Below are 72,089 nucleotides of genomic sequence, written 5' to 3' on the forward strand. Positions count from 1 at the left end.
GAGTTAAAAATAATCCAGAAGCTACTAAGGTTTCATGGGAAATGCTCCCTCTTGGGAGCATCCAGGGGTACCACACCCTAGGAAAACCTTCCCAGCTCCTCTAGGCATATATTTATGTTTCATCTATTCCATTTTTACAAATGCGGAGGAGGGGATTAGTGCTATAACACTTCACTTCAGCTACTAAATGGACCCTTACCTCTTGTTACAAACAACTCAAAGGTACTTTTATAATGGTACCTTCTCTAGTCCAGTCATATGGGGAGGTACAAATAAAGACAATATAACAGCACATATAACTAATTATCAAAACACAATAACTAAAGTAACATAGTGTGAGAGAACTTAACAAACAAAATAAAATCTTAAAATAAGCAATCAGAAAATACAATATATGTGACAGGATACAGGCACTGAATTCAGGAGTCCTTTTTTTGCAATTCAGAGATTTTTCATAAAACAATGGAGTATGAAAAGGCTTAAAATCCACCTCCAGACTCTTTAAGGTTCCTTCCCCTGCCCAGTATCATCATCCACTTCGATTCCTTTTGGTCACACCTCTGGGATCTCCCATAATGAGGGAGAATTTCAAAGTGAACATAGTGTAGAGGAATTGCATATTGGATGTATTGTACACACTGGGCAAGCCAGAATGGCAAGGGCATATAGGGAGATGAATTTCTCCCCTGAATCTCAGGATTATTCAAGCTTATTGCAAGGACCAATGCACTAGGAACAGAAGGAAGAAAAGATACCCTACAACTGGAAGCTGTTTGAGATAAGTAATGTACTGCTCTTTCATAGAGTGAGCCATGTTTGAAATTATACTTCCTGTTTGGAAGAGTAACTTTCCTTCCCCTTCCCCCTATGGGTAAAATGCCAAGGAGCAGCTTGGTTCCCCTGCCATATGGACAAGGACTTAAGAGGGTAGAAGCTCTCTTGCCTAAGGCTAACACACCCAAGCTTCCAAGGCAGTAAGCAAGCAATCAGCTCTTGGCAATGTAAGGGAAAGAAGGATTTATACTTTCCAAGCCTTGAGAGAGCAGTTCCAATCAGCAACAGCAACAGCAAAAGCAGCAACAAGAAGCAGCAGCAACAACACCAGGAATGAAGAGAGTTCCTTGGTGGGGTGGAGGAGTGGGGGTGGCAAAAAAGGAGAAACACAGTTTCTTTTCAAACTAATCTACTCAGAGAGAATTGAGGATTCTGACCCCCACTTCTGGTTGCCATAAATGTAGGATTTAAATGAATGTGCAATACTTCAAGTATTATTTTTATAAAGTTTATTATCTAGCAAAATAGAACCATGTGACTAAGTTTTCTACTTGCTTAAAAGCCCCCTCTCCACCAAAGCCACCACAGGAAGAAATAAAGAGACCAAGAGAGATGGAACCCCACCGAATTTATTTTCTATCTACATCAGCACATAATGACAGGAAGAGAATTGGGTGCTGGGAATCGTAGTTTTGCTGGGGATAGTAGTTTGTAGGGTAACAGATTCAAATTACACAGTATCTGAAGCAGAATTTGAAACCAAGCCTTGCTGACTTCAAGTCCAACACTAGCCACTTCACCATGCTGCCTTAATACTCAAAATGTGCGATACTTTGTTTTAATATGAAGAACTCTCATCTTTCAAAGGATTCAAAGTCAATGAGCCTAATTAAGCCTTAAAGTACAAAGTCTGATGGATACACACACATAGTAGAATTGTGGTGAGTTGTAATTAAAACATGATCACTTGTCAGAATCAAATGTATCAACTACCATTCACTTAATTTAGTGATATTAAGACCAAAATGGAAAAAGATTACTCAGATATTAAGGGAGATCAAGTTGCTGAGAGACTGCATGTGATTACAATGATTTTCCTATATGGTAACTGCTTCCTCTGAACTTGCTAATTTTTAACCAATGGATGTTGGGGTGGTTAAGAGAGACAGAAAGGAAAAGTAGATAATTTATGAACCATAATGTTTCTCTAATAAGAGGAAGATTATACAGCCCATAAAGAGACTACATAAAATTTGAAGTTCCTATAGTTAATTATTAATTTTCATTAATCTACAAGGACCCATTCACTCCTTCATTCATTTGGTTCCTTACTATGTTTTTAGTTCAAGAATCCTAGAGTATTCCTGGAGATGAAAAAAAAAATACATCTCAAATCTAAAAAATTGACATAAGCACAAAACTCTAAGCTCAAGATATTTTTAAGTCTTTTGTGAGCTCATTTTATTTACTACAATGTTCTTTGAATTCCTAAAAAAAAGAAATAATAATAAAAAGAGCTTTATGTGATCCCTTCCTCTCTATGGAGTCCAGAAAAATTGGTAGCATTTAACCCCTCTACACAATCATATACTCTGCTGTCTGAGATCCAAAGTCCTCCATTATGGAAAAAACATATTATGGTATAGGTTATTCCAGGACAAAAATAAAGTTTGGAAAGCTAAAACATCCAGTAGCCAGGAATGTTAAATTATCCTTGATGGCAAATCATTTAGTTCTTCATTAACCTAATTGTTTTCCAGAAAAAATAAAATGTGCAATATGCAAATTAAATAATACTACATGTCAGTATTTGAAAGGAATATTCATTTAACATTAGAGGAGGTTTTTTCCCCCTCTCAGGAAATCTTGTTCATTTATTTTTTGCTAGAAATTTTGTTTGTCTCTATTTGTTCAAAACATAATACAATTGTGAGACCAGTGCCTGCTGGCAAAGTTGGAATAGCTGTCAGCAGGAAATGGCAAACTAATAATAAGTGGTGGTAAAATATTTATATTATAGTTTACTGGGGAGCTGAATGCAGTTTTCTATTTCATTACTGCTTGAGGCAGTGCATAGTAACATATTTGTGCTCCAAAATGACTGGATAGAATTCTAAACACTATAGTAACTTATATTTCAACTATGAGTTGAGAACAAAAAAAATCATAATAACAAAGTCTTTTACTAGTTCCAATAGAAGAAATTTTAACTGAGGTACATAGTGCAGTAATTAGCAGCATCTCACATTCAGTGTTATTAGACACGAGTCTGATGATCAACCACTTTTGTATGTGGCCTAGTAATTTAGCTCTTACTCATAATTTTCAATAACAGTGCTATTCATAGAGAGGGAGGGGTGGTCTTAAGCCACCAGAGTATTCTGAGGTATGGTGATGTTCAAGTACAACACTGTGTTTATGTACTCCCCAAAGTGTATCAAAGCTCAGATCCCCAGAAATAAAAGAAAAGTCAAACAAAACAAGCATTAGACTGCGTAAAATAAGGTATGGACAAGGCAAACAGGTGAGGCATTGTCTAGGTGGCTAAGGTAGATCAATATCTATTCTTGCAAGCCAGAAATCCTGCCTGCTTTCCTCTGGCACTATGCAGATCATCTTACGGTGTGCAGACAGACTGTCGCCTAAATCCAACTGACAGACAACCTATTTCACCCCTGCAAAAATCATACCCATCTTCATTCTTTGTGGCTCACTGGGGGGGTGGGGGGGGGAGGATATATAAATGCCAACATAAAAAAAAACAACAACTGATTATGCAAAGAAAATGGCATCAGACTTCAAACTTCTTGGTTTGGTATATTAATTATGGTAGAACAGCCACCAAATCTGGTTTTCAGATATATTTAAGAGACTTGAGGGATGGTTTGTATGTGCACAAGGGCACATTTGTCTGTGTTTTGCACATATATTAAATACATATATACACAGATGTGTAAAATTACATCTACTACATTTATAACTCTCAAAGGATGGAGAAGAAAATGAATTGAGAATAAACAAATATATGTAAATGTATACATATACACATATTATATTTAACACATGCATATCCATCATGTATCAGAAGACAGAAAAGGAATATTTAAGAGACTCCAGACATATAGCTGACCATTTAATGCTAGGTTATCCCTTAAGTTGGTTGTATATTTAATAAATGACAGAAAGTCTGGTAGTTGAAGTTAGTGTCCTCAAGCTGCCATGTTCTCATAACTTGCAATCGTGTACCTCATTTTAAAACACCTTTCTTTCCTCAGTGGAGGGGGCGGGGGGGGGGAATGTGTTTTAAATTCCAGAGAGAGAAATAAAAATATTTTAGCCCAGAAGAAAAAATCAACAACAACAACAATACCAATCGAGTGTGTATTTTTCTTTTAAACCAGTAAAATCTTAAACTGCATTAACCTGTCTGGTAGTCAAAAATGAGCAGTAGGAGATTGCAGAAACTTTCTTATAAACAATGTCACATATAAAGAGCTCCATTAAAAATGTTGATTTTGTCAAATCATTTATTCCACCTTGTAGATTTAAGTGAAAGGTTAGGGTGCCCAACTCTTACTGCAGTAGCAGTATTATTTTACCAAATAAGTTGATTTAAAGGCAGAATTACAACAAATGCTAATTCAACTGAGAATATCCAAGAAAAGCTATAGGCTACAGTGCTAATTTTGGTTTGTAAGGTTTAGTAGGAGTTTCTTCTAGCTTTGTTTTACTGAAACTAATATACTCTTCATTGTAAGTCCTCATTTCATGTACATAAGCATGTACATTTCATTCTATTCATACTTTCTTAGCAAAAATCCTTCTATTGTTCCAATTCTAAACTGATTAGTAGAAAAACAGTGGCAATTATAGTTAAGCATTAACAATTGAAATTTTCTCTTGCAAATCCTTATTTTAAAGGTGGTAAAACATTCTGTCTTAATCTCCAAAGTGGAAAAGGTCACCTTTTGTAGACTGATGCATATCATATCTCTGAGTAATGAGAACAAGAGTGTTTTCCTCACTGCTCCTTCTGAAGTTAAACTTATATTGTAACCATTTCCCCCCCCCTCCGCTTACCTCTTTATGGTAGAGGAAATGTAATTTACTTGTCAGATTGAAATGTTTGATATAAATCTTTATCCTTTGTTTCAAACAAGTATTTCTGAAACACTATATTATAAACAACTGGCATGTTTAATTAAACAACTACTTTATTCCCAACTGAACAAGAGGGTATGATTATATTAATTTAATAGCAAGACATGTGACCAGGTTTTAAAGAAAACATTTTCAACTCAACAAGAAGGTATGATTATATTAATTTAAAAGCAAGACATGTGATCAGAATTTAAACAAAATATTTTGCCGCTATCTTCACAAATATAAAAATAAATTTTCTTATAAGATTTAAAATTAATATGATTTAGAGAATATTACTACACATTAAAATATCTTCAAATTACTAATTGACAAGCAAAGCAAAATTAAAAAGTCACTTAGCAGTTTACTATGATGTTGAAATTTTATTTCAAATAAACAATTGTAATCTTGTCAAAGCATCCATTTTGCATATTTTATGACCGCTTTTCTTAGCTACAGGTTAGCAGACCTAACGTGCTGTATTAGTCCTATTCACTAAAATATGAAAGAATGCTGAAGGAAATTCAGTAGATAAAATATTGAGCGTAGTAGAATTACTATGTTATTCTTGCATTGTAGAATTACTATGTTAAAATTAAATAAAATGTAGTTCTATGTCCCTTCAGAGTCAACTAAGAGATAAAATTCAAATTTTAGTTTTCAATGTTTTACATGTGAAGCCACCATTTTGCTATTTTACCACAAAAAACTACATTCCATAACTTTAATTCACTTTTAATAATTTATGAGAGCAATGCATACCTGAAAATGAGTATCTGACCAAACCAGAACTAGAAGCTATTTAAAGATACCTGAATTGTTATGATCCCAATTATCTGTGTTTATATTTGTTTATTTGGGTAAACAGATGAAACACTTCTGATCCAGATGTGACAATTTCAGTGCTGTCATTTACCTTGCAAAGATCATAGGATTTTTGCTTTTATCACATTCCCCTGAGTACCTTCATGTTTTCATTATAAACCAGTAGTTGAGAAAACATGTCAGATGCTAAGCACAAAATCTACCATGCAGCAAACATGGGAAAATACAACAACTGTTTTGGAATCAAATGTCTTAATGTCAACTTGCACAAAATCTTCAATGACTTGCCAATGAATCTTAATTAGTATGTAAGATACACTGTCATTTGACTTCAAATACTTAAGGAAAAGTTTTCAATTTTAACTACCAAGTGATTAATTGATTTAAAAAAAGGTTTTTTGGTGTTAACACTTAAAATCTTTTCCCAAAATGTTGGCATATAGTCCATAATTTTATAGTTTAATAAGTTTAAAGAAAGAAATGTGAGATTTATGCACCCATTAAAATGATTGAACAGTGGAAACTAAAATGATCATTTAAGAATGTCTCAAGTTCGTAGAATTTTTAATACGTACTTATAAGTAAGTACTTATAAATCTACTATATGAAATACTTGTATAGAGGAAAGCAATATTGTATCTAATAATCCCTAAATAATGATCAATAACTTACATGACCAAGTAGATTGAAACTTAGAAATTCTTAGAGATTTAGTTTCTCAGGAATAAGCACAAAATCAATGTTTTAGAACTGTCATCTAATAGTGAACTTCACTGAAATTTCATTTGAAAAGACAATAGGTTTTTAAAAATCAGTGATTAGTGAAAATATTTGCAATCAATGACACACTTTAATAAAGTAACAAGATTATGAAGACCAACTGGGACTCAAGTGAAGACATATGAGAAGACACTCCCAACCTGCCCTTCATGAGGGTGGGAAATCCAGAAATATTACCCAGTGCACATTGTCAGACTTTTTCCATACATCTTTTTTTTTACCCTCTCCCAAAGTATACTATTTATCACATGGTATGGCTCTTAGGGAGAAGGAGGTGGAGGATGCTATGTTTAGAATACTATAATGTTGTAAGAAACAAAAAAAACAATCAAAATTTATTTTTAAAAGGAAATATTTGTAAGCATTTTTCAGCCTTTTATGTGGCTTATTTGTTTCTTATTAAGGAGAAAACTTCATTTTTCTAATCACAGAAAACAAAATTATTTTGCACTATTTTGAGCTTTTAATGTCATATGCAGTGAGGTCATTATATAAATAAAAGCTACAACAATTTTATAAACAAAGAAGAAGATTGAAAATATGAAATGTTTTAATTAACATTATTAATTAGAAGTTAAAATGAGAAAGTGTTTGAATATATTATCCCCAGAATGTCAGCATTTAATTTCCTCTGTGCCCTAAAATGGTCATTTAAAATGCTTGTTAATAAATGTCACATACCAATTATAATTCTCCAACATAAATTTATTTTAAATACAATATTTTTTCAATTTTAATAGAAGATATAAAACCCAATGATACTAATTTCACACCAGTGAATTAACTATGAGATATCATTAAAATGTTAGCACTCACCTAAATAGTGTAGAAACAGTTTAGACTCATCTTAAAAGATAGTAGGTCATGATGGCGTTCATTTTTTTCCCACTAAATTATTGATCTGACTTTTTTCCCAAGCAGTTGAATCCAAAAACAATTACTATTTAGAGGATTAACAGTTAGAGGTTCTAAATTAAAAGGAATATTGGATCTAGTTCCTCCCTAATTATGAAGAACTATCATAAAGCTAGGTTAAAGAATTACTTTGTGGTTTATTCTATCAGAAGCCAAAAAATGGATTTTTTTCTGGTATAAGGAAGTATCTTAAGTAGAAGTGCTATTACAAAAAGTCATATTTGAGACTCACACTGGTGTTTAGAGATATGAGGTAGTCTATCTTTGCAGTTTTTCATAGGAATATCTTTTATGTTCTATATTTCACCTGTTTTCAGAGCTACTTGAAATATATGTGTATATAATTCTAAGTAAAACATTATGCATTTATGTCTGTCACATATTTGTCTATTTATATGGTATTAAAATGTCAAAATTCAATGCTGACATAAAATGATAAAAATAAGCAAAATACACATATAAGAATAAATCTCAGGTACAAAATTTGGGAAAAAATAGAATAGGATTTCTAAGAAAAACAATACAACTCTATCTCATGACTTACAGAAGGAAATAATCAAGTGAAGTATCATGAAAGAGGGTAGCAGGGAAATATATACTCTTCCTTATACAGGATTCCCTATAGGGGAATTCATATCCTATGCAAAAGAACTGCATGTCTCCAACCTCTTGCGAATATTCTCCCTCTCATACGTATGTATTTTGAAGGTTCCTGTGATTTTCTGATGACAATTTCATATTGATATGGCTTAGAAAATAGTGTTCTTCAAAACAACTCTGTGAGATAGCTACTGGAGTAGCACCCATTTAACATGTATGAAAACTGAGGTTCAAGTAGTTTTAGTGAGTTCTCCGTATGTTATTATAAGACTAATTGATAAAAACATAGAGAAGGATCATGGCTTTAAAACTGTTGTTTGGCCCATTTCACAACTCTACAAGTATTAGGTGAATTCCTGTTTCATTTAACCCAGTTTAGCATTTCTCTCAATTTTATTTTTTGAAAAATTCCTTTAGAAAAACAAAATGTTACTCAAGAAAAGAACATTTCTAGAGAAGCTGAAACGTGTTGGGTAATGTACTTTGATATAATTGAATATAAAATAATGATTGAACACAGAATTCCTGCTTTTACAGCAGGCAAGGAGTGATCTCTATCACTCCATCAGTTACTAAAATGCTAGATTGGATTCTAGAAAGTGTGTTCTATAACAGGCTCCATTTTTTGCTATTGTAAACTTTAGCTGACCATTCTCCTTACTTCTTGTTGCCCCAATATTACCAGTCATTCCTCATATGAGGAGGGAGAAGCAAAAGACATGGGGGAGATTAAGTTCTTCTCTGCTGCCTCACATAAAATATAGGTGGCCCTGAGTTTTGGAAGATCATGCTGGCAGAGTGCATACTTTGAAAGGAAATGGCAAGCTAGAAAGGGACCCAGGCAGGAATAGACTGTGCATCTGTTATCCAATCTAGTTCAATTCAGCGAGGGCTTATTTGTAGAAAAGACCATTAAATGATGCTCTTTTCTGACTTTATCTGACCTGTATAAGTGAAGAAGAATTGGATACTAATGTGTGGGAGAGCTATGATTTATATCATTGAAGGGATTCCGCCCCCTGCCCCAAGTGAAATAATGGTCCCTTTGAAGTAAATATAAAGTAGCAGTCAGATATTCACATTATTGAGTAAAACATCTTAGCCTATTTTTAAGTGAGAGGGTGGTGCCCTCAAATACTCAGAGAGACCTAATGTCTCTGTATAAAATTTTCAAATATGATAGGTAGTGTAGCTCAGTGAAGATAAGTGCCCCAAAGCACAGCTAGGGGGAGAGGTTAAGATTGTGGAGGAAGATGCTACCAGTTCTAGATATCTCCAGCAAATGAAACATTGAATTCATTTCAAGATGTATATTAGGCTCTCTAATGATCTTTCATTATTCATACAATATTAGGAACTTAGGATAAGGTCCAGCACAAAATCCCAAATGTAATTTCTTTCCTCTAGACAAAGTTAAGAAGACTAGTTGCCTGCAGCACTGGGTACTAAATGCATTAATAAGTGTGAAACTGTAGTAAGCAAAGAAATATTGCAAAATAATTCTGCAAAATGAACCAAATTTGATTGACAGGGACATGTGATAGAGAATCACATGGGAGCCTGGGTCAGGATTCTAAGGTCCCAACTGAAAAAAAAAAAAAAAACAGACTTCTGGGGAAATTGTGGGGGTAGCTGTTATTTCCATCTTTCTATAAGTTTTCTGGCCCTTTTTGCAGATAACAGTTGGAGAGGAGAAAACCTGCTTGAACTGGCTGCCGGCAGCTAGAAAGAAGACCAAAGAAGAACTTATCTGCTGGACCTACTTTGGACTTTACCTCTTGTATCTTGGCTCATTTACTGGACTCAGTTGTGAGGTTCTGTTTGGGGAAAACTTAACTTATTTAGTCTAGATAAATTATCCATTAGGATATTAATAAGGGAATTTAGGTTTCGGGATGAGAATAAGAACTTTTCCTTCTCCCTTGTTGCCCTCCTTCCTCTCCCATTTCCCACCAATAAACTTAAAATATTTAGATGCTTCCCCCTTGTCTTTTCCCCTTAAACAATATAATAATAACAAAGTAAAACTAAGGAGATAATATTCAATAACCACAGTAACATGGAATGGTGTTCCAAAATCCAGAAAGATTCAGAGACAGAAGCAAAATCTTTTTCCTTTTTTTAATTATTCCCTTATCTTTAAAAGCAGTGAGAAAAATAAAACAAATTTGTGATATACAATAGATTCACATGATGATAATATCTGACTATACAATTTAATGAAGCGAATCATGACTCTGAAAGATGAGTAAGAGAAAAAACAAACTCAGATATACTAGAAAAAATAATTTGAAGCAATTTTCTCAGATAACTGATGCACCAGGAATGGAGATGTCTTTTTTTTTTTTCCCGTCTGGACTTTCTGGGCAGTTCCAACTAATTTCCATTGTATTGGAGTTTCTTTTGGTTTTAAACTCTGGTTGATATGAAGAAAACCAATGTAAAGAGTAGGTATCCTTTGATGGGAAGTGAATAATCATATGATCAATTTTCATAGTTCTAACCAATGAAGAATTCCTGAAAATAATAAGTAAAAAAAGAGAAAGCAGAAATCAATCCATAGAAGAATTTTTAAGACTACCTCTAAAATTAGAATAATTTATTAACATCAAATAAAAAAGAGAAAACAGAAAAAATGAATGCATAGTATATATATAGTCATATTAGCAATAACTAGTGTTAATTGGAATAGTAATTGCTCTTTTGTTTTGTTGCTTTAACTATAATCACATGAAATAAGAATAATTTGATATAAAAAATTATTGCAACAAGAATCAAACTGGTAACTACTGGAAAATAATAATATTTGGAAAGTTATAATATTTCAATAAAGTAAAAGTAAACATAAATGAAATTGGCCATATCCAAATTGTTCCACAAAAATATTGAAAATCATAAAGGCCTTTGATAGAAATAGGACAAATTAGAGGAAAGGAGGTAAACAAATGACATGGAGATTTCTTTAAGTTCAAAAAGAATTATCTTCCATTGGGTTTCTTACTGAACTATCTGGGTAAATTAAAATGGACAAGCCACAACAAATCATATTGCTCTGTTCAGTCATGCTCTGGTAGCTTCTACTCTACTGTGACAACAGAAGAGCAGATTAGCTCAAGAAGGAGTGAATAAGAACAATAAAATGAAGCAAAAGTCACACTGAACATAATGAAAAGGTGAATTTTGTTTGATAAAAACCTGGCTAATGTTTATTTCAAAGAGGGAAATACAGTGATGATTTTGCAGTTCCTTTCTGTTGATACTTCTGGCTAGTAATAAGAGGACAAATACGAAAAGAACTAACAATGACAAAGATGGTGGTGATGATAATGACAATTAAACAATGATAATAGTAAATAATAATAATCCCTCAAAGACAGAAAGAAGTACCCAGGGGAATCAAACAAGGGAGAAAAAAAAGAACAAAAAGCACTTTTCCCTTTTCCCTTTCACTATAGAATAAGAACAAAACTTTGGCTTGGAAAATATATTTGTCCTTTTCTTGAAAATTACTTTCTATAGATATTTTAAAACATTGATGGAAATTCAGTAAATTTTCTGGTTCATTAATAGACTAAACATTTTTCCTAAACTAAAAAATTTCATTAAAAAATCTCAAACATAAGAACTACCTTCAGTAAGGACCCACAACATTGATTATTATGCCAGTGTTAGGGGATAGTCACTATTGTCTTCTACCATATGACTTTTTCACTGAATATTATGAGTTTTAGAAGTTAGGACTACCCACAGTACATATGTAAGCTTCAACATGAGATGTTTGAATCATTATGCAGATAACCTTTAGAGTAAGAGTTCTTAACTTTTTTTGGTGTCATGGCAGTCTGGTGATACCAATGGACTTGACCTCTTAATAATATTTTAAATACATAGAATTACAAAGGAAACCAATTAGAGTGAACTGCAGTCCTCAAAGTATTTTTTAAAGAAATTGATAGACCCTAGTTTAATAATGCAGCCTCTGCTTTAGATGGGAAAATATGGTCTCCACTGTTTTTATAGTTTTTTATTTTAACTGTAGGGAGAAAATTTTAAATTTGAACATACTTAAAATCTGGAAGACGTCTCATTCTTAATAGTTAGAATCTCAGTAGAATAGGGTATTGCTCATTTTCCACTGACCTTAAGGAAGATGTAAAAATATGATACCTACTGTTCAGAGCTTCAATGTAGCACTTGTCTTGTCAGGAGCAATAATATGAATTAAAGCACAAAATTAAAGGTTCATCCAAGTCTTCTCTTTGGTGCTTCCAATCAAGGAGCTCCTGAGGACTCCCCATCCAGTTTGCCAGGTAGCACCTGTATTGCCTGCAAAACATCTGTGAAGCACAGTATCAGCCAACTGTTAGTCAAGGATCATTTCCCTTCAAAGTGATTGATGATCCACTGCTAAAACAGCTTATAAAAATAACTTCTCTTTAGAAAAGGTGCTACACAGTTTTCAAATATATCTTACCATTCCTGCTGGCTTAATGCACATACGAAAGTTAATTTCTCATTAATATTTAAAGAAGAAATACTTTCAGAACAAATTCAAATGATCCATTACATTTCAGAGATAAAATATTATTGGCATTATTTTCATTTTCATTGCAAGGAATGATAAAGTCCAGAACTGGCTTTTAAAACTGTTAATGAGCCCTGGCAATGTGAAAAAGAGATGGATTAGGTAGATGTAATGAGATATGATTAAAGGGTGCAGGCACCGAAGGGTGTTGGAGAAATTCTTTTCAGAAAGAGTATAATTAGTGTCTGATAAAAGTACTTAGTAGATAAGAATTTTGAAGAAGAGAGGTTAAGATAAACACATACCATATGACAAACCTGCTTAATTTTTCCCCTTTCGTTCTCTTACATACTCAATAATATGTTGAAGTTTCATACATAAATAACGTTTGTCGAATACTTGATGAAATTCCACCAGACAATTAGAGTGTTTTAATTGCCAAACACAGAGAGCAGAAAATGTGTTGAAACATCTTATTCCATCTTCAGTGTACATTTCTTTGTTGATTTATGTAATACAGCTAATAATATGCAACCTATCCTGATTTTAAACAAACAAATGAACTTCTAAAAAGCAAGCCTTCCATAAGTTGCTTAGCAACTCAAGGCACATTTTATTACATTAAGAAATTGTGCTTAGATGATAAGGATTTCTCTAGACATAATGGAAACACAGATATATCAAATGAAAAGAATTATTATGATTGGTATTCCTTTCATATGAAATTCCACTTTTATGAGGTCTTAGTACCACTTTCAAAGTATGACTCAGTCCCACTGAGCCAATGAGTAATTATTTCAGACCACTTGGGGGATGAATGAATTCATTTTTGCTATAGTAGACCTCAGTTATCTTAGCTGCACCATATCCTAGTCACAGATCCAGACCATATAATATGGAGGTTGGACTATCTTAAATCCTCAATCACATAACTGTAGGACACGTAGATTCAGTAGATGAGAAAAGAAAAAATATACAGGTGAACAGGACACATATTCACATTTAAAAAAAAGATATTTAGATTTTCATATGTATATAAAATTTTATTGGTGCCTTTTGTTTTTAAACCACAGTTCTTTTCTAAAATATTCTCCCTCTTAGTACCCCTAGTGAATCTTACCATGTAATGAAGAAAAATTTGGCAAAATTAGCCAATGCAATAACTTCATTGGATATCAGAGGCAATACTTCTTGTATCTAGTCCTCCAGCTCATTAATGAGAGGAGAAATATATGCTTCACTTAAATTCCCCACTACCAAAATTCATCACTTCAGTTAATCAAAGTTTGACTTCCCTTTGGTGTTGTTTTAGTTTAGCATTATGGGAACAGTTCTTTTGTCTATGCTTACATTGTTCTGGATCATTTCATACCAGTGTTCCCATGTTTTCACAGGTTCTTATGACATAATAGTATTCTATTACTATAATACACAACTACTTACTTGTTCAGTCATTCCTCAATCATAATGACCTATGGAGGTTATCTAAGATGCCCTTAGGCATTGATAATATAATGAAAATAATTTGTGGTCATAGGACTATGGTTAGGTCTTTTTTTTAAACCCTTACCTACCATCTTAGAATCAGTACTGTATATGGTTTCTAAGGCAAAAGAGTGGTACAGGTTAGGCAATGGGGTTAAGTGACTGCCCCAGGGTTACACAGCTAGGAAATGACTGAGGCCAGATTCAAATCCAGGATCCCCCATCTCTGGGCCTGGCTCTCAATCTACCCAGCTGCCCCCTATTATTAGGTCTTAAAACAACTTGAAAAGCTATTATCACATTGTCTAGTTACATTTCTTCTCTAATGAATTACCCATTTGTCCAAAACCCCATGCGTTTGATTAGCAATAAAAATAGTTATGTTCATTTTGTTTCAATATCCCATTTTCTGAACACCTAACATCCTAAACCAATGTTTCTTCACCTGTTCCATGAAACCTATAGGGTATCTGTAAAAATTCATGGGGCAGTGGGTGGGCAGTAGTGGTGGAACAATAAAGGTTTCAAGTTGTATTTGATCATGGGTTTCATGGTTCGCTTCAACTATCAGGTAGAGAATAGGATCCCAGGCAGGAAATGAAATAGGATGTGATATTACAATTTCAAAGGGTTCAGAAAACACTACAATAAGAAATAAAAGAACTGGAATATAGAGTTTTTTATTATTTTTTTCATTATTCAATATGGAGATTTCATTTCATTTCACTTGGCATACTAGGGATAAAGATAAAAGCCCTTTTTTTTTTAATTAAAAGCCCAAGGTACTGAAAAAGAAGCCTCAAAAAGCTTACTGAACTCTTTTTATGGGACTAAAAAGATTTCTTAGAGAATTAACTGTTCTACCATATAAAGCCCAGAATTGGCTGAGGCAATCTCTGTTCCAGTATAAGCTAGCATGGAACATTGGAACAGTGTTGGATTTATAGTCAGAGAACTCATGATTTAACCATGCACCTGTTTCTTATTACTTGTGTAACCTTAGACAAGTTACTTAAAATTTCTAGACCTCAGTTTCTTTATCTGTGAAAAGTGCTAAATTAGAGGGTGCATAAATAAAATAATTTCAAAAGCACTTTTTAGCTTTAAGCCATATAGTCTTAATACTAACAGAACAGTGTCATCATTTTAAAAAGATAATACTATGGTGTTGGTCTGGTCAGCTACAATCAGACATACTATTCATTGATCCTGACATAGTGATATCATTGTGGTTCTCTGTGAATACAAAGGCCAAACAACAACCAATCACTACTGTACTGTTGTACTGTTCACAATAGCACATAGTAACTCATACTACCTTCTACCTTTCTGTTTCTATCTCATAAATACCCACACTACTAATGGAAAATAGGTATCCATTAATATGTCACACTAAAGTTCTTCTGAACAGTCCCACCTTCTATGGGAAATTCCTATAAAACTTTACACAGAAAGCTTTTCCTTAAAGATGTCTACAATAAGAAAATGGTCCCATGAAATACAAAACATGTTCGTATAACATGACATAAATATTTGCTCAATCATGGCATGCTTCCCTCCCCACCCCAATTTCTTAGAGTTTCCAGTCAGATAATTCCAGTAAATCAAAGAAATCCTTATTGACCACAAAATTTTTGAGGACTCTACGTTTCCTGAGTTATAGATGCTCAAGGAAGTAGCAAAGGGAGAATGAGGTGTCAATGTCAAATGGTGCTAAAAATTGTACTTGGTTTCATAACCATACAATCAATTCACAGCTCTTCTCTTCATTCCCATAACCATATTCACCATCATTTTGTGGGAACTTCTCCTTCTTTCTAAGCACAGACCACATTCAGTCTTTTTTTTAAAATAATTTCTTTTTCTCTTAAAGGTTGCCATTTATTTTAATTTCAACTTAATTCATTCACACAAAACATTCTGAGGAGGAGAAACAAAGTATGATTTAACTCAGAATTCCATACTTCCTAGAGAGAGCTCAGATTGCAGCTAATTCTCTAATCCAGAGTTTCACTGTCTCATACTTAAACTATACAAACTTCTATTTTTCAGTCAGAGATTCCAAGCAGGCTCCAGTAACTTCTCCAGTTCATCACAAATGCCATTATAAGTACCACCATAAACTACCATTAAAGTCATTACAGGCATTATCATGTAATAGAAAGATGAAGGATTTGGATTTAAAAATTAGGGCTCACATCTTAGTTTTGCTTATTGGTAAGGCATATATGACCCTAGGCAAATCCTTTAACCTTTCTGGACCTCAGTTTCCTCATCTGAGAAATGAAGGGTTTTGACTAGATAATCTCTGAGGTCCCTTCCAGTTCTAAATCGAAGTCAGTGGTCTACTCAGTAACTGGCAATGATTTCCTATGATTTCTGTCAAATCCAAATACCTCTGACTGACATTCAAGAGTTTTATGGCTCCATGTATCCAACAACTTTTTTCATATCTCTGAATGCTCTCTCTGCCTCCTTCTGCCAATCCCTCTCCTCCTTCAAAGCCACATCCTCTCATAAGCCTATCCTGATGAATTTTATACATTCTCTTTGACCAATAAATATACTTCATATCACTTCAGGACTCTGTTCACATTATATTTTGATTTCTAGTCACTTTCACATTCATTTCCAAAATATGTCTGTCTTTTACATATTCTTTCTGGAAATATCTAGCTAGATCACTAATAGGTCCAGGGAGGTAAGAGGCTGTGTAATTTTGGTTTATCCCTCAAATACTACCTACTATTCCTACAACCCATAGTAATAATAATAACAAAAATAATACTTTTCATTTCAACAGCCTTTTATAAAATTCAAACTATTACACCTATTAAGCAATTAATTAATCTAGTACCTCATATTTCATATAACAGTCCTAGTAGGTATATATACTGCTATTCTTGTCATTTTTGTTGGTTTGTTTGCTTGTTTGTAAAAGCACCATAGTTAAAACATTGTCTCTCTAGTGAGCCCGTCAACAGTACTCACAGCAAAGGTTGAATAAGCTATCCAAAGGCAGAAATAACAAGTCAATACTGTTATAGCATTTTAAAATTTACAGAGCTCTTCTTATATACCTTATCTCATTTGACACTCACAACTATCCTGTGAGATGGATACCAAAGTTATTACAATTCCCATTATTAATATGAGAAAACTAAGGTTCAGAAAAGTTAGAGGTGCTCATAATCATATATATATGTATATATATATATACATATATATATATAAAGCACTCCCATATACCCTATTAGTGTCTTTCTTTAACAAAGACATCCATTAAACAGAGAAATCCAATTCTTTGGGAAAAGAAGCACTAAGGATGCTGGGAAACTGGGAAATTCAGTCTGAACTCTCATAGTTTTAAAGGAACATTGCTTAGACAAACTAATTTCTACAATATTTACAAGATTTTTTCCAAGAAGGTCCATGACCAAATATCTGAGCAGTTTCCTGTCCAAAGACAAGGAAATTTGGCCCTAGGGTTTGTGGTGAACCTAATGAATTGGCCAGCTGCTGAGTGGCTTCCTAGCTTTAACCTGAGTTCTCTTTCCAGCCACTTCATTCTTCCCTATAGGCTTTTACCTTGAGAGAAAATTAGGGCCTAGAGATCCCTTATGAAATTTAGAAGGTAATTCTTATTTGATTAATTTTATTTTGCCCACTTCTCCCTACTACCCCAATTTCTACTCAACACAAACATAAATACACATATAGAAATGGACAATGTCAAGAAGGCAAGAGGGTTGTGAGAAAAATTAGGGTAATCAGGACATCAATAAGTGTGAGAACTAATGAACTCAATTGTATCCTTGTTATTACTTTGTTTTCGGCGGAGTGAGATGTGGGAGGTGGGGAGTCACTTAAAAAAAAAACAGCCTTAGACATGTGTTTCTGTGGGCACTGCTCTTTGGGCTGGGGCTGCCCCATTGCCTTTCTCCTTGTTCCCTGGGAATGCATTAAAGACTTTCTTTCCGACAGTCCGGAGCCCCAAGCTTTTGGTCCTGAATTAAAAATCGTTGTCTGGATCGAGTTCTTTCAGACACCCAGGGCTCAGCATGCACACCATCCGGCACAGGAAAGCAAGGGTACTTCTGAAAAAAACAGGGGCGAGGGGGAGCTGTGGCAGGGAAAGATGAATAAGAAATTCGACATTCAGGTCAAGGTTGTTGGGGGGGGGTCTTAAGAGTAAAAAGTAGATACAGATCTTAGGGGGAACGAGGTGGTGGGAGTGAAGAGAGTAAAACTCTGTCTTTTCGTATCTGTCTCTTGTCTCTCTCTGTCTCTTTGTCTCTGGCTCTCTTTCTCCATCCCTCCCTCTTTCTCTTTCCTTAATCTCCTTATCTCTTTTGCTTGTCTCCTTTTCTCTCCCTTCTTCCTTTTTTCTCATCCCCCTCCTCTTTCCAAAAACCGGATCAAGATAAGCATTCCCCGACATCATTTCTCCTCTCTCTCTCCCCCCCCCTTTCTCTATTACAAACACACACACACACACACAACCACACATACACATCAGGCCAACCCATCCCTAACCTCTTCTCTTCTTCCTTACTCCCCCCACCCCCAATACACACACACAAATACCTTCAGTAGCTAGTAGTGAATCCCAATGTCAACCAGAGAGGCCATGAATCGACCTCAGCCATCCTCACCTCTAGGTCTTTTATTTATATCTGGAAGATGAGAGGAACTGCGTTTTCCTATATCTTAGTGTTAGGGGGAAAAAAAAAAAGAATTTCTTGCTGATATTTAAATAATTTTTAAAACATCCCTCCTGCTCAGATTCTCTCCCGAAGGCGTGGGAGGGAAAGTGTTTGGGCTCTGCGCTGACAGTAAATAGATCTTGACAACATGTTTTGTGTGATCATTTTAAGCTCCCCTCTCCCCACCCAGATCGTTGATCATCGCTGGGGTTGGGGAGGGGTGGAGATTGGGCTGTGGCACTAAGCAGGCTCTGAGATGAGCCCCTCTGTATTAAGAAAAGGAATATAGGAGTTCGTTCTTGCCCGCCTCCGCCCCCCACATACACACACATAGCCAGCACACATGAGGGGCTAATGATGGAATGAAGACTCCAGTGCAATTTTCCAGAGTTAATCTAGGATAGCTTCACCCATACGAGTCCCAGTCCTCCCTCCGAACACCCACATTCACAACAACAATAATAAACATAAAAGCAACCTGCAAATATCAAGGATCAAATCTTAATCTAGACTAGATTTAAGGAACAAGGTGGGGGGTGGGGGTAGGAAAAGAGACAAAAAAAATCAGTTGTGTTCATTTACACGTTTCCTGTGTGGAACAAAAAAAAAAAAACCCATCATCAGCAAAAGAAGTCTCTTCCTCCAAAATAGCAGTCGAAGAGGGGAGATTAGAATATGCAAAAATTCCTTCATTTTCATTCGTAGGAAGCTCGATTTCCGGCAGATTTGTTTTGAGACTGCTCCTTTAGACCCAACCCTTGAGCAGAATTTTATCTAACCCTCTCTCCCCATGACCATGCATAGCACATAAGCATTCAATAGATGTTTGTTAAATTTGAATCGAATTTCCCAAGACTCAACAAAGATTAAGGCTTTCTTTCTCCTTTCCGTTTTCAGGGCTCAGTTCTGCACATACCTCCAGGCGGAAGTCCCCAGAAGAAATATCACTGAACCTCACCAGGACACCCCCTCCTGCCTTTTTCTCTCCTCAGGTTCACATTTTGTTTCGGAAACCTGGATTAATTCTTGAAGCTATAGCTTTTTGTATGTTTAGTTAGATGAGAAGGTGTTCCTTATGCATTTAATAACTAAACTTATACATCAATATTCTAGGGAAAAAGTTAATCATGCTTTTACAGATACACATGGAATGTCTCCCTCCCCTCCATTCCATCATCTTCCCTTCCTACACTTTTGGTTATACTTTGTCTATACCTTTCTAGTCTTAAACAAATTGGGCGGAGGAGCACTAATCCTCTTTAAAGAAGACATATCCCTGGTGATAAATAGTAAATGCTGTTCGAACTTTACTTTGCTTCATTCCAGTCTCTCCCTACTTTGAAATATCTGTTTTCTAAAACTCTTCCCATTACTACTACCGTCCTAAAATAGGATTACCGCATTTTTTCAACTTTGCAATACACTATATTGAGAAACAGTCAGTTACTTTAAAAAGTTCTTTCTGAATTTTTATCAGGAGACACAGGGGCTTAAAATTCATTGTGCTGTTTTCTAGCATAATTATATTTCATTTCCTATTGTAACTTGGAAATGAATTTAGATGGATGAATTTATCAATTCTCAGTTGATTGGGGGCCTGAAAAAGCCCTAAATGAATGTACATTAAAAAAAAATAAACAATGGTTCCTTCCCATCACCGTTATTCATGGAATAGAGACAAAATAAGTATTTATGTGGATTTGGTCTTTTTCCTTGCTTTCTATTTAGATTACAATAATATGCACATTTTCATGAAAGTTTAAGGAGATTTATATTAACTTTAGGTGTTTTACTTTTTTCTTTCTACTTATATTACAATCATGTATAAGTATTCATATGTTCTGATGCTACATGTAGATATAAAACTTTATAGTTACCAAGTAATGAATCTTTTGGCCAAATTAACATATGTATGCATATGTATATATGTATATACTGACAAAATATTTCATTACCTCTGCTTCCATATCCATCTCTCTTTGGAAATCTGCTGATTTGAAAAGGAGAAAGGAATGAAAATCTTCCAAATGTTCAGGTATTTATATACCTATATGTGACTAGTCTTATTTATGCTGTTAGCCCAATTACATGTTTTCTCATTAGCTTTTTAAGAAATATTGCTTCCCTGTTTAATTCTGGTTGGAATTTTCTCATTAAGCTTTATTAAAATGCTGTTTGAAACTAGTATTTAAAGTAACAAATTGAGTTTATGTGAGAAAAGACCAGAAGATAGAAATGTTTGTTTTCTGTTTTTCTACCACAATTAACCATTTCTTTATCTATACGGAATTTAGTCAAATGGGATAAAGGTCAGGGAATTATGGAAAAATGAATTCAATTTTTAAAAAAAAGAAATTCAGAAGGCAGGGATCACTATAGAATCACAAGAAGCTAAAGCTTTTTCCATAGAAGTTAATTGGGAAAAAATAATCTACTAGCAGATATCAGTGCACAGAGAAACCAAACACAACCTTGAATAAGTGGGTTACACACAGTTGGAGCTGTGCATGATTTTCTGGATCTGCTGAATGGTAGCAATAGAGTGAGATAAGATTTTTAGTGTATGACCTTGTTGAATTTACAAAATAGTTTGTAAAGTCTTCTCCTTGCTTGCCTTTGATGAAAAGACAAGACTAGAAATTGCATTAAAATAATAACTGTTACTCAGCCCTTATTCGGTGGAATGCCAAGATGCTAAGAGAAAGTGGTGATTAGAAAGGAGAGATTTTTTGTTTTTGTTTTTTCTTTCTTTTTTTTTACTGGGGATGGGGAGAATATACTTTTTACTAATAGCATTGTTATTGTTAACAATACCACTAATAAAAATAATAGGGGCTAGAAGCCATTATTTAAAGCCAATGTTTTTAAGAAGTAGAAACTACAATCCAGTTTTACATCAAATAAACCAACCACCTATCTAAATTTACCTGGGTGGAACTTGCACAAAGCAAGACATGTATATTATATTTGCCCACTGATTTCGAGTTTCCCAGAATATGTAAGGGGAACAGACAGTTGTTTTCACTAGGGACCATCACCTACTTTCTTTTCCACTATCCCACCTCGGTTTTTTCCACACTGACATTTAATTCAAATTCACTGTCTCATAGCAGCTAAGCAGCAAAGGACTCCTCCTCCTCCTCCTCCTCCTCTTCCTCTTCATCCTCTTCCTTCTCCTCGCTCGCCTCCTCATCCTCTCTTCCTTCCTCTTCTGTTTTGTTCTTCTTTCCTCCACCCCCACCCCACCCCAACCCGACAGGTTTTCTCCCACAAAAGGAAGGCAATTATTAAACAACCTGTTTTAACCCCGGACATCTGCCTGGAAGACGTTAGGTCTAATTCTCCCCCACCTTTTTTTTTTTTTTTGGTAGAGGAGAAGCCTTTTGAATCCCTTCAGGTCCAGATTCACAATTCACAAGCAGATTCATTGCGGGCTAGTCTAGCGAACTGGTTGCTTTTCTCTTGCTAAGAACAATAAGCCCTGGTAGGTTTGACAGTTGACAAAAAGCTTCTCTCCCTTCTCCCGGAGAGATAGACTCCTATTTACTATGTTGACTGCCACCAACTACTTCTCTCAGAACATACGCCCGCCACCCACCCCCAGAAAACTCCCACCTCCTGTTTTAACACCTCCTTTCTAGCCCATTTACCCCTAGAGTCCAAAACTCCTGGGTCCTCTTGTCCCAGCCCTCTCTGCCTGGACCAATCGCGATAAGGAGGGATTCAAGTTCATTCATCCAACCGGTCCTCGCCTGCACATACACACGCGCACAATCTTTTTTTTTTTTTTTTTTTACTGCAGGGCTCCTTTGGTCATATCAATTCTTTCTAAGGGCCTAATTCTACGCAAATTCTAGATGTAAGGACTATCCATGCATTCGATACCGCCACTATCTTCATCTCCCTTTGCACCAGCACTTCCCACCTGGAGATCTCCCCTACCTCCTCAGCTTCTCTTCAGTCAGTATTTCGAGTCTGTTAACATCCCATTTAGTTAATTTGGCCAAAGGGACAGCAGGGGATTTTATTGTTTGTTTGTGTTTCATGAAGAGGAGAAAGAACTAAGGTCTGATTTTTAAAAGAGATGAGGATTCTGAGATCTGCTATAACCAGACAAAAGAAGTCCCCCATAATGATGATGGGTTTCATTCTTGTACTATACATTACAGTTATGTACTGTGTCTTATATTTCCGGGAAAGTCTAAATTATCTTGAACTGGAGACACACTGCAGATCCTCAGCCTAACTTCCTTGAAACTGGGAGAGGGAATCAGATGAAAAATGGGAGACTGCTTCAAAAGACAGATTTAAAAAGAAAAAGAAAATCTAAGGGAATCCTACATTCCCAAGAAACTTTTAGGAGAATTTTTATATTATTATTTGAGGTGGTGTTGTTATTGCTGCTGCTATTTTATTATTGTTGATATTGAAGCTATTATCGCCATCAGCAAAAGTTTGGGAAGATTAGTAAGTGGGTTTAATTAGTTTATTGGTAATTTAAAGGCAAAAAACAGTAATTAAGCTAAAAACTAAAAATGATCAGTGGTGATTCATACAGGCAGTACAGTCAGAGCAGAATTGGGGGGCATCTTAATTCTGGATTCAAAATGTGGCAGCTGTGAATTAAACAGGATTTGAGGGGCAAAGAGGAAAAAATCATAATTGAAATATTCTCAGTGAGTCAATCACAAGGCTGAACCTTCAGCTAAGATCATTCATTCTATGAATTATTTGCTTTGTAGGGGGAAAAAAAGCCTGTTTGTTTCTGTTGTCAGAGAACAAAGGTGCCATGTATGTTCTTCATGTGATTTACATTTTCAGGTGTATTCTATCTGATCATGATCATCCAAACATCTGAAATCACTTCCAGAGAAATTTACCTCCCCTATCTCTCTTGCTCTAAAATGTTACACATCTCATTGCATAGGGTATATCAGTGGAGACAGTTCTACAATTTCATCCCTTTCTGCCGACATATTTCTGTGGAATATAAATTCAATAATGCAGTTCTCTCAGCAACAAGCGTCCTGCTCACTTTCAAATATAATTAATGTTTTGATAGTGAATTTCTTTAAGTACATATACACATAAAAACAGACGCACCCTCTTAGCATTGATGTTTTGTGCATCTGAAAGGAAAGGAGAAGAGGATGTTGCAATGATTTTTAGAATTTTACAACTAAATCAGGGCAAAGAGTTCAAATCTGTTTAAGTTCTTAATTATGTAGCTTGTAGTAAGCAGAAGGATATGTTAAGTCATTAAGAAGTTAATGTTTTTTTTTTCCCTTATATTTCACCTCCACATCTCAAATATACTGTCAGTTTGGAGAAGTTACACTTAATGGAAACTAATGGTACCTCCTATCTAATTTTTGCTACAGTTTGTTAGTTTATAGCCTAAATCAACAAGAGCAGTTCCCAAACTCTTGGTCATACATCCCAACTCCCTTCTGAAGATGCAGGTTTGAATATTAATATTTGAAGGGTATTCTTCTGAAACAGAGATTATGTCTACAGGTACTTCCTCTGCATGTAAAGGAAGGAAGGAAGGAAGGAAGGAAGGAAGGAAGGAAGGAAGGAAGGAAGGAAGGAAGGAAGGAAATTATGGCCTAGTTTAGTGAAGTGTACTGCTGATTGGTTCCATAACCTGGATTATCAATACCTGATATTTCATTACTCCAACCCAATAAGATTTAGAACAGTAAGTGGAGCTCCAATATCTATTAAGAGTAAAATCGTTTGGAAGAGCATTTTTTTTCTTCAGGAAAGTGAATTCTGTGTTATTTATTTGATGGAGATAAAATATACTTTACACTCAGAGTTTCTGGACAGATTTTTGTTTGTGATATTAAGAAGGGAATAACTTGGTTATTTGGATCCTTACCACACTATAGTTGATGTATACATAAATGATTGAATCAGTTTGTGCATAGATTCTGTATTCCTGCATACCATTTCAAACTTTTCTGTTTCAAAAAGTGCTAAATGAGGATTTGTAAAGGGATTAAAAAAACTTAGAATTTTTGCTCATTTCCTCTTTCTGTTTTAAGAGTTTGGGGTGGGTGACTGGGATAGAGGTCTTGAGTACCAATTTCTTTTTTAAAGTAGATTATATAACTGGATGAAAACAACAAATATATAACAAAGCAGAACAATTTCTCTAAGATATTAATAAATAAATGGGATGATGATTTTTTTAAGGACTGTAGAATTAAACCATTTTCCCCATAAAAATCAAAATTTGTGCTCATCAGATTTATTTCCCCATCAGTTTCTTAATATTATCTTCCTTGAGAGTATAAAGGTTAAAATGATCTCTCATAGCCTACCTGCGCTAAAAATTGCTCAAAGTTGTACTAATCTTTCTTCTGAATCTTTTCTCCTGGCTGCTAAATATTTTAACAACAAGGTCTTAGCTCAGAAAGTATGAACTGCAAAATGTAAAGGTAGATATATTCAATCTAGTGAAGTACAAAAGTACAACTGTTGTTTACATGTAGTTAACTTGTGATTAATTTCCTGTGATCTATGAACAAATATATAATGGAAAACTATTTATAATACTGGTTAAAAAATATAAAGTATGGTATAAAAAAATCTTGTTTCTCACGGGTTTCTTGCTTTTTCTTTTTCCTCAAGAGAGTGGAGAGGGGGGCAGGGGAGGAACCTAACACTAGTACCTTCATATATAGAAAATAATGGTTTCAGTTGAGCCGTGACTAGTACATTAAAGAAGATCACACTCACGCTCGGAAAATATTGTTGTTTTTCTTTAATGGGGAAAATTGGACTCCAGGGTGTCAGATCTGTGGTTTCCCAAATGGTGATAAAAATTGTATTGACACCACTTTGCACTTTAACAATCGGATTTTGTCAGGGTACAAGTTGTTTGTTTAACCCGACAGCTCGGTACACCCCGTCGCACACTTTGCACACTCATTAAAACAATTATTTACGATCTGTCGAGTGTTTTCGGGTTCATTCACAGGAAAGACTTGGAGGGAAAATGATTCAACCTTAGATGGTCCACTATCACAGAACATAAGACAGAAGGCAGAGGGTGAAGATGTGTGTGTGTGTGTGTGTGTGTGTGTGTGTGTGTGTGTCTATGTGTGTCTGTGTCTGTGTTTGTGTAAGGAAGAGGAAGAGGTTAAAGAATACTTTGATAGCTGTTCATTCGATGCTCTGGAATCTCAACATCTACAGGTTGCAAAGGAACTCTTGGCCCAGGCAAGATCTTCTGATCTTGAACTTTCTGAGGGCCTTAAAAGTACTCTGGACTTATAAACAAGCCCTTTCCTTTAGCTCACACTCCCAACCTTATTAACAACTTTGACTTCGTGCTCCTCTGCTCTCCCCACTTTTCTTCAACAACCACTGAGAGGTTTCAGCGAAACCTTTTAGCTCTTAGATATTGAGAAGAGGTGGACCCTGGAAAACAGTAATTCACTTTCCTTCCCCCTTGTCATTCCTAAGGATTTAGTGCAGAGAAGACTACAGAAATTACTTGGAGAGAAGAGGGGAGACTATGAATAAGTATGATATGAGTAGGAATGATAACCAAATGAAGCAGATTTCTTCCAAAATATTAGAAAGGGAAGAATCTATTCTGCTGAATGAAAGAGGAGTCCAATATTCTTCTGGTGAAAAAATCTACAGTAAATCAAAAGGCTCCTATTTAATTTTCAAGTCATTTTACAAAAGAAAACAACATAAACACATTCCTTCCTTTGCCTACTTCACAGGCTTGTTGTGAAGACCAAATGAGATTATGTGTGTGAAAGTGCTCTGTAAACTGTAAAGGGCTATACAAAGATATGGTATTATCATTATTCTCTAGTATTTATAGATAGAAGCATTTGATAGTACAAGAATCATTTTTAAAGACATTCCCACAGCAATAGAAAATTCATATTTATGCTTCAAAAGATATAACTATATAGACTTCTATTATTAATATCATATACCCATCCATTCGATACATCTAATGACATTGAAATGTATTGCTTGAAATAACTAGAGCAGGCACATCTTTATGAAATGTATAAAGGTATCTTCTTGACTACTTTTTATATTTGTATCATTTTGGATGCTGATAAACGATCTCCAGACTTTAGAGACCCTTATATCATTAGGAAAGGAAGCAGGAAGGGAAAAATGCATTACCCATCCTACAGACCCACTCCACCCCTCTCCAACAATATGTCTGTTTTACAAAACTATATAGCTTCCTAATTCCTAGAGAAGATCACAAGTACTCTGGTTGAGCATATACAAGATGTCTGTGAACATAAGATTCTAATCATAAATAGGCTATTAATCAAAATAAAAAGCTAGCCAGTATAAGTACAGTGAAAAATGCATTAGACTGCCATAATGTGTGATTTAGATCTGTCAAAGATGCTTCCCAGTATATATTTTCCATAAAATGGAGTCTGGTATAATCATCAGGAGAGATAACCAAAATAGGTAAGTAAATACTCAAAGCTCTGCATAAATAGAGACACAAATCAATGAAGAGATAGAAAACACTATTGATGAAGAAGTGGTCGATAATAGCACTTCAGCCTATAATCAAAGATGTCTATATGTAATTTTAAAAAACATTTGCAACTCCACCAATTATTCCTAAAAAAAAAAAGTCCTTGATGTCACTTCTAGTTGATTCTAAAGTACTTTTTCTGCAGCCTTTCTAAAGAGTAAAAATGGGTGCTCTACTTTTTTCCCCAAGAAAGCCTTGCCAAGTTACATCATTAATGATAAAAATAATAAAATTATCAAATAATAAAATTAGCACCTTATTCTTTGCCTAGAAATTTTTCAGCCTTCACCGAAGCCCCTAATTATTCATTCAGTGTGCTTTATATAGGAAAAAATAAAACACATAATTGACCTTCTAAAAATAGTGCTCAGTATTTTATACGATTTGCAACTACTGTAGTATCATCAGATTTAAAGCTTCTTTGGGGCTTTTGTTCAAACAAATGAGGGAAATATAATTTCCTCCATACCAGGGAACGTTTTGCTTCTATATTTGCAGTGAACAGGCAATCTACATCCAGAAAGATTTTTTTTTTTGAAGCATCTTAAATGTTCCGCAAATCATTCCTTTCCTGGATGCAAAACAAGGGTCAGACCCCAAGAAAGGAAGATGCAGGTTGGTTGGATTTCCAAGTCTCTCCCCCACCCCTTTTTTCTTAATGTCAGATTGCTTCTCTCTGGGTACAATTCTTTCCAATTCCAACATGACTAATGTATGTGGATGTGCACAAGGGTAAAAGGTGTAGAACTTCCTATTTAATTTGTATTATTGCAAAAAAAAAAAATCTAACATTTTGTGCTAACTTGAGTTACCTTCATTAAAATAAAAAATGTTGGTTCATATTAATGCTATTTCACACAATGGTTCCATAGAAATTCAGGTTTAAACAAAAGTATAGTAGGCAAGCAAAACTTTTCTGAAAGTGATTTTCTCTATTTGCCCCACCTCCACATTCATTGGAATAATCCTAATAATATTGGGGGATCGAACAGTCAACCTCTCCTGGCCCTCTATTTTCCAAACACAGCCAAGGATACGAGGGGAGGGAGGGAGGAGCGGGGCCCAAAGGAGAATATGATTAGTCATTGTCTGCGGTTAATGTAACAGCTAATTTAAGTTTCAATGCAGACTATCACATCATTAGTTCACCTCAGAATGAGGGAAATAAAACAACCCCAAGAAATCTCTCCCCAAAGTCGCTAAGCTTCCCTATATCCCGATCCGTCAAAAGAATGGAAAATACTCTCCGCCCTAGCCTCGAGATCTGGGAAAGGTAAAAACTCTCTATTTCAAAGCTGAAAGAAATAGAATTTAGGGCACTCCATGTGTCGACTGCACAGAACCAAGGAAGCTTGCCTTTTGTAGACTTGTTTCTGCCAGGTGAAACTGAAAATCAAACCTAAGCCAAAAATCAAGATTTCATTTGACCCTGAAACTGAGCCTCCAGGAGCACTCAGAATATCGCAAAATAATTCCCATCGCCCGCTGTCTACAGGGCGTGACTTTTCCTCCAACCTGGAAGAACCACAGGGCAAAGCAACAAGCAGGAAAGAAAGGATAACCCGACCCGCATTCAACAAAAGACAGCCGAGAACCCACCGATTTTAAACTTTTTTAAAAGGGGGGGTGTGGGGGGGAAGCGCACACCTAGAAACGTTATCGCTTTCAATGTTTTGTTGGTTTTGCTTTTAATAATAATAATCGATGTGTTTATTAACTCAATACCCTTCTACTGCAACCATCCCTAGTTTTTAGTTTAGGAATTTGGGGGGGAAGGCCAGCCTAAAAGACGAACTCTGTAGGTTTACCAAGTGAGCGCTAGGCCTACTTTCCAACTTCTGTGAGGTACTGGTTGATGCTGAAACCTTGAAATCAAATTGAGGAAGTTTGGGGGTGGCTGGAGTGGGGGGAGCGGAGGTGGGGGAGGCGGTGAGAGAGGACAGGTGTGGGGGGGCGACCGCCTCAATGGGTAAAGTGCTTTCACCTGACTGTACTCTCGGATACCGAGCTTCTTAAATCAACCTCCAATCCGCTTTGGCGCCCCTTTTTCCATCTATCCACAAGCTCCTCTCCACCCTCCCAGCCCCGTCCCCCCCAACATGAAATCTACCTCAGGGCAACCCTGGGGAAACTTCTCTTTTCCATAAGATCCCAGGCTGGAACAGCTAGAGATTTGCTTCGAAAAGGGAAATAGGGTAGAAATCGAAAAAGCAGAGGGGGTGGGGGAGTGGGGAAGAGAAAAGAAGATGTCTATCACAGAGAACACAGTTTTATCAACTGGCAGATAAGTGCAGAGATCTGAAATAGGCACCGTGTAAACAATGAGGATCGACTTAAAAAAAAAAAAAACACCAACCTACACGGCTCTATAGAGTCAATTTTCCTGCCACCTGAAAATCGAGCCTGTGTGAATGACCAAACCAGAAAGCTTGGCTTATCCTGGGCAAGAGCGCCCTCACCTTGTTGCTCCCAGTGCAGCGGCCCTGTGCAATCCAGTCCTCTAATTTTTAGACTAAAGGAAGAGCGCAGCCTAGCACCAGACACTAACGCTAAAGAAACAACGGTTTCAGTCTACTCCGCATCTCTTCCACTCTCTTACGCAAGAGAGACAAATAAAACTGAGGGGTAGGGGGGAAGGTGTCCCCAAGTATTGTGGCCTCTGCCTCTGCCCTTCCCCCCCCCCCCCTTTCTCTTAACTCCACCTGTGATTTCATTAAATACACTGGATGCCAAGCAAAAATAAAAACTCGATCTAAGCTTCTTATTGCCTCGTCTTCTTCGACTCTATTTCTTTGTATCACAGGCTCTGGTTAACTCCACGGTCTCGAGTGTGTGCCGCTGCCTCCAAAGAATGCATTAAGAATCAATTATTTGCTTGAGATTCCCAAAGCCGACACTAAGGATATTCCCAACAGGGACAAACGCAAACTAAAGGCTCCTGGTGCTCATTTTCCTAGTACTTAGAAGGCAAAGAGAACAAATGTTTCTATGTAGATATCATCCCCGATCCATATCCCTTCTCATACACACTCATAAAGCAACCAATGCCCCAAATCCCAGTAAAACCCACTTTGGCTTCAAACGGAATGGCCTCCTTTCTAACGCACCAGACCAAGTAGAGGCCGAATTGGGAAGAGAAGAAAGGAAGAAAGGTTATGAATAGCTCTGGGTTATCTGTTGCTAATTAGGGTTTATGGGTAGGGTAAGGGGGGGGGAGGGATAGGAAAATCCTATTTTTTGTTGTTGTTGTTGTTTTTTTTAATTGAAATGTATCTAGGTGTGAGGGGACGCTTTTGCTACTGACATCGAGTTTTTCAAGGTGGTAGAAGAAAATTGGAGACCTGAGAACCTAGATAGTCAAATTCTTCCCATTAAATACATTTCTTTACGAATAAAGTCCTAATTCAAACACAACTTGATCGAAAGTCACCTGCTTCTCTGTTGAACTCCACTTCTTAAGAGGTAAGGGATACACTCATTTCTGAAAAATGAGCAGGGATTTTTCACAAAGGAGAAGAAAAAAAAGGGGGGGGGTGGACATTCCAGGTATCTTTCTGATCATTCCTGCTATAGGAGTTTCTTCAAGGAAAAATAAAATCTCCAAACCATGCTTGGTATTCAACAGATTGGTCCCATACCACAAAATTTTAGTTTATAACGCCGTCAACCATCGGGCACCCAAACAAACTCCAAAACCCTCCTCCCCTTAAAAAAAGAAGAAGAAGAAGAAGAAGAAGAAGAAAGCCCTTCCACTTACCGATTCGGTGGGTAAGGGACAGTCAGAGCCCGGAATGTTTATGCCAGTGATTTGCGGTCCATGCCTCACAGCGTCTTGGAAAGATAAATAGAAATGGGAAGAGTGGGAAAAGAAAAGCGGGCATTCATACATACTTCATCACCACTCAAGTTAACACTCCCATCTCCCCACCACCCCCTACTCCCTGGGAGTCCATAAACTTCACCCACGACACCAAAAGCTAGAATTGACCATCAACTAGACTTTAGGGAAGAATAAGAAAGCGCTAGACTAATTTACCCGGGATGGAGAGGTACAGGCACGAAAACTGGGATAGTGATAGGAGTCCTGGAAAAAGGGAAATCATTTCTCACACCACGAAATAACTGGAAGATAAGGTGGTGGAGACATCTACACCCTTGCTATGTCTGCAGAAATTAGGGAAGGGGGGATGAAAATGGGGTGTGCATGTGAGGGGGGTACAAAGGAAGGGAGAGAGAGAGAGAGAGAGAGAGAGAGAGAGAGAGAGAGAGAGAGAGAGAGAGAGAGAGAGAGAGAGAGAGAGAGAGAGAGAGAGAGAGGTGGCTGTCTTTTTTTCTTTCCACATCAGAAATCGGGTAATGAAAAAGGAATATTTTTCTTTTAAGTTTCACCTACCCCTGTTAGGTGAGATGGCTGTGCTCGTTTTCTTAAGTGAAGGGTCCAGTCTGTTTGGAAGTAAACTGGAGTAGAGTTGAGCGCAGGTTATTCAGTGAGGTAGGAATGTACAGGAACCCCGCCCTCCAGGCACAGTTACACAACCCCAACAGTCTCCGCCAGTGCTGGAACATCTAATGATCTTCACCTTCACCCTTTGCTCAGCCGATTCACCACCAACTCTTCTTGAGTCCCAAGCACCTAGTATTTGAACCATTCAGCTTCCATGCAATAATTTTCTCCTGAAGCAAAGCCATTTGGATTTATGCAATTTTCTCTAATTATACTGGGGAAACATCATTTTTACACAGTTCTCTGTATGTGTATGGCATATTAATATATGTATATATACATATACTATATATACCTAGATATATATCCAGAACTTTATGGAAGTATTAATGAGGGGGGAAGAATTTAAAAATGCAGAGAGAATTAAAAATGAAGAACTTCTCCCCCCATTTTTTTTATCTTCCTTGGTTTTCTATAGACTGGAAGAAAGAAATCTTCGTAAGACAACTGAATGCAATGAACGTTTAGGGCCCCAGTCTTTAGGTTCATTTTTATATCAATCTTATCATAGTGCAAGAAAGATTATATAGGAGATACTACTTCAGGATCTTCAAATCATTTTAAAATTTAAAAATGTGTTGGGGATTAACTAATAATATTTGTTTAATAGCTTAGGCTATTTTAACATTCATCAGCTTTAAATTAAACCCACTTAAATATTTTAACTCAGAAAACACAGCTTTGCATTTTATATTTTTATATGAAACTGGCATTTGAGTGAATTCATTGACTCTACATTTTAAGGGATATTTGTAATGTAATTTCATTTCTTAAAAAATTCAAAATAAATACAAACATGGTAAAAACTAAGAAACATGATTTCATTTTTCTCTAGCATTAATTTTTAAATAGCTACATTAAAATTGCCAAATTTTTTCTTCAAGATTTTACTCAACAAAAGTTGATGGAAACAAATATCACCATAACATTGTGAATTGTTTTAAGTAAAAATGTCTTAAAATTCCACACCAGATTGCCTTATCTAGGTGTGAAAGATTTCTAGAGAACAATAGCTCTAAGAAGAAATAGGGGGATAAACCGAGGTAAATGAATTTTGCATATTTAGGCCTTAACAAGCCTCCTATAAAGTGATCTTTCTATTTGTATTATATATGTTTATATGTACATATAGATAAACATATGTCTGAAAAATGTCCAGAATTTCTACCTGAAAATCCCAAATTCCTTCCAGTGAAATCACCATAAAGGTGCCTTGGATATGTGCATGAACCAACATTCACCCGGCCCTCAATTCCCATAAGTATAAAGAAGTCAATAAACACCTGAATTTCTTAGGTAGCAGTTTACTACAGATCTCAAAGCACAGCGTTTGGCATTGAAATCTCATTCACTAAATGCATTTGAAAAAGAACACAAAACAAAAATAAAAACAAAACCCCAGCAATGTCATCTTTCTCCCAAATAAGGAAGTAGTCATTGAAAACAAAACAAAAAAGCCCATCAGTGATGATAAAAAACCCTTCTTGAAATATTAAGATCCCTTTACTTTAAGTACAAGACCTCAGTTTCATTGTTTAAACTTTTTACAGTCAGAACACAGTTCCTATATGTAGTTTTCAACAATAAAACCCATTGCAAGTGCTAAATAACCCAATATGCCAATGCAATAAAAAATCAAAAGTAATCCTTTAAGTTTGTTTAGGTCACAAATATGCAAATGAGACTCCCTCACTACCTAGCTCTAGAATTTGGGGTTTCATTATTTTAAAATAAAACTTGCAAATTTTAATATATTTAATATTTTGTTGATGATATATCAATAAAATTATTGATGTATTACATATTTACATGTGTTCCTATCACATTATTTTCTAAGGTGGTGGAACTGAAAAGAATGATATACTAAGTTGACTAACCCATTAAAAAACCAAATCCCTAAAAGTAGGGATTTAGACTGAGTTAGATTTAAAACAAAACACATTTTTTTTTTCTGGACCATTTAATTAAATCTCTTCTTACTATTTCCAGCCCTCATTAAAAAACCAAAACCAAAACCATACTTCTCTTAGATATGTTGGGGAGGAGTTATTTCCAATAGAAAAAATCTCTCTCTCTCTCTCTCTCTCTCTCTCTCTCTCTCTCTCTCTCTCTCTCTCTCTCTCTCTCTCTCTCTCTCTCTCTATCTATCTCTCTCTCTCTCTTTCTCTCTATCTCTCTCTCTCTCAATATTAAATATTCAAGTATTCCACATTTCAAATTTGAATCTTCTAGAGGCCTCTTCTTCCCTTGGCTTTTTTTTTGTTGTTGTTGTTGTTCAACTCTTTTAAGTGTTTGCAGATAAGATCTCTAGAACAGATTATTTTTCATTGGGCCCATTGTAAGAAGTAGCTAGCTTATTGCATTACTGCTGAACGCATTTCAGACTATACAATTGTAACAAATGAACAACTTGTCCTCCATAGAATCACCACGGGATCCAATTAGTTATAGTAAACCTCTTGCTCAAGTTTTCTAATTGTTTTCAGGAGCTGTGACACTTATACTGTCTAAAACCCATCAAGAAACTTATTTGTTTGTTTGTTTTTGCTAGGTTTTGGTTCCATTACAAATTAAAACAGAAGTATGGCTCAGTGTAAGCAAATGGAACAAACTTCCAGGTGAAAATTACTAATAATTATAATCAACTAATAAATATTTATTTCAAGGGTATAAAAAGAGAAAAGCATCTTTCTGCACCTGAACAAATAAAGATTAAAATTAAGAATTTGGGAAGAAAATATAAGCATTGATCTGTAAAGTCATTACATTAGGCGATCACTTCCAGCAAAATTGTATTTCAACTTTAGCACATCTTTATTAGAACTCTCATTGTGGGTAAACAGCCACAAAAATAAATGCTGACTTAGAAACTATAAATACAAATATTATTAAACAAAATGTTTGCAGCATCAAAAGCGCAAATACTCCCTGAACTGTAGGGATCTCTGTGTGTGTACATATATATACATATACCTACATATGCATATATATAATATGTGTGTATTATAGTCATTGCTATCTAGCCATATACATATACATATATATAATCAGCCAGAGGCTATAAATATTTTTAAGCCTGAAACAAGGTGAATAGAAAAGTAAGCATTCTGTCAATTGAATGGAAAATAAACAGTAAATATCTATGCACACATATCACTAGATAAATTAATAAATTGCTGTGTATACATAGAAATTTAAAGAGATCCGCTGAAAAAGTCTATAGTAAAAATAACTAGTTAATCAAATAACCTGCTGCTCCTTTTAAAAGCTTAATTCCATCTGGAGGAAAATACGATTTTTACTTTTTTCTTATTTTTTTGTATAAAAGGTTTCCATTTAAATCTAAGGAGCTATTCAAATCCAAGGCTGGCCTGTAGAGCCATCCCTTTGATTTATCTATAACTTTTGTAGATTAGCTCTATTTAATAAAAGAGACAAAACTATCAAGGTATATATGAATTTAGCCTATTTTTTATTTCTGTGTGTTCATAGTAAACATTTTTGTAAGTGACAAACACGGGCATATGACCACAGTATCACAATCAAGAAATTTTAAGACGACATTAACAATCACTCAAATTTATGCGGCATTGGCGCAACACAGGTTACATATTTGCAAGGTTTACCTATAAGTACAATAGGTATTAACATTTCACTACATTTAGGAAAAATAAAAGTGACCTGTTAGTGACCACATACATCAAAATATACACAACACAAACTGAAGGCAATCATTAATTTTGTCCCCTTCTGACTCATTTGAACGGGCAGTGCTGCGAACTGAAACGTGCTTTTTTTGATGTTTTGTTTTTGCTTCTCTTTGAAATACTTCTACACCGAGTGCATTTTCTAAAACCCAATCTTTGGTCTAAAAGTAAACAAAAACCAGTTTCTTAAAGAAAAGGACAAAACAATAAATGGCCCAAATGTCGTTTCTTGGGAATCTTTACTATTAATGCTTTTAAAATACAAATTACAGTTTAAACTCCCCCCCCCCCACTTTTCCCATAATTTAGTGTTGTTGTTTTGTGTTTTTTTTTTCCCCAGGTCTCCATCCACCATGTATATCCATGATAACTTATAATACTGCAAACATGGAAATCTTGGTGGTAATTAGTGATAGACTTGTTATGTCTGAATAAAAATTGCAAAGCAGTCACTATTTAGATACACATTCTACTATAATTTTGACTTCCAAACTTCATAGTCTACAATGTATTCTCCCCACATTGCACCTCGCTGACACTCCACACCTTGTTAGAATAATAAACAACCCTAAAGACTGAACAAACGTACAGAAAATGGGGGACTTAATAAAAAATACCTGGACTTATTTTTTAATTATCATTTACAATGCAAATGTGTGTAAAATGTTCACTTACAGTCTGGTCCCAGGGATGTTAATGTATTAAAGGGTTGGAAGAAGACCCCTGATTTTGATGTGTGAAATAATCAGAAAGTCCTCCAGACAGTCCCGTTGTAAAACTTGGCAAAGAGGGTCTTAAAGACTCACAGGGCAGGGTGGAGGGCGCCTGCGGAGACGTGGAGGAGGAAGCGGCCCGGGCGGTCATTGAAGTGCTGCTTTGAGAAGTCATTGAAGGGTGAGGGACATGGGGGAAAAAGTAACTCGTCTGTCCCGCCAGCAGATTGACGGAGCAAGGGTTTAGGGAATAGGTCCCGGAGCAGGGGACAGACAGCCCGCAGGGCACAGAGGCTGCCAGGGCAGCGGCCGTAAGGTGATGCGTGGCATAAGGGATCTCCCCATTGACGAGTCTATCAACACTTAACCCATTGGAAGTGGAAAAGGAGTGGTTGTTACCCAGCGAGTTCTGAGTCAACACGGAACTGTAGGGCATTGGGTGGCTGGGGTAAGCGGACGTGGTTCCATTGTAACTCAAAGTGCTGCTAGCCCGGGGATGATGCAGGGACAGGAAGGGAGACATGGGCCAGTACAAAGAGCCTGCCCGATCCATGAAGGTCAGTCCAGTGGAAGTGAGCCTAGCCCCGCGTTTGAAGGCCAGCTTAGCTCGGGACGTGGTAGATCTTCGGCGCAATTTGCCTGTCGTGCCGCCGATGAACACGTCGTCGCTTGAAGGGTCCAGCATCCAATAGTTCCCTTTGCCGGGGTCGTCATAGTGGCGGGGCACCTTGACGAAGCACTTGTTCAGGGACAGGTTGTGGCGGATGGAGTTTTGCCAGCCCTGCTTGTTTTCCCGGTAGTAGGGAAAGTTCTTCATGATGAACTCATAGATGCCGTTGAGTGTGAGGCGCTTCTCTGGGCTCTGGCGGATGGCCATCATGATTAGGGCATTATAACTGAAGGGCGGCTTCTCGTACTTGCCGTTCTTCTTCTCCCCTTCCTTGCCCCCCTCCCCGTCCTTGCCGCCCTCGCCCGCCCCTTTCTTCTCCTCCCCCCCGGACCCTTTCTCCTTCTCTTCCTGCCCAACAGGGGCCAGGTCTCCGGCCCCACCGCCACCGCCGCCGCCAGGCTCACCCTTGCCCCCTAGCCCATCAGCTTTAGCCCCGTCTAGGGCTGCTGAGGCAGTAGCAGCCGAGGTGGCCCCCTGAGGAGGTGGAGGAAGCAGGAGCTGCTGGGGTCCCTTATCCTCATCGTCATCTGTTGGGGCGCTGCGCGCCTGGGGGGCCTGAGGGGGTTGGGGTGGCGGGGGGTGCTGCTGCTGTTGCTGCTGTTGAGGAGGTTGCTGCTGCTGGGGAGGAGGTGGCGGCGGCGGGTGGTGGTGGTGGTGGTGGCCGTGGTGGTGGTGGTGGTGGGGCGGAGGGTGGTGGCTGTTGTGGTGGCCGTGGCCCGCGTGGTGGTTGTCGCTCTGCACTGCCTCAGGCACCAGGCTGTTAATGCTGAAGGAGGACTTTGGGATCATTTTCACCTCTTTCCTATCTCCCATGTCCAACATCACCCACTACTCTGGGGGGGAAGCGGCGGCGTTGGCTGCGCCCGTGGGACCAGTGGTGATGGTGGCAGCAGCGGCGGGGTCGCGGGAGCGGACCGGCGGCGGCGGCAGCAGCAGCGACTGAAGGGTGCCGAACGGGGTGCGGGCGGCACTTGCGGCGGCAGCAGCAGTAGCACTGAGCGCACCGGCGGCAGCGCAGTTGGACCGCAATCTCGGGCGCTGGTAAGTCATGTAGCAAAAGCAGCAACCACCACTCAGGAAATTTAAAAAAAAAAAAGGAAAAGAAAGAAAGAAAAGAGAAACAACCACCGCCCCGGGGGTGAAGCTCTCTCGCTCCCAACTCTACTTCATGGTCTTCCCCCCCACCCCGCCCCCCCTTTTGCTTCCTCCTCCTCCTCTTCCTCCTCCTCCTCCTCCTCCTGCAGCAGCAGCAGTAACAGCAGCAGCAGCAGCAGCAGCAGCAGCAGCAGCAGCAGCAGCAGCCCAAAGGGGGGGAGACCAGGCGGGCGCGTCCCGAAACGACGGCGGCGAGGCTAGTGAGACAGCGATCGAGGCGGCTATAGCTACAATTAATTTTCCGAGCTACAGGCGCACACTAGGGCTGTAAAAAAATTTTTGGTTTAACCTTTCCTACCGGTCGGCCAATCAGAACCGGCGGCGTGCGGGAGCGTATCTCTCTCGGTCGTCCAATCCCGAGATTCCTTCCCCTCTCTCTTCACCCACACCTCTCACCCTCCCTACTTTCCTTCTTTCCTCCCCCTTCTTATTCCCTTCTCCTCCCCCACTCCACCCAGTGCCATTGCCGGCGCAGGGATACAGGCTGGAGGACGCATCACCACAGCACCTTATCCTTTCTCCCACCTCTTACGCCTCCTCCCAACCCACCAGCTTTTTATCCCAAATTCCTCTCTCAAAGCAAATATATCACATTTCCGGTCCCATTCGCACTGTATTGGATCATGTTCTTTTTGTACGTCAATATTTTCTCCTCTTGATTAAAGTTTGTACCTTTTAAAAAACATTTTTTAAAAGGGAGGAGAGTGGATGCAAGAGGAGAGCAGGAAATGGAGGAAGAAGGGAGGCACTACTTTCCAGAGACAGCCCTGCCTGACGGTGTCATGTATTTCAGAGACCCTAGTCTTCTCCCCCCCTCGTAGGTAACACTATAAAGAGACCATGGGTATTTAGGAGAGGAATAGACCTGGCGCCTGTGTGTGGCTGGGGGCCTGAGTGAAGTTTTGGAGGGAGAGGGGGAGGAGGAAGTGAGGAGGGACAGAAGGGGGCAAGGGAAAGGTTACTTCCTCGGCTCTTGCGCCTTAGGTCCTAGCGTCTTCTTGCCAGGCAGCCGGGCAAGTGCAGAGCAGTTCTGCGAGGCCATCGGGTCCAGCGCGCCGCGGCTTTTCCCGGGAAGACGTACCCGGGGGGCACTGGAGGGTTGGGGAGCTCAGTGTTAAGCGTCTTTCATGGGTCTTCCGAAATGAGGGGTTCAGAGAAAGAAAGCAAAACAAACAATCTCAAAATAAACCAGGTAAAACATGATATGTATGTTTGTGTGTGTATGTGTAGCCCGCCTACCCCGACCCCGCAGACTGCTGCTCACGGTGGGGGCTGCCTTGGTTCTTTTTCCTCATCCTGGCTCCATCAGTTTGTAATCGGGTCCGCACGGAGTTGTCCAGGAACTATTTACCCTGGAGGTGTTTTTTATATTTTTTTCTCTTTGTTTTGTTGGTTGTTTTCCATAAACTGTACCAAAAGGATGCGTATGTGTTTCCTGGGAAATCCTACCTCTGCCTTCCTTCTCCCCCTTTTCCTATTTTCCATTTTCCACCGGACCCAAACCATAATTTAACAGTACTATCTCCTTCAACAATCTATTCATACTGAAAGTTTCATCCAGGATATGGAAATCTTGGCCCTTTAGATCCAATTACTTGCATTATAAATTCTTCGGAGGTTCCTTTGGAAGATTGAGGGACTGCGGACATTCCTAGAGAGGGACTTTACTCTGGCCAGCGATAAAGATCAAGATTAAGGCCCAGTCTCTAGAATTTGGTGGTGGTAATTATCCAGATCAATAGATGCTCTAACTCCCCCCATCATACACACACACACACACACACACACACACACACACACACACATACACACACGAGCTGATAGGCAACTCACTGAGGAAATAGGAAAGGAGGGGGAGATGGAAGAGAAAGTCATGAATGAAAAGGATATTTTCCCTGTCACATAAAAAAAAAGAAAAAGTTGTGCAATGTGAGCATTTCTGCACCTAATAAAGTTGTATGGTGGGTTGAAGAGAACCTGACATATAGTTAAAATTGCTATTTAGGAAAATACCAACAAAATGTCAAAAGTAAACATAGGTGAGTATGTATATATGGTGGCTAAACCTCAAATTCATTCCTAATATAAAGAATGCATTTAGTGGGAAATTAAATGCTCAAAAGTTGAAGAGTTGTTTCTTTCCCACTCCAACCTCATGCAATCCTGTATGTGGGTGTGTGAGAGAGCCAACTGAAGAGAAATGAAAAATAAAAACAATTACATCTGGTCAAGGATGAACATTTGTCATCCAGAATACAATGAGCTAGCTCTTGAACAACCTCGAATGACCTCATACCATTTTATTGGAGTTATCCCCATTCTCCTATGTGCCCCTTCTTTAAAAATAATAAGAAAATTAGTAATTATAAATTTTAAAATAATTTCCAATGAATAAAACATTTCCTTTTAAGTCAAGGTTGACACTGTGACACTATTGACTCCAAGATGGTAAATTCTTCAGAATTACTAATATAGTGACTTGTCTGGTAAAGTCAGTGTGCTTTCTTATCACTATCTTCTTCCTCTCTACTTCCCCAGTACTCTCTCTTTCCCCCACTCCTCACAGATTCCTAACTCCTTTCTCTATTCCTCCCTTCCCCCACTCTTATCCCTCCCCATCCTTTCCTCCTCCCTTCTTTTCCTTTCCTATTCTCCCCCCCCCATTCATCCTTCTACTCCTCCTTATTTCTCTCCCCTTTCACCCCTCCCCCAGCCCCCCTTCTCATCAGCACTTATAATGGTGCACAGGGCTCCCTCTGAGGTGGACAGGCCCGGTACGTTTTCGTAGTCGGTCTAGCGTGAAATGATTCGGTGTAACCGGATTCTTGGAAAAGGACAGGTTACGTAAACATTTACTGATGTGGAGTAACTATACTATTTGTACTCTGATATGCAGGAAGGAAAGTGTTGATTAACACAGAAGAAAAAAAAAGCGAAATTAGCTGATTGCATGCTCATAAGTGCAAGCTGTCATTGAACTGCTTTTAAAATAGACACAGCTGGGTGTTTGTGTTGAAAAATTTCTTGTGTTTTTGCTAATACTGAAATAAGCATGATTTTGTATACCAAACATTTTCAGATCATTAAAATTTGTAATCTGTGCTGGTTTTAAACACAAAGAAAAGAAACAGAATCATTTCGATGTAAAATTTGCTGATATTATATTAACTCAATCAGGTCTGTACAAATTGTGCATTGTGCCTACTAAAATCTGTTTGATCAATTTAATACACAAAGTGCCAAACGTGGGTATTGTTTGTTAACATTGGACATTTTATTCAAATACAAGCTCAGCAGCAAAGTGGGAGAGCTTCTTGAATATAGCTATAGCACTGTCTACTGAATTTTTAATGTTTTAAGGTGTTTCTAGGGTCAAAGCTGCATTTACATTACTTTTCAATGCAGGATGAAATTGAAGGGGGTGAGCTGGAGGAAATGAGTATTTCATCTTTTTTTTCATTTTTGGAACGTGGTCACATAATGGTGGAAAGGCATTATTAACAGAATATAATAAATTAATTTTAGTTGCTTCTCCTCCTTATTGGTTAAAATGAAATCTTAGACTTGCATTAAGAATTTAACATTATTTTTAGTTTTTAACAATATATTTCAATGTTGAGAAAGTGTATTTATATTTGGATTTAACATTTTATTAATCTTAGGCAATCTGTTTTACCAAACTAATAAAAGGCTAGTTGCTTTTGCAAATATGCCTAGTTGGTTCCCATCTAATTATTTAAAACTAAAATGTGTTATATATAATAGAGGGGATATTGATATTATTAACATTTATGCATCTATAAGCATGTAGGTGCTTTTCGGTAGAAAGCTCTGTGCTTGCAAGGTCGCAGATGTGTATTTCTGATAGGGCTTTTTACTCAAACTACTTCTGAGAGACCCAGGAAAAGGACACTAAAATAGAGGCACTGTCGGAATCGAAAGCCCCATATCAAGGCATTGGGAATCTCAGAATCTATTTTCCACCTCAAATAAGATTCAAAGATGTGACAAAAGCCAGAAGAGAGTTCTGTTCTCTTTGCTGTGTACATTAGGCCGAGATCTTTAACTGGAAGTGGTGACATCGTGTCTCTGCGTTGATTAGCCCAAGAAAATCGAGAATCGTTGTCCAGTTAACTCAGACCACCTTAGTTTGAACAAAATTCCTTTTGATTTGAATTTTTAAATGATCTTGCCTTAATCCCGCCTCCCCTACCCTCCCCCCACCCCAATCATATGAAGTTCCTTTATACTGAGTAAAAAGCAAGGACAGCACAAACCATGGCTGAGGCAAAATTCTCCCCCATGCTATCTCCCCTCCTCCCATTCCCTCAACCTCCCTCCCCTAAGTATATTCTACAGACCTCGTAAAGCTATTCTAATCTCAGAAACGCTTCAAAAATTTATGTTTCATCAGCCATGAGTAACTGGTATTTAATAAGCATGCTTTGATAGCATTATGCGTCCATGCAAGGAGCCAGCAGATTTCATTTTACCATTCAGTGATGACATATTAAATACCTTAGGGGCTGCTATTTATCGCGTTAGTTCTGGGCTTCCCTTGTTTAGTTCCTGTTACCTGCAGAATGCAGGGAGAAGCCTTCCTATTTCGCTAGATTCCGTCCTTAGAGAGCTGGCTGTCCCCCTGTAGTCAGAAGAGACGAAGCTCGAGATGCTATCTTCACCGGGTGGGAGGTAGACCTGCATAGGCATCCAGGTTTTGTTGTTGTTGTTGTTGTTGTTGTTGTTGTTTTGTGTGTGTGTGTGTGTGTTTTTGTTTTTGTTTTTCCAGATAGATCAGTGAATAGAGGTCTCTTCTCTCGCAGCCAACTCCTCTCTAATCCCTAACAGCTGGGAACAGTGCTAACATTAGTGATTAGAAGTTACTCTTTAGCGTGTTGTATCCTTCTTCTGTGGGTTTTGGTTACAGGTTATACGATTAGGTTTGCGAGAACAGTAGTGAACTAAACTTCCCAGTAAGAGGTCTTCACACCAGGGGAGTGTTACTTTGCTGCAGCAGCCCTGCCTCGTCACTCATTAGGGAGCTGCAGGTTGTCAGCGGCTGCTCTCAGCGCGCGCACACGCACACACTCACACACACAAACCCACCGCACTAAAACTAAATTAAGAAGCCGATGATTAAGACAAGCGTCTACGAGGCCTGTCATTTCAGCATCCTTCCATCATAACATTGTGGCACCGGCAAATTTGCTTGGGAAAAAAAAAATCTATGGGAGAGCCTTCTATTTGAGATAGGAGAAATGTTTAACTTATATAGGCTGGGAAAACATTTTGGAGGCAAAAGAGACAAAGATTAAAAAGGAAAGAAAAGGGACATGTCAAAGTCCAATGGGACTTCTTGCGCAGGTATCTCTTCCACTGACTTAAATCTTTGCACTTCCAGAAGCCAGGTATGTAGGGATGAAATAGATTTGCCCTGGAGATCTTGGGGAGCAGTCACTGTGGGGGAAGAAATAGAAGGTAAACACCAGTCTGAGAAATTCTCAACATAATGGTCCCAACCCAGTGAGTAATGTGCCATGATTTGGAAGGTTGCAGGCCCTTTTATGACACTTCTTGATAAAATCTCTGAGGATACAATCCCTACCCTTTATGAATTTCCAATTTCTTTTTTTTACACCACTAAAATTCTCTTCCTCCTCCATTTCCACCACCATCATCACCACTATTACCACCCCCCACCATCTTCTCTACTTCTTCTTCTTCTTCTTCTTCTTCTTCTTCTTCTTCTTCTTCTTCTTCTTCTTCTTCTTCTTCTTCTTCTTCTTCTTCTTCTTCTCCTTCTCCTTCTCCTTCTCCTTCTCCTTCTCCTTCTCCTTCTCCTTCTCCTTCTCCTTCTCCTTCTCCTTCTCCTTCTCCTTCTCCTTCTCCTTCTCCTTCTCCTTCTCCTCCTTCTCCTTCTTCTCCTCCTCCTTCTCCTCCTTCTCTATTCCTGTCAATTCTCTACTCACTTAGCTTTAAAGTAGCTAGATGCTTTCCAGATCCCTGCTAGATTAGGTTGGGGGAAATTGCCCTCTATATGGCAAACTCCAAGCCTTCATGAGCCATCAAAAACAAAAATAATTCATTTCAAGGATTCTAATGGCTCCATTTTCCTAGTTCAAAACAGGCTTCCATTTTGCCCTTCAGAAAGGTCAGAAAAAGAACCCAGAGAGAGACAAGAAATGCTGCTTTAGGTGACAGCCAAAGCTATAGGAGATGTTACTATAGTTGTAAAGCTGAGATAGGGAAAAAATAAGAATTGACAGAAACAAACAAACAAAAGTTAGGAAAGAGCTAATATAAAAATTTTCCTTTGTAGGAGTTCTGAAAAGGAGGGAAAACATCCTAAATAAAGAAGACTGAAAGGAAAACTTAACCATTTTGGTCAGATTCAGATCTATTTCCCTTGTAACCACTTTTAATGACTAGGAACTTCCATTAACTTCTAGTTGGTACTTATGCAGACTAATTTTGGAAAGATATTTTATTCTTCAGAGACAGACAAACAGACTGAGATGTGGAGTGAGAGAGAGAGAGAGGGAGGGGAGAGAGAGAGAGAGAGATTTTTCTGTCTTCAATTCCTTAAAACTTTCTAAAATGTTCAAGAAACTCTTGCAGGTATTATGAAGAAGGGCAAAACATATGAATGGGTTACAGTAAAACTCCGAGCTTGGTTAGCTTTTTGTTAAAATGTGGTACAACTCCTTTCCATTCTAAAAATGTCATATAAACCCCATCACAGCTACCAGATTTGATTAATGTGTTGTTGTGAACCAGTTCTTTTTTCGTTACAGAAAGTTCTCTGCTCTCATCTTCAGGTTCTGTGAGAAAAACCAGAGCACAGAGAGAAATACATAGATTATGAGGATGGGGTGGGACATATTTAGCCAGTTATGAAATAATATTAATGTCATCTTTTAGTAGCCATTAAGATGGCAGAGACTAAGTAATCTGGATGTTTTTTGTTTTTGTTTTTTTAAGTTACTGGGGGGTGATATTTAGTGAAGTTAAACAAGCAGAATCAGATTATTTCTTCCATTTTTCCATCTTTCTCATATTATTCTCTCCTTTTCTTTCCCCTTCTTTCTCTTTTCTCCCTTTCCCTTTTCTCCTTCCTTCCCTAATCCCAAGAAAAAAATGAATCATATGGGGGAAGCATTTCCAGAGTCATCCCTCCTCCCTTACCCATCTCAAAGTTATACCTGCCTAGTTTCTAAATGTGTTGGCCTGCTTTCAATAAAGCTCCTTAAAGTCTTACTCCCTTCCAGTTCCATCTGCAGAAGTGGAGACGGAGCTGAGCTCTTCTCTCTTTGTCTCAGATTGCTCACTAAGCTGAACTGAAACAGAGCCTCTGTTTAGGCTCTTTTCCTAGGTTTTCCCCTCCCCCCTTAAAACTGTTTTTTGTTTGTTTGTTTGTTTGTTTGTTTGTTTTGTTTTTGTTCTAGACATCTTACATCAGAGCAAAAGTGATACAGTTTTTGTTGTTTGTTTGTTTTTCTAAAAGGTCAGCAGTCACAATATACTGGAAGGCGATGGAGATTAAAAAAAAGAAGATAGCTAAAAGTTCTAGCTGAAAACAATTTTAAGAGGCAGACACAACTATATCTGAGATGCAAAGCCACCAGCATAGCACTGTCCTACCTTGCTTGTGCTTTGCCTATCTCTGTCTTTGGGAAAAGGGGCTTTGGTAAACTGGTCATCCTGGCACGAGATGGAGAAAAGAGGCTAGTAACTTTTCCATTACCCTTTTAAAACAAAAGAACAGGACTCCTTAATTTCTAATAACTTCAAAACCTATATAACCTTTTAGCAGATTTTATCATTTTTCTTCTTGATCTATCTTAATTGAAACATGGGAGGGAGAAAATTTACCTCCTTCCCAATTTGATTCCCGATGGCAGAACCTCATAAATTACTACTTATCTTCTTGAGCTGAATCTGTTTTCCAACTACTAAGCAGAATAGGGAGGAAAACAGTGACTCTGTATTGTTTCCCATCTTTAGAGTTAAGACCTCCAGGCTCAGTGAGTTGCCTGATGCCCAGATATCTTGAGCTCCAGTGGAGCACTCAGTTGATTTCTTCCAAATCCTGAGATCCATACCCCATCACTGGAAAGTCAGGGGACAAGAGCTGAGCTCTTTACCTCTTAAGCTAGACATGTTATAGGGATAAGAGAGCCACTTAGCTTGAATATCTGATGCCTTCTACCTGACTCCCAGTACAAAGCTTGCCCTACACAACTACTTGCTTTTCTTAGAGGTAGGGAGCGACAGTGCCCAGGCTAGATAAAGTTAACATATCAATGACAGGTTAGGTAGTAAAAGAATCATAGTCAAGAGAGTAATCACTAGGAATTTTTTTTCCCTATTTAATTAGTAGACAAATATTTCTCCTATTCTCCATTTATATGCACGCACAAGTCACATCAATTTAGCTAGAAAGACTCAGAGTTTAGATAGATTTCCGTTATATTTCTTACTTAAAAAAAAAAATCAGTTGTTGGCTTGCAGGTTGGGAGCAATTAGCACTAGATTTTGCCCCAGAGCACAAAAATGAAGCCAATTTCTCTCCTCATCTCACCTTCTTGTATCTCAAGTCAGAGTTAGCTGTAGAGAATCGACAATGCTCAGCCCACATGATTTTGTGGTTGTTATGGATAAATATTGTTCCATACTCGGGGCACTTGTCTTGCAGCTATGGCTGCCATCGAGATAGGCTGAGTCATGTCCTAGTTTCTGTAGGGAGCAAGCCCCCCCTCCCCCCCTTGCTTTGAAGTCTTTGGTGGAGGAAGGAGATGTTCCTTCAATAAATCATTTCATGCCTGTTGTAATCTCTAGTTTGCTGATTTGTTTTGGTGTTACTTAAGGGTGTGCCTGTACCCACCTTTCCTATCTCTGCTTAAGTTTTCTAAATACTTTAAGGGCATAGTTTTCTGTGTGTAACTGACACCAACAACAATATAGGAATAGCATATAGATAATTGTTCTCCGTGCTGGAGTGTGGCTGTCTGGGGAAGTAGGGCTTAGGGTGTTAGAAGTTATGTAATTGTGTGTATGTATACACACAAAGGTACACACAGTATATATTTCAAATGTACTATATTGTCCGTATCCTTTCCCCCCTTGGTAAATATTACACTTCACTCCTCTTCTGCCTGCCGGGTGCAGCTCCCCTATAGCAAATCTGTGATCAACTAGTCCCAACATGTTGGATACCCGAGACGGACAACAAAATCATTATAGGAAAATGATAAAATCTCACCACTCAACTCAAGGAGGTCGGTGCCTCTGTTTGTTACCTTTCTGGCTTCCTATTTTGCAAAGCACAGGCGTGCCCCCGTGTTCGCACACAGGCACACCCTGAAGCTCGACCGCAGTCCACCTCACCTCGTAGTTCATTCAGGTCCTGGCCTCTTCTCTCTGCTTTCTCTACCGGGTGTGGTAGGGTGCCGTATGTGCATGTGCATGAGTGTGTATATGTATGTGTGTTTGTGTGTGTGCATGTGGAGGGGGAGGCGGCGGGAAGCAGCTGATTTTCGACATTTCAAAGGGACTCTATTTATCAATGTTACCGCAGTGTACGTTACTGGAGAAACAACAAAACAAGCATAGAGCTGCTATTTTCAAGAAAATAGGATCCCCAATATAAAAATAAAAAGTAGCAGATAAGATGTATAATTCAATCAAATTATACAAAATTGCTTGAAAATCCAGAACAGTAGCGATCCATTATGCCTGTGTTTTATTAGTGACAAGTACAATTACTCTAAAATAAAGAACACTGGTGAATATATAATTGGCTGTAATCATGTTAGTGTTTGAATAAAAATGACGGGAACATTTAACACTTTGACAACAAAATGTTCAGAAATAACTTATTTATTCAAACAGTTTTTATTTTCCACTAAGTGAAGGAGAAACACAGTTTGCTGAGGAAAATCAATGACTTTTCCACGAAATAAATAAATATCCAAAAGAGGAAAAAACAACCCCACACCTCGATATTATTACTATTATTATTTTTAACTATCTAGAAGCTTAATAAAGTCTCTGGAGTCAGCTTCCCGGCCCTCGCTTAGTTCTGTACCGAAGGTGCGCCACCTAGAGGGAAATCTAAGCATCTCCTCGCTGTCAACTGCATTGCCGGGAGGTGACCTCGGAAATCAAAGTTAATATTCCTTTGCAAATTGCTTTCCTACTAAGATCCCCACCCCCACCCGCCCCCACCATCCTCCAACCATCGTCACAATATTTTCTTGGTAATTGCTTTGTGCGATTCCATCTCGTTGGCAATTGAGAAAACATCGGCATCTCTCATCAGCTCCGTGCGTCTGCAAGCTCTCACCAGGAAGCTGGAAAAAAGAAGGTTAGGAGAGTAGGAGGGGAAAACTTGAATTTAAAGACCGTTGACCCTAAGATTACATCATTCCTTCACCGGCAGCTCAGATCCTCTACCCTCCCAACCCCTCCAAGGTCCTGAATTTAGGGAAGCTATTACCGATTCCAATATCAGTTCGTTCCAGAGATTTAGACCCCTCCATCTAGCGAAGAGAGAGAGAGAGAGAGAGAGAGAGAGAGAGAGAGAGAGAGAGAGAGAGAGAGAGAGAGAGATTGATTTAAATCACATCCAATTCCCACCCAACCCCCCAATTCTCTGTCCCTACAAGGAGATAAGTGATTCCTTTAATTTTCTAAAATGAATGAACTCCTGAGTAACATATACAAGAATTCTGGCAGAAGAAAATGACCATTTGTCCAGTCTGACTGATGAAGAGTTAACAGTTTTTTGGATGAGCAATATATTTGCCTTTAAAAAATAGAGTACGGGGGTTTCTTCTTGGTTTCCATCATCTTATATTTATCTGGTACTGAGAAGGGAAAAACTCTGTTTTTCAAGTTACCTTATGCATTTTTAGCTTCTTGATGATGCAGGCCAACCTTCTAGTCTACAGAAGACCGTCTCCCTAAAAGACAGTATTTTTTTCTTTTTCCTTAAAGCAAAATTTCCCTTGCAGTTTCAAATAATGAATAGGTGGGGTGTCCAATAGAATTTCAAAAGGCAAATAATATTAATAACAACGATAGCTAATGCCTGCATCAACAGCAAGCAATCTGCTGACAGTGTTTACAAATATATCCTCCAACAAGTACTCATATCTCCAAGTCCCCATGTGTCTATGATTTGTTTAATGTCCTCTTTTATACACACATATTCTTATTTAGAGTTAAAGTACACTGAAAATATGAAGAGTATAAAAAATTTGAATATACATGCATATCCCTGAATGTTGTCAGAATTCAGCTAAGTTCCCCACAAAGAGACCCTCACCCCCTCTGAATGTAGAAGAGGGATGGTATTGGGAATGTGAAAGAAAACTTTATTTTCTAGGTGAGTTTCAAAACTTTTCAATTTCCTGAAGCCTGGGATTCTGGTTTGAAACAAACACAATGGGAGGTATCTTATAAATGAATTTCCTCCTCTTGTCCTCTTTTTAAAAATTCACATACTACATAGGTTGTTCTGAACTCTCTTTTTGAATTGTGGGGGCACTGATAAAATATCCAAGAATGATATTCCATTACCCATCACCCTTCCACCAACACCACCTTCTCTCTGAGAACTCATTGCATCCAACCCCCCACCCTCAGCAACTAAAGGCTCTCTCTCCAATGTTTCATTTTGTTGTATGCAAAAATGAGTGTTTCCAATTGTAACTAACAGGTCTATCATTTCCCTCCCGCATTATATTAAACGGCAGATGTTAGCCCTTTTCTACGTGTTTAGGCTGCTAATGCAAACCACTTAACACAACAAAAATGCTCATCTTTGGAGTTTTTCCCAAGGCCAACCACGGATTCAGGCATCATTTTTCTTTCCTTTCAGGGTACTTCATTGGTTCCCCCATTCCTCACTTTTATTGAGGTGGATACTGAGAGAGGAGTCTAGGAACAGGGAGAGTTCTTTGGGTATGGGGAGGGGGAGGAGAGAGGAAGGAATAATTTACCTTCTTTTGTCATGTCAGACTTCGAAGTCTGTACTTGAATTTTAGTTCTCAGTTCAGATGCAAGTGTTCTTGGAAGCTAAAACTTCTGAACTATTGATTACTATATTGCTTGCTAACTCTTCACTTCTCCCATCCCCCCCCCCCCTTTTCTGAATCTAAGCCTAAAATGGAGCCTGTAGAAGCCAACTTGGAATTTCTCTTACCTCTATGTTTCTGAAGGAGAAAACATTTGTCTTATTTCCTTGTTGGGACATTTGGCTTTGTGAGTGCTGTTTTGGTTGATTTTTGGGGGGTGGGTGTTTATTTTTATTTTGAGGAGATATTTTGGGGGTAAGAGACTTTTTTTTTCTTTTTAACAACTCTCTAATCTAATTCAAGAGAAAAGGACCAAGTTCAGGACAGGGGAAAAAAATAGTAATTCCAACCATCCTAAATAAAGTAATACAGTAGAGTATATACATATAATACCAACTACTTCTATATGTACAAATTGTATACTAAAATATGGATACATGTGTTCATATATATGCATATATTTACATACACATACAGCATTTCTAAGCACATGTAAATATGATCGGTAGATAGACAGATGGAGATAATGAGAGAGACAGAGAGAAAGACAGAGACAGAGAGAAACAGAGAGACAGAGAGAGAGAGACAGAGAGAGAGAGATGACAGTAACACACAAAATACTTTTTGTTTTTAGCTGAATCAAATCATCAGCTCTGGTTTGGTCACTTCAGAAAATCTCATTTGAACAGCAGCAGTGCCATCTAGTGTTTAATTTACTCAATAGCAGCAGTGGAGACATCTGATTCTCTGGCAGAAAGGACAAGCATTTGACCAGAGATACCTGGCCTTGTTTTCTAAGGAAGTTGGGATGTCAGTTGCATGAAGGCTGACATTTTTGCCTTTTCACTATCTTGAGGAATTCCATTCTTCCCTGAGTTGTAGATAGGGAGCAAGCAGGCCAGAAGTGTAGGTAATGTGAATAGGAAGAGGAGAAACATCCTAATGGCCTCTCCAAACAGTAATTTCATGGGGGAAAGCTGAAAACAAATGTGGTATTATCATACAATTGTATTTCCAAAAAATAATTTTACTAGTAAATCTCCAAATATATTCATGATCTGATGATAACAAGTAGAAGATAGAGATATAGAGATGGAGATGATATGGATGGATCTGGAGATAGTGATGATATAGATAGCACATTTATTAAGCAATTAGCATGTGCCAAGGTTTTTTTTTTCTTTTATATACTAAAGATATGAGTAAAAAAGATAATCCTTGCTGAAGAGTTTATATTCTAATGGGAGAAAATATGGAGGAAGACAATATATAAAGATCTGAAAACATAGGAAGATAGTTGTTGATGCTGATTTTTCTTTTGTCTCAAAATGTAGCCAGCCTTCCCAACCGATACCCATCCCTGGGTAAATTTGTGAGGGACATTACTCTTACCAACACAAAAAAGAAGGCATCTACAAATAGATAGTCCCAGAGAGTATTAACACATACTATTTAAAATGTTTTCTATCACCAAACTTGCCAAGAAAACCTCCAATGGTATCAAAAAGAGTTGGACGTGACAGAACAACAACAAAAATTTCCATCAATGAAGTCCATTGAACAATGAAGATCATAACCCATGCATTCCTTTTCATCTTATTTGATTCTTTATGTCCTTCCATAAATCATCCAAAGGGAATTCCAGTGAAAAGCTCTTCTAGAATTTTTGACATTATTTGGATACCAGCAGAACATCATGACTGTCTACCAATTCTGCCTCACTTTCCACAAATGACAATTTGATCTTTTATTATCTAATGTCTTCCTTATAAGATCCTTTACACAGTTTCTTCTGTACATTTGCTAATATATTTCAGCTTACTCATTCATTGCACCCTTTGGATGATTTCTAACTTTATTTTTTTGGAGACTGGCATTCTATGATTAGCAGTCATAGAACATCACTGGAAGAATATCGTTTGTTTTTTGTTTTTTTAAATAGGCCTTTCATCTGTGAGAAAATTGGTAACATCAAAAAACACTGGGCAATTTCCCTAATTCAGTAGAAGCTAGTTTTCTATTATCGAGCTAGTTCATATAATAATAATTATATATTAACTATACGTGTGTGTATGTTATGAATGTATAATTATAGATGAAATTTATGCAGGGCATGAAGGTTTACCCACTTATATATTTAATTTGATCCTAACGACAACTCCATCATACTCTATTATGCTTTATTCTTATTCCCATCTTACAGATGGGGAAACTAGGTCCTAAAGAGGCAGAGGTCAAACTACTCTCTTTGAAGGTAAGAAATAAACATTTTCTTGGTGGTAATAGTCTTACAGGAAGATGAAACAAATGGACATTAAATGAATTATGGTCTGTTTCCTTTTTTGTATGACAAGTGCCAATGAATAAATGTATCAGGAAGAAAGATAAAGGACCAAGGATCATTAATGCAGGAATTCATGACCTGAGGTTCATGAACTTGATTATTTTTTTAGTTGTAAACAATCATTGTGTACAATCATGTATAATTAGTATCTTTGGTTATCACTGTATTTCATCAACTTAAAATCATTATTTTGAAAAGAGAACCATATATTTTAATGATGCCAAAGAGGGCAATAATACATACACACACACAAGCAAACACATATCCAGACTTAAGAATCCCTATATTAGTGAAAAGTGTAGATCTAGGTTTAGTGAGAGTAAATGACCTTTTTGTTTACTGTTTTATTTTTCAATATTAAACATTCATTACTACTATTACTATTTCATCCCTATGAAGAATTTGGGATTAGCTCATACTTATTTATTTAACATTCATTAAATCAGTATCATTTGATAGGGACTGTACCATATGCCAGTCACTGGGGCTGCAAAGAATCATGAAATGCCTGCCCTTAAGGAACTTCCATTCTATTATCTCCACTCCAAAGGTTCCCAGCTTTATGTCCTCCACTGTGGTCTTCCTAGGGTGTATTTTTACAGCTAATATCTCACCAATGTGTCATAGCCAACTCTCTAGGTATTCTAAAAGGATACAGAAATGATCATGTCTATGTCTTGTCTCTCTTTCCCTGTCTCTCATTTCAATGCAAATAAAAACTCAGACTCTTTACTATTTACCAACTCACTGGCAAGCACTCAGCTTTCTCTTGCTGCCCATGCAGGAAAATCATAGTGTGGGGAAGGGAATAAACTGAACACAAAGCTGAAGCAGCTGTATTTGAGTTTCTCCAACATGTTCCCGTCTCCTCATGATGATGATTATTTGTTATTATTATTTTCACAACTACTATGAACATAGTCTTCTGTGGAAACAGAGCCAGGGGTATTTTGGCTGTAAACAACCCAAATTCTCTCCCTACTTCAGTTTCTCTTGAAATAACTGCCTTCAAGAGGAAGTTGAGAAAGATCCTTGAAGTTCTTTTTCTCTCAGCTAGCACAGAGATGCTTACTTAAATATGTTCAAGCAGGACAAAATTCACTAAAAAAATACAAATGTATTCAATATAGAAATGGGAATAAATTGTCTATCAGCTGTGTTAGAAGGGAAGACTGGACTAAAGTTCTGAATCCTACCTAGAATCATTTGGCTTCTATTTTTCTCTGAAATCTTGATGAATTCTAACAGAAAACTCAAAAGTTCTAAGTCCTCACAAACACCCTTACACCCACATATACACTTTATTGCTTGCTTCCACCAATCCATAATAAGGGCTAATTTAAATAAGTTTTTAGAGCCTCTTATAAATATCATCTTATTTCTTTTTCACAATAACCTTGTAATGAGAGCTTAAGTATTATACCGATTTTATAGGTGAGGAAACAGAAACATAGAAAAGTTAAATAACACGCAGAGTTAGGCCACTTCGAAGCAGCTTAGGGAGGGAACCAACCCAGGTGTTTCTGATCCCAAGTTCAACATTCTATTCATTATCATATGCCACACATACAAACCCAAACCTTTCTAATCAAAAGCCCTAGTTAGCCTGGATGAAAAAGATGTAGATTTGAGTAAAATATATTAGTAATTAAAAGGGGATCAGTGTAGTCAATGGAGATATGTACTTGAGTGAAAAAGACTGGAATTTGATTCTTAATTTTGAAACAGTTGTGTGATTATCTTACAGAGAATAAAATGTGCTAAGAGTATATCTTAGGGCCCCTTACTCAATGAGTGTGTGTGTGTGTGTGTGTGTGTGTGTGTGTGTGTGTGTGTGTGAGAGAGAGAGAGAGAGAGAGAGAGAGAGAGAGAGAGAGAGAGAGAGAGAGAGAGAGAGAGAGAGAGAGAGAGAGAGAGAGAATTTAATGGGTAAACCCATCTCATTCCTACTTGAGAAGCCTTAGGTAGACATAAAAAAGATCATTTTGTCTCACAGACATATTTTCTCCCTATTTCATTCATTGCTCTTCTTACTCCTATGAGTCTTCCTCCATGTCACCCTCACTCTTTTCCCTTAAAAAAAAAAAAAAATATATATATATATATATATATATATATATATATATATATATATAATAGAAGTGACCCAGCCTCTCTCCCCCCTCTCTGAATCATCTGGTAGTAGTAGTGGTTGTCTCTCGGTGACCGAGAATGACTATTGTCTTTGTGCAGTTCCATCTACGGTGTACCCTCATGTGGCTTTGGAGTCCAAAGGCTGTGGCGAAAAGTTTGTGGCACATGGGGCATGGGACACCAGTTGTTACGGGAGGTGCGATATAAATTATGTCTTTCATGTTTTCACCTTTCGGTTCACTCTCTGGAGGTAATATTCACAATTTATTCTAATATTAATTAATTATTTAGCTGTGTATAGTATTCTTTTCATTCTATTCATTTCACTGTGTACTTCTTTCCAAGTTTTTTTTTTAGTTTTTTAATTAGTCTGTTCACTGCTTTATGACATAGTAGTATCCATCACAATCATATACTACAATTTGTTTATCCATTCCCAGATTAATGGGCATCCTCTCAGTTTCTAGTTTTTTGACACCATAATGAGATCTGCTATAAATATTTTGAAACATATAGATTCTTTATCTTTTTCCCTTATATGATAGACCCAGCAATGGGTCTAAGGGGTTTGTACCCCAAAGATATAATATGAAAAATACTTGTACAAAAATATTTGTAGGCGCACTCTTTGTGGTGGCAAAAAATTGGAAAATGAGGTAGTGTCCATCGATTGGGGAATGGCTAAACAATTTGTGATATCTGATGGTGATGGAATACTATTATGCCAAAAGGAATAATGAACTGGAGGAATTCCATGTGAACTGGAATGACCTCCAGGAATTGATGCAGAGTGAAAGGAGAAGAACCAGGAGAACATCATACACAGAGGCAGATACACTGTGGTACAATTGAACGTAATGGACTTCTCCATTAGTGGCAATGCAGTGATCCAAGACAATTCTGAGGGACTTACGAGAAAGAACACAATCTACACCCAGAGAAAGAACTGTGGGAGTTGAAATGCAGAAGAAAATCATATGATTGATTACAGGGTTCAATGGGGATATGATTGGGGATGTTAACTTTAAGTGATCACTCTATTACAAATATTAATAATATGGCAATAGACTTTGAACAATGATACTTGTTAAACCCAGTGGAATTTCTTGTTGGCTCTGGGAGGGGGAGAGGAGTGAAAGAACATAAATCATGTAAATGTGGGGAAATATTTTAAATTAATGAATTAAATAAAGTTATTTTAAAAATTATATTAACCAATAATTTATCAATTTTGTTGATTTTTCATAAAGCCAACTTCTAGATTTATTTGTCAACGGTTGTTTTACATACAATTTTATTGATCTCATGTTTAATTTTTAGGATTTCTAATATGATGTTTAGTTGGAGATTTTATATGGTTGGGTTATTGTTTTTGATCCATTTTGCTATCCATTTTCTTTTTATGAGTGAACTCACCCAATTCACATTCAAAGCCATAATTACTAGTTGTGTATTTCCCTCCATTCTGTTTTTCTTCATTTTTTTGTCCTTCTCTTCCTTTCTTTCTGCTGTATCCCTCCTCAAACATTCAATTTCTTCTGTTTTTCCAATTCATACCCCTTCCTAGAAACCTTACTTAACCTCTCTCTTTGCCCTGCTAGGTCTAAAGTGTCCCACTTTTTTAAAAGGTTTCTCCTTTATCCCTTTCATTTCTTATTTTATCCACATTTTTAAAAGGCCCTTCCTTATCTCCCCTACCATGCCCTTCTATTTCTTGATCTGAATTCAATTAAAATAAATCCTCCCTTATCTTGTCCTAAGAATCCTTCCCTCATCTCTTCACCTTACTATTTCTTGATATGTACTTCTTTGTAGGTATCCCTCTCTTTTCTTATCCCTTTGCCCTCTTTTCCCTTAATTTCACTACCTTATTTTAGTCCTGTAGTCCCTTAAGGAGATTCAGTTCATCCTTTATCCTATTCCATTTCAATCCTGTTTCTATGTATATTAGGAAGACTTTTACCCTTCTAGTTTTATATGTTGTTCTCTCTTTATCCCAGATCTGGTGAGAGTAGGATTCTAGTAGTACTAGCTCTCCATCCCTTCTTCCCCTTCTCTGTGACAGTTATTCTACTCATTCATCTTTTATATGATAATTTTTCCATTTTTGCCTCTTCCTTATCTATTTTATTATTATTTTAGTTAATTCCTTTATATTCTACTCAACCTCGTCTTCTATCTCTATTTGCTCTTTCAAAGTACTCATATCATTCTTAAGGATTATTGATAACATTTTCCTTCATAAGAATTAAACAATTTGACTTTCTGAGTGGCTTATAACTGATCTTTCATATTTACCTCATTATCTTTCTTATAGATCAAATTTTCTACTGAGTTTTGGTTTTCCTCCCAAGAATAATTAAAACTCCTTCAGTTCATTAAATGTCCATTCTCCCCTCCCCTCATATAATAATGCTCAACTTTACTGTATGTGTTTGTTATTCTTTGTTCCATGCCCTTTGTTCTTTTAATATTAAAGCTTCAGGAGCAGCTGGATGACTCAGTGTATTGAGAGCCAGGCCCAGAGACAGAAGGATCTGGGTTCAAATCTGGCCTCAGACACTTCTTAGCTGTGTGACCCTGGGCAAGTCACTTAACTGCCATTGCCTAGCCCTTACCACTCCTCTGCCTTAGAGCCAATACATAGTATTGATTCTAAGATGGAAGGTAAGGGTTTAAAAAATATTGAAGCTTCTAAGTCTCATTTATTCTGACAGTAGCTCCTCAGTATTTAAATGTTTGTGATTTTTTCCTGTTGTTTGTAGTATTTTCTCCTTATATTGGGAGTTACAGAATTTAGCAATGATGATCCTGGGCATTTTCATCTTGGGAACTCTCTAGTGATTAACAGTAAATTCTATTTTACCCTTTAGTTCTAAGATTTTGGGACAGTTGTCCCTGATGATTTCTAGGATGGTAACTAGTTCTCATTTTGATCACAACTTTCCAGCAACTGGAAAATTCTTATATTGTCTCTCTTTAATCTATTTTCCAGGTAAGTTGTTTTTATGATAAAATATTTCCTCTTGTCTTTTATTATTTCATTCTTTTGATTTTGCTTTATTATTTCTTCTTATCTTAGAAAGTCATTAATTCCTCTTGTCCAATTCTAGTTCTTAATGAATTATTTTCTTCCATGAATTTCTTGATCTCTTTTTCCATTTGAGTGATCTTTCTTTTATAATTTTCTTGATTTTATTTCATTGCTTTCCCCCCAGCCTTTCTAATTTAGTTAGTTCTTTTTAAAAGCTCTTCCAAAAGCTCATTTTGAGCTTGTGATTATTTGTTGTTTTTCTCTGCTATTTTAGAATAAGTGCTTTTACTTCAATATCCTCTGAGTTCAAACTCAGGTCTTCTCTGTCCCCATAAAAGATATGAGTATTTAGGTTATTTCTCCTTTGCTTACTCATTTTTTTAAAATTTTAGCAGATAGGTCAATAGGCTTAATTTTTAGCTTTATGGTATAGTTCCTAGGATATTGGGAAATGGTACTTCAGCTTTCATGTTTTTTTGTGTTTGTTATTTCCTGAGCCATATTTAGTTCTTCCAATTTTTATAATCTAAGGTCAGGTATAATCATGATTTCCCTACTTTAGCCCCAGTCTATGATTGTCCTCAGATACTCTAAACAGATCCCTCTGGCATTTCTGCTACTGAAAGCAGACAGCTCATCTTCTCTGGCTTCCTGTAGGATTTTTTCTTTTGTTTGATAGCTTTGGAATTTGGCAATTACATTCCTGGGAGTTGTCTTTTGGGGGTTTAGTGTAGAAGGTGTTCTGTGAGCTCTGTCAGTGGATGTATTGCCCCCTTGTTCTAGAATCTCTGGGCAATTTTCTTTGATTATATCTTGTATCACCATGTCCAGTTTGGTGTTTATTTCTGGCTTTTCTGGGAGTCCAATTATTCTTAAATTTTCTCTTCTCCCCCTGTTTTCCAGATCTATCACCTTGTCGGTGAGATATTTTATGTTCTCTTCTAATTTCTTGGTGTTTTGGCTTTGCTTTATTAGTTCTTGCTTTAAAGCCTGGTTTTCTTTTACAGTTTGGTCAAACTGGTTTTGTAGATGCGTGAATTTCTTTTGCATCATTTCCCACTTTTCCTCCCAGAGGGCTTCCATCTTTTTGGTCCTTTCTGATTCAAATTCTTCATGTGTTTGTGGAGAGTTTCTATTTCCTTTGGAAGATTTTGGAGAATTTTCTTGTATATCTTCTTCTATCTGCTCTGTATTTTGTATTTTGGCTCCATAGAATGTGTCCAGAGTCGCCCCTTTCTTCTTATTTTTCTTGGTATTTTGGGGCTTCTGTGCTTCTGTGGAGTTTGTCATCTCTGAACGTGGAGGATTGGCTTTTCTTGTCTTTGTCTGGTGATCCGAGGCTTTAGTCCTGGGCAGATGTTGGTTCTATGAGTGTTCCCTGGGTTAAACTGAATATGCCTCACTGGAACTGGAATGGAAGGGTCGGACCACGAGGCCACACTCTCCCCCTGGCTCGATTTCCGGAAGTTGCCTTCAGAATCCCTGGCCGTGAGGCTGTTTCGTGGCCTGCGGGGGGATGGGCTGCCGCTTCCCCAAGCTCCGAGAGCACAGACTTTCACTGAGACTTGGATAGCAGGATCCAGCCCGTGAGGCTGACTTGCCCGCCCTGAGGGTTGCTGTTGTTTTGACCAGCTCTCTGCAGCGGAGGCCCCAGGCAGTAACTTTCACCCGGACTGGGACTTGGGTAGAAGACCCTGAGGGTTGTTGTTCCTCAGACCCTGCTCTCTGAGCCCGGCGCGGCTGCCGCTTCCGGGAGCCTTGGACTCTGCGCTCCTACCCCTGAGGTCCGAGGGATCTCGGGTTCTGGCTTTTAAGGGGAGCCGTACCTTTTGAACCGGGTCCAGGTCCAGGAGGAGGGTTCCCAGGGTCTGTGCTGTTGATCGTTTTGAATTTCGGCGCCTTAGGAGCTTCTAGTTTGAGATCGGTCGGGAAGGGCTTTCCGGAGATCTGAACTTCAGCTTTCTCTAAGCCGCCATCTTAACCGGAAGTCGGGAAGTAGAAAAACGACAGCTCATCTTCTCACTGTGTCTATTCCATGAGTTTGAGCCCTGAGCTCTTTCCCTGGTCTGTGGCCTTTGTAAAGATAATTTTAGGGCTGTGACTTAAAATCTAGATTTAATTGGTCACCAAGGAAAATCTCAAATAAAATACCCAAGTCAGTCTGGAAATTTATGGTAATTTAATTAATATAGAGGGAAGGAATTTAAGGAGAAGGAGGGAATAGGATATAGGATTTCTTCTGCCTGGCCTGTGCCGGGGGAGTTTAAAATCCCTGCCTCTAGGTCTCTGAAGAAGATTAGAGGCTTCTAAGAGGATAAAGTTGGAAAGTAAAGAAGGAAAACTCAGTCAGAAACTCACCACCGAACCAGACAATAGCTTAATAGATGCTGAAGGGCCCAGCACGCTGCCACCAGCCAACTCTCCACTGCTAGAAAGGTGCCCGAGAGAGGAAGTGAGCCAAATATATAGACCTTTCACTCTTATGTCTCCTCCTCTAAATGCCCATATCTTTTAGAGTTCTCATCTTCTTTGATTAGATTATATCTTTAGAGTTACTTAACACTCCTTTGTTAAGTTCACCTTTTGTGAGTTACTTAACCTTTTTGTGATTAATTTAACCTTTATAGTTACTTAACAAAATTTTTAACTTAACAAAATACTTAACAAAAACAAAAAAAATAACAAAAGTTACTTAAAATACTTTTTGTATTAAGATCTTAAAATAGACTTAACTTAAAGTTCTAGCTTCACTATAAGGTAAGAGTTAAGTACCTTCATTGTTCAATCAGGAGATTACAACTTTATCTTCCCCTAAAGTATGGTCTAAGTAGGGTGGAGTAATTTAATCTTCACAATCCCCCCTGATTTTGTTAGACTAAGTATCTTCATTGTTAAAATCAGGAAATAGATAAATCCAATCTTCACACCAAGGCTGCAGCCCATACATTTTTTATCAATTAATTTTTTAATTCAATTATCCCTTCCCACATAGTACAACCCACTTCTTCATGAAAACCAAAGGAAATTACTAAAAATCACAAAACAGAAATTAAATTTTACTCACACATCAATAGAAAGAGAATGTGTGAATCTCTTTGCTTTCTGGTAACTCCACTGGTATCCACTACTGTAATTTAAATTCCCAGGTCCAACCAATAGGTGAAGCCTCAGGTTCTGTCCTGAGGGCCTGGTGTTTGTTGGTTCTGTGGTGTTCACTCCAACAATCCCCAACACTGGGCCAAAGGGGATGTATAGACCTGAAGTTGTAGGCAACACAGCTGCTCGGATAGCCCTCTGTCTGCTGACTCTGACTCCACCACCAGTATCCTTCACTGGGATGCAATATCTAGGGGTAGAGTTCAGAAGACAAGGAAAGTCTTTGGTCTAGCCCCAAGGGCTCACCACTTATTGATTCCGCATTGTTGGCTCAGGGATGTTTATGTTATCTTGTGGGACTGAGTCCAGGGAAATCATAGACCTTTCTCCCTAATTGTCTTTGGTTATTCAGCTTCATTCCTGACTCAACTATTTTTTTTTTTGCTTTTAGTATTGATTCTATGGAATTATATTTTATTATTCTAGGGGGATGTTATTGAAAGGTGGGAAAGTTTCATACCCTACTCTGTCATCTTCCCAAAATCTTCTCCCTCACTCTTATCCTAAACCTTCTCCTTTTCTCCACAACTCACTTGTAGGAAAGACTTTTTGGTAGGTAAGTCGTTGTCACATTAGTATAAATCAACCTACTGAAGAGAAATAGCCTATAAGAGGAAACAACCTATACAAGTAAAGTAATATACAATTAGTCCCACTTAAAATAAAGAAATATTTGTTTCTTCACAAGGATTTCTAAGATACAGTGATTGGATGGAAAAAAGAAAACTTATCCCTAGACAACAGATCCCCCAAATGATGAAAGCAGTGCTCAAAGGGCAAGGTTAAATCCTTTTAAATTGTGGTGCTGGAAAAGACTTTTGAGAGTCTCTTTGGACAACAAAGCAATCAAACTATTCAATGCTTAAAGAAATTAATTTAGGCTGTCCCCTGGAAGGTCAAATACTGGATATAAAGCTTAAATAATTTGGCCACTTTAATGGTAAGACAAAACACATTGGAAAAGACCATGATTTTCGGAAAGACTGAAGGTAAAAGGAGAGGGGGAAGACAAAGGATAAGATGGATACTTTGTGTCATGGAAACAATGAACATGAATGTGGACATATTTTGCCAGATAGTGGAGGATAGAAAGGCCTGACATGGTATGGTTCGTGGGTTATGAAAAGTTAAACATGACTGAATGACTGAAAAATGACAACAATATCATTCATATTCAATCCCACTGCATATTTTAAAAAAAACAACATCTATCATCTAGCATATAATGTGTCCCACTAGGGTTCTAGCCTGTGGGAGCCTACACCTTTGCTTCATTTTGTCCTTGGTTGAACAAATTTGTACAAATTCTTCTCTTTATTCTTCCCCTTTCCCCCTCATAGAATAGAGATAAAAGCATTAAAATATAGGTGGTTCAAAGCAGCTTTTAGCTCATTACAAAGACCAAGTTCCTAATAATTACAGGTATCCCAAAATGTAATGAACTATATCAATTTATACTGAGTTCTCTGTTCATGGAGGCTTTCCAGTATAAAATGTATGAACATTTGTCAGCATGCTGTCAAACATGAATTCTTAACTATTTTATCTGTTATGGCACCTTTCAGCAGTTTAACCACTTTCCAGAGTAATGACTTTGTTTGCAGAAAAATCAACATTTGAGACAAAGGAAACTTGAACTAAATGTATATTTTATTCACCATTCAATTTCACAGCCCACCCACCCCAAATGTATCCATGGGTTCCAGGTTAAGAATCCTTGTCCTGCTGGCTATCATCTTTATAGATCAAGTTAAGTTTGGACTGGAACCATCGAACCTCAGTATAGAAAGGAGTATGAGATATACTAATCCAATCTCTTCATTTTATAAATAAATTGAGACCCAGAAAAGTTGCTCAAAGTTACAGTCTTAATGGCAGAATTATGACTAGAATACAAGTTGATCTCTTGAAACTATTTCAGTCCTTTTTCTGTTATGATATGATGAAACTAGAACAAGGTTTGAAAGTCATCATGGAGTCCCACAATCATGGATATTAAAGTTGGAAACAAGCCTGAGAGATTATTTATTCTTATCCTCTGCATTCAAAAAATGCCTTTATATGAGGTACATAAGGACTATAGATGTTAAATTGTCCAAATTTCCAAATGTCACATAGCTAACCAAGTTAGGGGACAGTATTTTGAAACCAGATATTCTGCATCTTAGCATTAATATTATTTTCTTCATTCATTCAGTCATTCAAGAACTATCATGAGCTTCCTGAGGAATTATCTAAGATCCTGAGGTCTATCCACTGCAATAATTCTCTATTTTCCAACATACTTTCTATATTTCCCTTAAAACATGTATCTTATCATGGGTCCAGGAAAGATTCTTCCACCCAGACTTCTAAAAACACACAGAAGTTGGTTCTCTAATGACAGATGATGCTTTCTGATACATAAGAGCTTAACTCATGTGATACAGTGCCCAAGCCCTTTGGCTCAGAGAGAAGACCATGCTTCCTTTGGTTACATAGTTAGTAAATGCCTCAATGCTCAAGGGATCTAACTCCTTACCTCCTGAGGTAGGATAAGTGATCTTTTCACATGTCAAATCCTCAAGACCACAATGAGCACAAGAACACCTTCACAGATCTGCATAGAACATCTTGTTTCTCTCTTTGGAAGCTTTATCAGTAAAATCCTCTCCAGTTACTAAAGAAAAGCCTTCCTCCTTTCCCTCCTCCTTTTCAATCTTTCTCTTCTCCTCCTCACTAACTCCTCTTCAGGTTCTTCTTTTCCTGAGATCTCCAGAGTTATTTCTCCCTCATTGCTAAACCTGGGTTTTACTTATGAACATTACACTCTCCTTTCTATCCCCTTGCTCCACTCCTCTCCTTTCATTCACCCTCCCATTCTGTAACATAGTCTCATAAAAAAGAAAAAAAAGATTTGCATGTAAGGAGAGAGTATTTCCAGATTTTGTCTGTGATACATCAAATCCATCTCATCATTGTTATCTCCACTTCTGCTTCTACCTCTATATTTTTGTGTATATTTAGAAAGATGTGTCTTTTTGGTCCTGCCACTTTCATTCTTTTGCTGCTGCTTTCTTTAACTGCTGCATGTGTTCATCCTTAAAGTATTTCTGTTGTCTGGGATTTATGGGAAACAAGTAGTCTCTTCATGTCTTATTTTCTTTCAAATAATGTTTTGAAAGCCACTTTGTTATGGTATGTTCTTTTTTCATTTATAGTTAAGATTTGCAGAGTAGGTCATTGTGGACTGCATCCCAAGCTCCATTGGTCTTTAGTACAGTATTCCATTCTCTCCTGTAATTTCTGGAGGCTACAGAATAATCTTGAGTTATTTAAATTTCCTTTCCTTCATATTTAAAGGTTTTTATTGATTGCTAATAGAAGTTGTTTCTGCAGTGAATTGTACTGTGTGTCATAGAGGTTGCAGCCTGTTTTGTTTTGTTTTCTGTAGCTGATCTATGCATTCTTTCAATTTAAATTTCCTGCTCCATGTTCAGAAGTTCAGGACAGTTTTCTTATATTATTTCCTGCATTGTGATGTTAAGGGCGTTGTTTTTTTTTGTCTCCTCAAGTTATTCTAGGAAACCTATGATCCTTAGCTTGTCACAGACCAAGACTTAGAGATCAATATGTTCTTCCTGCTTAGTGAACATATTTTTGAAATTGTCTTTCAGTTCCTAGTAAAGGCATTTCTGATCTATTATTCTCTTTAGAGAGATTTTCCATTGTATATTTCAGTTTTTCTATTTTGTCCTTTATTTTTTCTGTGAAGGTGATAAATTCCACTGTTAATTCTTATTTTTCTTTTAAACCACTCAGGAATAGCATGTTATAATTCCATTTTCTCTTCTAATTCCACAGAGTCCTCTGTCTCAAATATGAATTGTTTTGCTTTCTTATGCAGTATTTATTTGTAGATAACTGAACTCATTCAGTAGACCTACAGACCATATTTTTTTCCATGCTAATGATTTTCCTTTTGAACAATATGCCTATATTCAAAGTCTTTGAGGTTTTTTCCTTACTGAAATCTTTAACAATTTTAATTGTCTGCCTCCTCTCCCTTCCACTTTTGTACATACTGACTCTTTCCCCAATTATAATAGTTTTCTTGGGGTCTGCTGAGTCATAGTCTCCTCCCACTTTGTGCAATTTATAGTGTACTACCCTAAACCTTTGGTCCAAGTGACTTTTGGGGTGACAAAACCGGTCCGAGTTGGATATTGGATACTTTCCCTTAGACTTCCCTTAGATTATGGAGCAGTCCCTCCATAATCTATGTCCTGTTCCAATTTATTATTCCTCAGTTGTCTGGCCCATCACTGGCAGTTCCTCTGAACTTCTAACACTTCTGGATGATACTATAGATTTGATTTTTATAGTTTGGATCTATGAGTTTCCAAGGGAAGAGTGAGCATGATGTGATTCTGAGCTCTATTTCAAAGTCATATGTGTGACATCTCATTTGACATTCATGATATTGACTAGCTAGAGGATAATTTTTATTTTAGATAAACCTGTGGTTCAGAAATACTTCAGAAAAGTAGCAAAAAGTTATTGGACAAATTAGAAAGAACAATGACTTTGTAAAAAATGCATTATCTTGTGGTCTATAAACAGCAAGTGAATATGAAACATTTTTAGAAACACTAAGGCAGGAAAAAAAGAGTCAGAGTCAAGATGGCGGCTTAGAGACACCAACAGCTCAGACCTCCATAAACCCTTAATCAAAAACACAATGTTTCAAGGGGACTGAAAACCAAATCTAACAACAGTACAGAGCTAGGGAATCCTCCTCCTGGACCAAACTTAAAAGGCACGGTCCCCCAAAAGCCTGAAATCTAGAACACATGGGCTAAAGGGGAAGGAAGAAGGAAGGACCCAGGACCCCTCCCCCACCTATAGCACTGAGCCTCCAGTGGTGTCTGGGAATCTCTGAGCAGGCAAGGCCACTAGTCTGGAGGGAGTACCTTGCTGGCAAATCTGTGCCAGGCTCATGGTGTAGAACACGGGCGGCATAGAGACAGTTGGAGGAGAAATGCAAAGCAGGAAGTCCAGTCACAGTCAAGATGCTCCATCTTGCTCTACCAGCCTCTGCCTTTCTGGAGGTTTTGGCCTCAGGGCACAGCCAGCTTAGCAGAGAGAGAGAGAGAGGGGGGGGGTAAAAAAAGAAAAGAGGTTAATACTAAGAGAAATGGGAAAAGGAATAAAATAGGGTAAATTTGTATATTATAAAGAAGCTCTTGGCAGGAGTGGGGGAGAATGCCAATACCCTGGAACGGTAAAGAGGTAATTTAAAATACTTAATCCTTACATGCATTGAAATTGACTCAAAGAGGAAAGAATAATCAAATCAATTGGGGCAGAGAATTGATTTGCATCCTATAGAGAAGTAGAAAGATAACAAACAGACTGGTGGGACAGGAAGCAATGCAAGGGAGGGAGAGGGTGGGTGGGTAGTTTTAAAAAACTGTAAAGAAAATAAGAGGGGAATAATAATGGGGCGTAGAAAAAGAAGTAAAATAAGTGTGGAAATTAGAGGAACTGATTAAAAACAAAACAATAGTATAGAAGGAAATAATGAAAGAAGAAAGTGCAAGACTAGGAGTGGAAATCAAAATGTTGGGAAATACACAGCTGGTAATCATAATTCTGAATTTGAATTGAATGAACTCACCCCCCACCCCCAAAATGCAAGCAAAGCAGAGTGGATTAGAAACCAAAATCCTACCATATGTTGTCTACAAGAAACACACATGAGGAATATAGACACACATAGGGTAAAGTTAAGTGGATGGAGCAAAGTCTATTGGGCATCAATTGAGAAAAAGAAGGCAGGAGTTGCAATCATGATATCTGACAAAGCCAAAGTAAAAATAAATCTAGTTAAAAGAGATGGGGAAGGTAATTATATGCTAATAAAAGGAAGTATAGACAATGCAGAAATATCAGTACTCAACATGTATGCACAAAATGGCATAGCATCCAAATTTCTAAAGGAGGAACTAGTGGAGCTCAAGGATGAAATAGATAGAAAAAACTATACTAATGGGAGAACTGAGCCTTCCTCTATCAGAACTAGATAAATCAAACCAAAAATAAATAAGAAAGAGATAATAAAAATGAATGAAATTTTGGAAAAATTAGAGTTACCATATAGGTGGAGAAAAATAAATAGGGACAAAAAGAAATACACCTTTTCAGCAGCACATGGTACATTCACAAAGACTGACCATGTATTAGGGTATAAAAACATTCCAAACAAGTGCAAAAGAGCAAAAATACTAAATGCAACCTTTTCAGACCACAATGCAATAAAAATAATAATTAATAAGGGTACATGGAGAGACAAATCAAAAGTTAATTGGAAATTAAATAATATGATTCTCAAAAACTGGTTAAAGAACAAATTATAGAAATAATTAATAGTTTAATTGAAGAAAATGACAATGATAAGGCATCCTTTCAAAATCTATGGGATGCACCCAAAACAGTACTTAGGGGGAAATTTATAACCTTGATTTCATATATTAACAAATTAGGGGAGGCAGAGGTAAATGAATTGGTCATGCAATTAAAAAAACTAGAAAGTAGACCAATTGAAAATCCTCAGATGAAGACTAAATTAGAGATCCTAAAAATCAAAGGAGAAATTAATAAAATTGAAAGTCAAACAACTACTGATTTAATAATAAGGCAAGAAGCTGGTACCTAAAAAAAAAAAACAAATACAATTGACAAAGTACTGTTCAATCTAATTAAAAAAAGAAAAGAAGAAAACCCCTAACAGTATCCAAGATGAAAAGGGAGACCTCACTACTAATGAAGAGGAAAATAAGGCAATCATTAAAACTATTGTGCCCAATTATATGATAATTAATATGAAAACCTAGGTGATATGGATGAATATTTACAAAAATATAAATTGCCTAGATTGACAGAAGAAGAAATAGAATATCTAAATAATCCCATATCAGAAAAAGAAATTGAACAAGTCCTCAAAGAACTCCTTAAGGAAAAATACTCAGGACCAGATGAATTCACAAATGAATTCCATCAAACATTCAACAACTAATCCCAATGTTATAGAAACTATTTGACAGAATAAGCAAAGAAAAAATTCTATCAAATTCTTTTTATGACACAAATATGGTACTGGTTCCAAAGCCAGCCAGGTCAAAAACGGAGAAAGAAAACTACAGACTAATCTCCTTAATGAACATAGATGCAAAGATCTTAAATAGAATACTAGCAAAAAAGACTCCAGCAAGTGACCACAAGTGTTATTCATTATTAGCAGGTGGGATTTATACCAGGAATGCAAGGATGTTTCAATATTAGGAAAGCCATCCACCAAATTTATCATATCAACAAGCAAACCAATAAAAAATTACATGCTTATCTCAATAAATGCAGAAAAGGTCTCTGACAAAATACAACATTCCTAGTGAAAACACTTGCAAGTAAAGGAATACAAGGACCTTTCCTAAAAAATAATAAACAGTATATACCTAAAACCATGAGGAAACATCATCTGCAATGGGTACAAACTAGAAGCCTTCAAATAAGATCAGGAGTTAAACAAGGATGCCCAATATAATCTCTATTATTTATATTGTACTACAAACTCTAGCAGTAGCAATTAGAGAAGGAAAAAGAAATTGAAGGTATTAAAATTGGCAATGAGAAGATCAAGCTATCACTCTTTGTAGATGATATGACAATCTACTTAAAGAATCCCAGAGAATCAACTAAAAAGCTAGTAGAAATAATCACCAACTTTAGCAATGTTGCAGGATACACAATAAACCCACATTAGTCATCAGCATTTCTATATATCTCCAACCCATTTCAGAAGCAAGAATTAGGAAGAGAAATTCCATTTAAAATCACCTTAGACAATATAAAATACTTGGGAATCTATCTGCCAAGACAAACATAGGAAACATATGAACACAACTACAAAACACTCTCCCCACAATTAAAGCTAGATCTAAATAATTGTAAAAACATTCATTGCTCATGGGTGGGGTGGGCTAACATAATAAAAATGACAATCCTACCCAAACTTATTTACTTATTTATTGTGATGCTCATTGAACTACCAAGAAACTTTTTTACTGAATTAGAAAAAAAAAAAAAACATAACAAAGTTCATTTGGAAAAACAGAAGATCAAGGAAATCCAGGGAAATAATGGGGAAAAATGTGAAGGAAGGTGGATTTGCATTCCGAGATCTCAAACTATAGTCTAAAACAGTGGTCATCAAAACAATATGGCACTGGCTAAGAGACAGAAAGGAGGATCAGTGGAATAGACTTGCAGTAAGTGACCTCAGCAAGAAAGTCTATGATCAGCCCAAGGATTCCAACTTTTGGGACCAAAATCTACTATTTAATAAAAACTCCTGGGAAAATTAGAAGACAGTATGGGAGAGATTTGGTTTGGATCAACATCTCACACCCAACACCAAGATAAACTCAGAATGGGTGAGTGGCTTGAATATAAAGAAGGAAACTATAAGTAAATTGGGTGAACATCGAATAATATACATATCAGATCTTTGGAAAGGAAAGATTTTAAGACCACACAAGAGTTAGAAAAAATTACAAAATGTAAAATAAATGATTTTGATTATATTAAATTAAAAATGTTTTGTACAAACAAAACCAATGCAACCAAAATTTGAATGGAAGCAACAAACTGGGAAACAATCTTCATAATAAAAACCTCTGACAAAGGTCTAATTACTCAAATTTATAAAGAGCTAAATCAATTGTACAAAAAAATCAAGCCATTCCCCAACTGATAAATGGGCAAGGGAATGAATAGGCTATTTTCAGCCAAAGAAATCAAAACTATTAATAAGCACATGAAAAAAGTGTTCTAAATCTCTTATATTCAGATAGATGCAAATCAAAACAACTCTGAAATATCACCTCATACCTAGCAGATTGGCTAACATGACAGCAAAGGAAAGTAAAGAATGTTGATGGGAATGTGGCAAAATTGGGACATTAATGCATTGCTATTGGAGTTGTGAATTGATCCAATCATTCTGAAAAGCAATTTGGAACTATGCCCAAAGGGCTTTAAAAGACTGCCTGCCCTTTGATCAAGCCATAATACTGCTGAGTTTGTACCCCAAATATATAATAATGAAAAAGACTTTTTCAAGAATATTCATAGCTGCTCTTTGTGGTAACAAAAAATTGGAAAATGAGGGGATGCCCTCCAATTGGGGAATGGCTGAACAAATTGTGGTATATGTTGGTGATGTTCTCAATATTATTGTTCTCAAACAATATTATTGTGCTCAAAGGAATAAAGAACTGGAGCAATTCCATGTGAACTGGTATGACTTCCAGGAATTTATGCAGAGTGAGATGAGCAGAACAAGGTGAACATTATACACAGAAACCAATACACTGTGGTAAAATAGAATATAATGGACTTCTCCATTAGCAACAATGCAGTTATCTAGAACAACTCAGAGGGACTTATGAGAAAGAGCACTATCCACATTCAGAGGAAAACCTGTGGGAGTAGAAACACAGAAGAATAACAACTGCTTGATTACATGATTTGATTGGGATATGATTGGGGATGTAGACTCTATGATCATCCTAGTGCAAACATCAACAACATGGAAATCAGTTTTGATCAAGGACACATGTAAAACCCAGTGGAATTGTGTATTGGCTATCGGATAGGGTTGAGGCAGGGGAGGGAATGAATATGATTCTTGTAACCAAGGCAAAATGTTCTAAATTGACTAAATTAAACTTTCAAAAAAAAAAAAAGAAACTCGAAGGCAAGGGGAAGTTGTAGTCCCACTTGTTTTCACTTGTCTGATGCAATTACACATATATGTGCATTAGTACTTCATTCCATTCATATACTACAACTTATTTAGGTATTCTTTAGTTGATGCATATCCTCTAAATTTCTAGGGCTGATTTTTTCCCATCACAGAAAAAGCGCTGCTACAAATAAATTGTTCTTTCAGAAATGAGGAAACAATTTATTTCACAAAGAGGAAATCCTTAAATGAACTGAGTTAGAGAAAAATAAACAGAATTATGAAGAGGAGCCAATATGACAATGAAAAGATAAGGATCTGCTCATCTCTCCAAAATTTCCCACTAAACAACTTTAAAACAGCACCTCAAAGCAAAGTCTAGAATGGCAGAACCCAGAAAAGGATGGAGGTAAAACAAATTTCCCAACTACGACAACTTAGAATGTCAACAGGAAAGATCTCTCACACCTAGATAAGAGTGGAACCCAGTCCAGCACAGGTCATACCCTTGCAAACTAGCAGCAGGCCTCAGGGTCAACTATAGCAGTAATAGTGGCTTCTGGAGGTCTCAGTCCACAAACAATATGGGCACTGGGTGCAAGACTATGTTACATTACTTATATGCAAAGCTAGGTAACAATCCTACCCCTCAGTCCCAGGGTGAAGAGGAAAACTTATATACCAGAATTTGTGGCTTCAGGGAAGTGGGATCCTGGTCACAGTTCCAGAACAGAAAAGAGTGCTTGTGGTTGCTCACAGACCAGAGCATAGATTGAGAGAAGTAAACACACTTCTCCTTAAAGCTTACAGCCTTGGGAAAACTAAAAACTTATAGAATTCCATAACTTGCTCTGAAAATAGAAGCTCAAAAAATCTGAAAGTTTGGGACAGTGGCCCTTCCACCCTAGGAGAAGAGCCTGACTTTAATAGAAAAAGTCAAAGAAGTCAAAGTGAAAAGTCAAGAAATAGACTGGAAAATGAGCAAATAATAACAACATAAAGAGAACCTGACCATGAAAAATTATCATGGTGACAGGGAAAATAAAAAAACTAAAAAGAAGACAGCAAAGTCAACATTAATACATCTAAAGTCACAAAGAAAAATGTGAATTGGTCTCAGGCCCAAAAAGAATTACTTGAAGGGCTCCAAAAGAATTTTAAAAATCAAATAAGGAAGAGAGAAAAATTTGGGAAAATAAATGAGTGTTATGAAAAAAGTATAAAAAAGAGTTAATAGCTTGATAAAGGAGGTACAAAAATACTGAAGACAATAACACTTAAAAAAAGAATAGGCCAAATGGCAAAAGAAATGGAAAAATCCATTAAAGAGAAGTTCTTAAAAAGCAAAATTGACCACATAAAAAAGGATATACAAAAATTCACTGAAGAAAAGGAATTCTACTAAAGCAGTATTGGCCAAATAGAAAAGGATACAAAAGCTCATGGAAGAAAATATTTTTCTTAAAAACTGGAATTTTGTAAGTGGAAGCTAATAATCACAAGATATCAAGAAA

General features: G+C 37.2%; 1 protein-coding gene and 1 long non-coding RNA gene across 2 annotated transcripts; both read right to left on the bottom strand.

Annotated features, from left to right (window-relative positions):
* Window positions 1-10,144: 10,144 nt before the first annotated feature.
* LOC103106627 (uncharacterized) lies at window positions 10,145-31,926 on the bottom strand. The gene is made up of 4 exons (XR_457190.3): window positions 31,689-31,926; window positions 31,053-31,126; window positions 12,209-12,374; window positions 10,145-10,554 (listed from the first exon to the last, which is right to left on the bottom strand). It is a non-coding gene; the product is annotated as an uncharacterized LOC103106627 (long non-coding RNA).
* A 1,161-nt stretch (window positions 31,927-33,087) lies between these two features.
* FOXG1 (forkhead box G1) lies at window positions 33,088-38,299 on the bottom strand. The gene has a single exon (XM_001364859.4). The coding sequence runs from the start codon at window positions 37,709-37,711 to the stop codon at window positions 36,200-36,202; it is 1,512 nt and encodes a 503-aa protein (XP_001364896.1). The 5' UTR covers window positions 37,712-38,299; the 3' UTR covers window positions 33,088-36,199.
* Between the last annotated feature and the right edge of the window lie 33,790 nt (window positions 38,300-72,089).

This window comes from Monodelphis domestica, chromosome 1 (assembly GCF_027887165.1).
Source record: "Monodelphis domestica isolate mMonDom1 chromosome 1, mMonDom1.pri, whole genome shotgun sequence".
In the NCBI taxonomy this organism is placed as follows: domain Eukaryota; kingdom Metazoa; phylum Chordata; class Mammalia; order Didelphimorphia; family Didelphidae; genus Monodelphis; species Monodelphis domestica.

Bases quoted from the DNA above. Each gene is read 5' to 3' on its own strand.
- FOXG1 (XM_001364859.4), bottom strand. From the start codon at position 37,711: ATGTTGGACATGGGAGATAGGAAAGAGGTGAAAATGATCCCAAAGTCC.